Source organism: Salarias fasciatus, unplaced genomic scaffold, assembly GCF_902148845.1.
Source record: "Salarias fasciatus unplaced genomic scaffold, fSalaFa1.1, whole genome shotgun sequence".
Classification (NCBI taxonomy): Eukaryota; Metazoa; Chordata; class Actinopteri; order Blenniiformes; family Blenniidae; genus Salarias; species Salarias fasciatus.
In genome coordinates this window covers 13,892-84,177 of record NW_021941270.1, presented here as the reverse complement: position 1 = coordinate 84,177, position 70,286 = coordinate 13,892, and the positions used below count along the sequence as shown (strand labels likewise).

At 49.2% G+C, this 70,286-nt stretch overlaps 2 protein-coding genes and 1 pseudogene across 2 annotated transcripts in view; 2 read left to right on the top strand and 1 right to left on the bottom strand.

Moving 5' to 3' along the window:
• LOC115384651 (arf-GAP with coiled-coil, ANK repeat and PH domain-containing protein 1-like) overlaps nt 1-13,203 on the bottom strand; it is a 15,644-nt gene extending 2,441 nt beyond the window's left edge. The window contains 24 exon segments of the mRNA XM_030086888.1: nt 41-102; nt 189-299; nt 378-487; nt 559-734; nt 818-868; nt 1,150-1,343; nt 3,015-3,110; nt 3,215-3,283; nt 3,388-3,567; nt 3,612-3,631; nt 3,735-3,772; nt 3,775-3,845; nt 3,940-4,040; nt 4,173-4,224; nt 4,540-4,652; nt 5,285-5,359; nt 6,335-6,430; nt 6,505-6,549; nt 6,625-6,808; nt 8,274-8,332; nt 8,417-8,470; nt 8,582-8,701; nt 9,361-9,418; nt 12,841-13,203. Coding sequence (XP_029942748.1) covers nt 41-102; nt 189-299; nt 378-487; nt 559-734; nt 818-868; nt 1,150-1,343; nt 3,015-3,110; nt 3,215-3,283; nt 3,388-3,567; nt 3,612-3,631; nt 3,735-3,772; nt 3,775-3,845; nt 3,940-4,040; nt 4,173-4,224; nt 4,540-4,652; nt 5,285-5,359; nt 6,335-6,430; nt 6,505-6,549; nt 6,625-6,808; nt 8,274-8,332; nt 8,417-8,470; nt 8,582-8,701; nt 9,361-9,418; nt 12,841-12,893 — 2,188 coding nt within the window. The 5' untranslated portion in view covers nt 12,894-13,203.
• Nucleotides 13,204-16,698: 3,495 nt separating this feature from the next.
• On the top strand, nt 16,699-26,409 carry LOC115384652 (arf-GAP domain and FG repeat-containing protein 2-like). Its single transcript, XM_030086889.1, has 15 exons — nt 16,699-17,122; nt 17,953-18,046; nt 19,143-19,258; nt 19,443-19,587; nt 19,823-19,943; nt 20,032-20,136; nt 20,920-20,959; nt 21,753-22,021; nt 22,942-23,014; nt 23,110-23,153; nt 23,314-23,405; nt 23,713; nt 24,335-24,454; nt 25,219-25,289; nt 25,366-26,409. The coding sequence occupies exons 1-15, from the start codon at nt 16,956-16,958 to the stop codon at nt 25,411-25,413; spliced, it is 1,506 nt and encodes a 501-aa protein (XP_029942749.1). The 5' UTR covers nt 16,699-16,955; the 3' UTR covers nt 25,414-26,409.
• A 4,129-nt stretch (nt 26,410-30,538) lies between these two features.
• Nucleotides 30,539-67,323, top strand: LOC115384650 (insulin receptor substrate 1-B-like; annotated as a pseudogene).
• Nucleotides 67,324-70,286: the final 2,963 nt, after the last annotated feature.

The following is a 70,286-nucleotide window of genomic DNA, read 5'->3' as shown; positions in this document are numbered from 1 at the left end:
CCGCCCAGGATCCCCCCAGATCCCTTCTCCCCTGAGTGACCTGATTGGCCGAACGCTCCGTCCATCTCCCGCATCTCCTTGTTCATCTTGGCGATCCGCAGCCTGGAAGACACGACGAGAATTGATGCTTTTTTTCCCCCCCCACATTCTGCTGAACAAACTCTTCACATTTTGCTGAAAACGCTCACAGAGTCACGATGTCGGCGTTGGCGCTCTCCACGGCGATGGTGATGGGGTCCTTCTTGTTCTTGTCCCTGGCGTTGTAGTCGGCTCCTCGCTTCAGGAAGAGACACACCAGCCTGAGGACGAGCGGAGACCAGGCTATAAATACCTGCTGCAGCTGTATTTAAGTGTGTGTGTTTTTTGTCAACGCGCACCCCGTGTGGCCCAGGATGGTGGCGTGGTGCAGCGGGCCCCGCCCGTTGCTGTCCGCCTGGTTGACGTTGGCGCCGTTCTGCAGCAGGAACTCGCAGGCCGCCAGGGCGTTCTGGAGAAACAGGGCCACGGTCACCCAGAGGTCTCGTTTGTCGCGGCGCGCGGTCGTCGCGGCTCTCTCACCACCGACACGGCCTGGATCAGCGGCGTGCTGGACTCCTCCGCCGCGTTGACCCAGTTGACGTTGGCGCCGTGCGCCAAGGCGTCGGCCATGACGGGGAAGTTCTGCAGGGCGGCCGAGCGGTAGAGCAGCGCCCCGGGGTGGAGGGCGCTCAGGTCCTCCTCCTCCTCCTCCACGTCTGCGGAGGACAGGCGTCCAGAGGCTTGTGTGAGAAACTGTATGTGTGTGTGTGTGTGTGTGTGAGTGTGTGTTTGGTCTCACCGTTGTGGGAGCTGGTGTTGTTCTTCTGGTTGAGCTCACTGGGACTCAGCCCTGAAGGAAAACAGCCATGATTACTGGTTTATCCTGCAAACTGCCCCCAACACACACACACACGCACTCACTCACACGCACACACACACACACCACACACACACACACGCCCCTCCAGGCCTGTGGGATTACCGGCTTCTGCTGCATGGCCAGGTTTGGGGATTGTGTTTTTGTGTTTTGTGAGCATCAGCAGGAAGGAGTGATTAACGGCACAACGGCAGAGCAACCAGCTGCTTTACCAAACCTTTAACCCCCCCTCCCCCCTCCCCCCCCACCGTTACCTGTGGCCCGGGGCAGCGTGGCTCGGCCGGGTTTGGGTTTGAGCGGCGGCCGCTGCGCGCCGCGCTCCTGCGTCCCCGCCCGGTTCCGCCGGGCGCTGGAGCGCCGCAGCGGCGGGTTCCGGCCCGGCTCCGGCAGCTTGTGGATGAACTTCTTCTCCACGTACTTGGATCGGATCCAGGACTCCTTGTCTCCTCTGGAAAAAAAGACGTCAGCTGTTTCGTTAAAAAAAAAAAAAAAATAATTTCGGTAGCAACATCTATACCTGAGACAACTTCCTGTCTGCTGCGGCGCAGAGAGGACAGACGGAGACCCACGGTTTAAAGATTAACCCAGGAAGGAACTGCAGAACTGCATTTGAGTTTTTATCAGCCAACAGGAAATAAAGATTCTATTTCTGTCATGATGAATAAAGTGAAACAAGACAGGTGGCTGTTTATTTAAAGGGGCTGCATCGTGCAAAAATCAGCAAGCCAATCAGCGTTGCCGCTCTTTGTTTTCAAATTTTTTGGGTGAATTCCGGTGACTAAATGGGAAGTGACGCCGCCTTCACTGTGCGTAGCGGAGATTACGGAGATAAACTTTAACCATTGTCTGAAAGCAACAATCAAGCAAGAGCCAAGAGTCTGCGCGTGGTGAGTTTCTAACAGGAAAAGACGTTTTCGCGCGTGTCTTTGCGTGTAGAGAAGCTAGAGCTAAAGAGCTAAAGCTAGCGAGCGTATTTGTTTTGAAGCGCTGATTGGTTGAAGTTCGCTGTCAGTCAAAGTCCACAGGGGGAGAGGCAGGATTTTCAGTGAAACAGAGCGTTTTCTCTTCCGGGTTTCAGAATTAGCCCCAGAAAATCTTTTATTTAACACAAAATGACTTTTCCTTAGCGCCAAAAAAAATAGGGTTTGGACGAGCTAAAAAAGCATGATACAGCCCCTTTAAAGGAAACTCTGAAGATTTTGGACTCACGCCCTATCCCTATCATTTACAAAGAGAGATCAGCTCATAAATACCTTTGTTGTGTCTGTGCGTTCAGCCGCTGGCTCTCAGCTGTTAGCATCGTAGTTAGCTTAGCTCAGCTGCAGGAGGTGAAGAGGAAACAGAGCCGGATTGACGAAAGTGGACAAAATACTCCTTCCAGTGGTCCAGGGGACGGCGTATTAGCACGTGAAATAAATCCGAATGGTTATAAAACATTTTAAAAGACGTTTTTTCCTTTTCAATCCGTTAAAATAACATTTTGATCCACACAGACCTGCGCATGCGCAGTGCTCCGCGGAAGGATATATCCCGGAGCACAGCAGTAGAAGTCATAGACTCAGCCGCTGTGCGCCTGGTATATCCTTTCGCGAGCACTATGCTTGTGCAGATCTGTGTGTATCAACATGTTATTTTAATGGATTGAAAAAAAACACGTCTTTTAAAATGTTTTATAACCATTCGGATTTACTTCACGTGCTAATACGCCGTCCCCTGGACCACTGGAAGGAGTATTTTGTCCACTTTCGTCATTCCGGCTCTGACTCCTATTCACCTCCAGCAGTTGAGCTAAGCTAACTACGATGCTAACAGCTGAGAGCCAGCGGCTGGACGCACAGACACAACAAAGGTATTTATGAGCTCATTTCACTTTGTAAATGATAGGGATAGGGTGGGTCCAAAATCTTTGGACTATTCCTTTAAGTACCAACATCATGCAGCTTCTGATTCTTCTCAGCGTCGCCACAGTTTCCCTAAATCTGTGGCTTCGCTTCATGAGTGTGTGGAAGCAGCATCACTCTCCCATATTAAAGTGTGTGTGTGTGTGTGTGTGTGTGTGTGTGTGTGTGTGTGTGTGTGTGTGGTGTGTGTGTGTGTGTGTGTTTGTGTGTGTGTGTACCTGGGACTGGACGGATTGGGCTTCTTGATGGTGATTTCATCAATTCGAGCCTCGTAGATCCTGTTGATCACCGAGTTTCCTAATTCACACATCAGCTACAAAAACAATGAAGGGAAAATGGTTTTAGAAGGAAAAAGAACATTTGAAGGTGTGTGAAGGTGTGTGAAGGTGTGTGAAGGTGTTGAAGGTGTAGATTTTACCTTATGAGCTCAGGTTCCCAGGAGTCCAGAGTGAGGGAGCGCACTTTAGAGAAATGAACTCCCAGACTCCTGTAGAACAGCAAAACTATGTCACAATGCATTTCAGACTCTGTGTGTGTGTGTGTGTGTGTGTGTGTGTGTGTGTGTGTGTGTGTGTGTGTGTGTGTGTGTACCTGTGTATTCCCGAGCAGACGATGCAGAGCGTGATGCCCAGGTTGATGGAGGCCCAGTCCGGACCGGGCTCCCCGCAGTCGCAGCACTGCCGGTTCCCCGGGATGGCCTGGACCTCCTCCAGTGCCTTGCACTCCTCGTTCTCCTGATCCCCGCCTCCTCCTCGTTCTCCCGACCCTCCTCTCCTCCTCCTCCTCCTCCTCCGCCCAGCAGGTTCCCGCTGGACACGGAGCTGCAGCGCTGCCTCTGAAGAGGCCAGACACACACACCGGCATGAGGACACGATGAAGGAAATGTACAGAGTGTGTGTGTGTGGTGTGTGGTGTGTGTGGTGTGTGTGTGTTCTGACCGGGCTGTGTGTGTCCTCTCTGCGCTCCTGGAAGGCGAGGCGATGCTGTTCTGGACGGCGCTGATCCAAGCCTGCTGCTGCCTCTCGGAGTCTGCCTGCAACAGACAGCACCTACACACACACACACACACACACACACACACACGAATTCGAGCGTCGCTCAAACACACACGCGCGCGCCGAGACGGCCGCCCCGTGCACTCACTTGGACGGGGAGACCACCTCGAAGCAGAAGCGCCGCTCGTTCTCCTCGCTGGGCTTCACCGTGCACAGCCGCAGGTCCTCCACCACCACGGTGGGCTGGTCCTGACCCACACACACACACACACACACACACACACACACACACACACACACACACACACACACACACACACACAGCACGCACGTCAGCGGTGTGTGTGTCGCTCGTTTGAGCGTTTCCTCTGAGACATTTACCTTGAATTTCTTCTGATAGACCAGCTGATTTTTCTGTATTGAAAACCAGCGTCTGGCGGTGAGAGAGAGCAGAGAGCATCACGTTAACGAGAAATAAAAGGAAATCATTAATTAAAAAGTTTTGTTTTTTAATCTGAAATGTCCTTGAATTTCATTTGGAAACATGGTGGACGTCCCAGCGTCGTGCCGGTTCTCCCGGGAACGTTTGGAGACTGAAGCAGCAGGAAACAGCCTGTATTTGTTGATACTTTACACTTTATTGATCCCAGCTGTGTCTTACTGACACTGAGCTTGCTTAAGGCTTAGATCGGTGTCAAACATAAGGCTTGTGGGCCAAAACAGGCCCGCAGGAGGCCGCGCGTCGAACCTGCTCCAGGTCTTGAAGGCGTTGCTTGCTCTCTTGTAGAGGTAACCCTCCATTGCGATCCCGTTGGCGGCGTCGGTGTTGAAATCCATGATGGAGTCGTCGTAGGAGATGTCCTTCAAATATATGAGGGAAAAAAAAAATGTCAGTGAAACAGCTGAACAGGGACGTGTTTATTGAGATCAAGGATTATCTTATTTTATTTAGGATCAAAAGTTGAGCAGTTTTGTAAATACAGTTAAATAAGTTTGTTTTTTAATACAATTTTAGGTTGTTTCAAATCAGAAAAAGTCATGCAATTATCATTTCTGTTGACTTAAAGAGTAACATTTGTTGCTGACTAGTTTCCAGAAACACTGATTTAAGTCTGAATTAAATTCATTCAACAGCTTGAACTCGATTAAAAGTTGAATTCAAAGGATCAAATTATTAACAAGCATATTTTTAAACAAAGATTCGGAGGCTAATGTAAGTCAAGACTTCTTCAAAGTCTCTAATGTTCATCTTTATACATGTGCTTGATATTTTCTCTCATGTTCTGGTTTATTTCAAGACAGAAAATATTGTTCATGTTTCTATCTTGAAAGTAGTGTAGTTTGCCCCCCCCTGGTCTACACCGCGTAGCGTAGAGCACCAAAATATCTGTTTTTAACTTTGATTTCACATCGTTGTTCTTGCCAAACTCTTGCTCCCGAACACTTGCCAGTAAAAATGCGTGTAATGTCCCTTTAACTGAAACTCCTGTCACCTTTTTCTTGATGGCTGCGTGGCGCTGCTCCATGTCTCTCTTCTCCCGGGCCGAGTTCAGGACAAACTGGGTGTGCTGTCGGAGCAGGAACACACACACACACACACACACACACACACACACACACACACACCAGTGTTATTCTCCAGAAACCCAATACGAAACCAGAAAGACAGGAAAACTCCCAGAGAACCGTGGGACATGTGTTCAGACTGCGGGAGCGGTGGGCGGGAAAACCAGAAACTGGACTCAATTTTATTGATAAAAGAAGGCATCTTGGAATAAAAAGCAGTCTAGTTCTTAAACTGAAACCGGACTCCGGCGCGCCCTTTGACCCTGACCTCTGGATAAAGCAGGATGGGAGCTGGATGGATTTAAGCTTTCATGTTAATGTGCTTAAAGAGAGTCGAGCTGCAGGGAGATCAGTGGATTCTCAGTACGAGTCTCAATATGATTCTCCAGCTCGTGGCCGGCTCAGCAGCACCCACCTCTCTCCCTTTTCTTTCCTCTCTCTCTACGATCTGCTGCATCAGCCCGTTCTCCTTCCGCTCACTTCCTGTCCAGGGAGGAAAAGCCTGGCCGGCGTTCAGCTTCCTCTCAGATTCATTCTGTTTGAACAGAAACACTCTGCAGCGATACGATGCTGCCTGAGATCAGCGGCGACAAAGAAGATTTCCAGAGTCCAGAGGAGGAAGCAACACACACACACACACACACACACTCTTGAGCATGTGAACCATTTCCTGTTGTTGCCACCTTCTTCCTGTCACAATAAAAGCGTGGTGTCACGCTGTGATTCCTCTGCGTGAGGAAGACGCAGTCTAATCATGAGTTTAGCTGCATGATCTTCCTCATTAACACGTGTTTGTTATCCAAACACATGTCAAGCCGTATGTCTGCACAGCATCGCCATTTTCCTGCTGTTCCATGCATTTTTTAAACCTCTATTCTCCACTACACATTCTCTGACACACATTTTCCTCTTACTAAGTGTCTTTTTGATGCTTACTCATCAGCCGTGGCGTTTTTTTGCTGACGGGAAAGCCTCACCTCTTGGTTGAGTTTCTGCCGGTAGTCGTCCAGCTGGGACAGCGACTGGTGGCCCTGCTGGAAGAACTGGGCCTGAGCCTCCATCAGCGACAGCATCTGAGCAGGAAACATCAGGAAACTGTCAAAATCCAGAGGAAACGGTTAAAGTAAAACCAGGTGACAGAACTCACCGCATTCAGGATGTCGGTCTTCTTCTTGGCTTCGATCACATTAATCTGAAAGAAACACGAAGCGGCGGTTAGGGAGCAGCGAGGCAGCCCGTCCTGACTGCGGCGCCCGGCCGCTCCCACCTCCAGGACGTAGTCCAGGGCCTCGGACCGGAAGGCCCGGCGGGCGTTGAGCAGGGCGCCGCTGGCCTCCTCCACCTCGTGCTGCTTGCCCCGGGGGGCCTGGGCGTTCCGGGCCAGCGCCCCCTCTAGGGCCTCGCTGCTGCGCTCGAACTCCTTTCGCACGTCCTTGAAGCGGCGCACGTCTCTGGAGGGAGAAGAAGAAGAAGAAGAGGGCCGTGTGGTTTGACCTTTGTGGCTCTTCTGAGTATTTAAAGCCAAAATGATAGAGAAGACTGAGGAAGTAAAGATGACCTTCCATTCAGAGCTTTTTCTGAGCAGCATGAGAATCAAAATACAAACACTACCGATCAACAGGTCTGGTTGGTTTAATTCACTCAGTATTTCTACTTTTCTGTGCAGGTAAATGTTTAGAAATGAAATATTTAATGTACTTTTTTTTTTAAGAAAAAGCTGAGAAATAAGGAATATTTCTGCAAATACCTATCACGGAGAACATCAGAAACTGAAGTGACCAAAGGAAGAAAATAAGGAGAAAAACTAAGAGACGTTTCTGTTCATTTGATTTCATTCTCAATCAATGAATCCCATGACACTTTGTGCTGATGATGGCCACATTTGCACATTTGTTGTGGATTTGAAATGCGACGATAAAGCGTTTGAAGGAATACTCCGAAGATTTTTGACCCACGCCCTATCCCTATCATGACAACGTTAGACAAGCTCATAAATACATTTTTTGTGTCTCTGTGTCCAGTGGCTGGATCCCAGCTGTTAGCATCATAGCCTCCACAGCCTGCACAGACCTGCACATACGCAGTGCTCGTGCTCCGGTATATCCTTCCACGGAGCACTGCGCATGTGCAGGTCTGTGTGTATCAAAACATTATTTTAACGGATTGAAAAGAAAACACGTCTTTTAAAATGTTTTTTAACCATTCGGATTTACTTCACGTGCTAATACGCCTCCCCTGGACCACTGGAAGGAGTATTTTGTTCACTTTAGTCAGTCCGGCGCTGTCTCCTATTGACTTCCAGTAATTGAGCTAAGCTAACTATGATGCTAACAGCTGGGATCCAGCCACTGGACGCAGAGACACAAAAAAGGTATTTATGAGCTTATCTCACTTTCAATGATAGGGAGAGGGCGTGGGTCCAAAATCTTCGGAGTATTCCTTTAAGAGCAGCGTTGTCTCCTTAAAGCAACTTCATTCCTCTGTATATTTTAATAGAAAGTCATTAATTTGATGTGTTATTCAAATATCTACTTATTAATTCATTCATTTATTTTTCATCCTTCAGTGTCTATGATCTTCTACCAGTATATATCCAAGGCCACCTTGACAATATTATATAATTTTTTTTCTTTTTGTGATATTACTACGGTGAGCTTATTACTGTGGTGACAAGAGCTTCATGGGTAGAAATGATGTGGTGTATAAACCCACACAGTGAAAATTATGGATTTTCTTCACTCTTGTTTACATTTGAGCACAAAATTAAAAAAAGCTTTCTCTAATGACTGTTATCTCAGGCTCTCCCACAGCTTCCATTATCTAATCTGCATAATTGTTCCCGTTAACGGGAGTGGAGGGAGTGTAAGCGGAGGCTAATGGCGGGCGGGTTGGATTCCACAGACAGGAAGCACTCACTCCTTCACGAAGCTCTGCAGCTTGGTCTTGACGGATTTCTGCGTGGTCTCGATCACCTCCTGAAAGCGGACAGATCGCTCACGGTGAGGGGGGCGTGCTGAAGGTCAGCGCCGAGCGCCGAAGTCAGAGACGGACACACTCACCCCCTGAGTCTCCAGGATCGCTGACAGCTTTTTGGAAAACGTGTCCAGACAGTCCTGCACAACAAACACTGTGTGAATTCTTCTTTAAAGCCATATTCAGACACGTCAGCAGAGATAAGGCGGGGGTATAAATAACTCCCCGGTATGTGGGAGCGCTCTCCTCACCGCCATCATCTTGTCCTCGGAGCACTGCAGGCCCAGCTCCCGCAGGCCGTTGACGAAGCTCTTGCTGGTCTGGCAGTAGACCCGGCCCGCCTCCAGCATGGCCTGGCATTGCTTCACCAGCTGCACCACACACACATTCACACGGACACACCTGTCGCCGTCAAACGTGGTGCAATTCCAGCCCGACGTTACCCAAGATTGTATTCCAGATCGAGCGTGTCGCAGCACGGCGCCGTGCGGAGCGGCAACAAAAAACCGGATTATACTTTAGATCCAGCCTCTTTCTGCAACAATGGGAAAGAAAAAAGCTGGGACTCTCTGTTGGAGTCTGTAAACGCTTGAGACGTTTGCTGAAGGGCACGTGCGCAGAGCAGGTAAAAAGAGGAAGGTCTTAAACCTAGTTAGTCCAGTTTTTTTTCCCCCCCAAAGCTGAAAGCGTGAATCAGCCCAGGTGCATCATGGGAAGGCAGAAAGGTGGCATTTGGCCGAGACCTTAAACCAGAACGTGCGCGAATGTCAAGCAGACAAAGGGGGGAAAACACTCTGCTGCAGCGAAGCAGAACAAAGTGTGGTTCTACATGCAGCCGGACAATGATGAGAAGGGGAAGCAGCGACTTCCTGATCGCCGTCAGGTGAAAGAACGACCTCAAACACCAACGGGAGCTCTCACTTCACGGCTGCTTCTCATGAGACTGACGTGTGTGTGGTGTGTGGGTGTGTGTGTGTGTGTGTGTGTGTGGGTCTCGTGTGAAAGTGGGCCGGCGTGGTCTGCTCGTTACCTTCTCCAGACGCGTCTCCAGCTCGCTCACATCGTTCTGGACCACTTCGATGTCCGCTCTGAAAGACACACACAAGTCTTTTTACTTATTCCTGTCGTAATAATATGTATGATATATTCACTTGTTGCAGCTTTATCTGGCACTATCATCAAAACTACAGGTGGGAGATGAATAAAAAAACTTCTATATTTTGTAAAAAGCATACTTTTTCTTTTTTTTTTTTGCAGAGTATGTTGAAATTCCTGCACTTCTCTGTGGATTCCCAAATATTTGTGCCATATCCATTCGGCCCACATGCACGGCACATGGCCCGTTCCATCACATTCTTGCTGTTCAGCGGTTTGACGCTCAGTGAATCATCCACATACTTCGCCCTGAGCGTCTTCTTCCACTCACTTGGATCGCGCGAGCTATTTTAGGAGCGTGGAGGAATTCTGCGAGATTGGGGAAGATGCATTCCTCAGGAGCTTATAGGGACACTGAAATCACCGGGAGCTGAGAGGACAACAAGTCGCAGGAAATCTTCGCACAGAAAGTCTCGTTTTGTCACGACGGTTAGCGCCTCTCGCAAGTCTTTCCTCGTACCCGCTGCGGTTTCCGCTGCCTTCCACCAACAGTACAGAAACACAGAGACACAGAGGCGGAGGAAGCAAAAAAAAAAAAAAAGAAAAGAAAAGAATGAGGACAGTCTGAGAGGAGGGCCTGAACAGACAGCTACTGTTTGTGTTTGGTCAGTGTGGGGAGGCCTGAACCCACGTCTGAGGTCGTGAACTCTTGGAATAAGACTAAACGTTGTGCCAAATGAGGAGACAGCTCCAGAAAGAAGAGAGAGGAGTCTAAAAAGAGGTTTGCAGGAGGAGAGGCGTGAAGGTGGGTTCAGGCGAGAGACGGGTCCGTTCCTCTGCGTCTGACAGAGACCAAAACAGCGAGTGAAGACAGCGCCGAGGCTGAGCTTCCGCCGTGGTTTCAGGCTTCCTGTCTCCTGTTGATCGCCTCGGCACATCTCTCCCCACTTCCTGTTGCCCTCCCCGCCCCGGTTGCCTTAGCAACCGGATGAAGCACGCTGGAGCGGCAATCTCAGCCTGTCGGCGGCCATTTTCACCTGAATTCAAACTTCCCTCTCTCTCTCTCTGCCGTCCCGACGTCAAACTTTCCACCGAGGCCGGCGGAGGGCGGGGGGGGAGAGGAACATGTCGGATCAGCTGGAAGGGGCTGAGGCGGCCGCTGTGAGTCAGGCGAGGAGCCAGAAACCGTCGAGGGCACGCCCAGAGGCCTGCCAAGCTCCGGCGAGCGGCTTGCAACACCCACACGGCGGCACTTCCCTTTCGATTGCACCAGATGCTGATGTGGAAAGCAAATTAATGGCAGCACGGCGCTGACACGCAGCAGCTCAGCTGGAAGGGATGTTTGTGTGATTCTGACAAACACCTCAGCACTGAACTATAATCTCCTAAAACAAATCCACTTCTGTAGCATCATAAACCGGAATTCCTTTGGTTCAAATCTAAAACCATGACTCGTCAGAAACAGCACCGTGACAACATGTCGCAGTGCGACCTTTCAGTGAGGCCAGACAGCAGGATGCCTTGTGAAATAACTTGTACAATGTTGGAAGCATGTATGAAATGAACATTACGAAGAGATGAAGCAGTTCCGGTATGACAGGGACAGACGGTCACAGCAGGGGAAAGAGCTTCTACTCAACCACCAAAGCATCTGATTAGATTAAAATCACAATCAATGTTTTGTAAAGTTTGTATTTTGATAGTGAAAAGTAATAAACTGCAGCTTCGACAAACGATGAACCCAAGCTATGTTGATGTAAGAAAGCAGAAGAGGAGAGTTTTCTGAAGTGTAACAGTGGAAAGAAGGTGTGAAGCTGTGACTTCAACCAGAGGAGAACCACCAGAGTGTTAACGTCACGCCGCGCATCAGAGAGCTCGGTGAAAGGTGTGGAGAAATGTGTGTGTGTGTGTGTGTGTGTAGGCTCATGACGGGCCTGTGGCTGAGCGGTTCAGCCGCTCACTTAAAGGTTAAATGACTGAAAACAGTCTGGTAGGTGGGAGAGCGACTGCCGCCCGGCGTCACGGGGAAAATAGAATAAAATGGAATAAAATCGATGGTACCGATGTGTGGGTTGGAGGGGAAGTTGTTGTTGCCAAACCGTGTGGCGAAACGGTTTGAGTAAAAGTGCTGAAGATGGCGAATGAGGAAGGTGTTCTACTAGGAAACAAACCGTGTCAGCCGCGGCCGTGCCGCTTCGAGGCAAGGTAAATTTAGTTTAATTATGCAACGTCGTTCAGACAGGAAGCGGTTCAGAGCGCTCTGCAAGAACCTGGAAATGCTTCAAATGAATGTAAGAGGCCCGAGAATGGATCCTTGAGGAACGCCACATGCAATTTTTTTTTTCACACTGATTCATAGCTGTCAAGAGACACATAGAAACTGAAACTGTCACATTTGAGGGGGATTCAGGCCTAGTTATTAAACATCTATATCGTGTTTTCACCGTGCTTAGAAGACGTCCACATGGCTTTAACCGACGTCACGCCAGCACACTTGTGAAAGATGTAAAGTGAAAGTGATTTGGGGATTTTTATGATTTAAAGTTAATTATTTGTAAACCTATATGAGGCACCAGATGTGAAGGGTGGAGCTGATGGATCAGGCTCTTCATAGCAAATCTCAGTCCGTAAAGCCACTGAAGAAAATGAATTAGTAGAGAAACTTCACTGATAGAAATAGAATTTTTCTTTTCCTAATTTGTTCACCAGATCGACCCTGGTGGGGCTTCTGGTGGGCCACGTCTCCATGCCAGGGGTTGCGTCAGGACTCCACTCTCTCTTGATTATAACTTACAAAACCATTAAAAGTAACTGTAAAACGCCTCAGAGCGTAAGTGTTTGTTTTCTCTTCACAGTTAACTCGCCCCAACAGCAGTGGTGAACTGACTTCACTTTTATGACACATTTTACCACCTCAGCAGTCTCAATGTCCTGCAAAGCGCTTGACTCATGGGGATCGAACCCGTGTCCACACCATCAGTGCATTCCTCCCAGCTGATCCGCAGCAATCCAAACCTCTGAATGTACACTGTCATTAAATGGCATTCTGGGTAAAACAGGCTGGCTTTGTGTAGTGTGAATTACGAAGAATCAGTTTACTGTAATTTATTTTTCTGGTACTTGTAGGAGTATTTTGAGCTTTATTTAAAAAATTTGATCTCCTCTGAAAATCAAATGTACATTGATCAAGTGTTTTAAACAGAAATCCAACTTTTTATCTACTTTTGTTCACATGCAACTTGTAATGAAGTTACTTTAAACATTTTTTGGCTGAGAAATGTGGTTTAAAAGCAGCTATTTTAGACCGGTACATGTAAATTCACATTAAAAGTGTCTGCCAGAGTTTCCATGTTTGTGCGTAACTGTCGGGCCGCATTTTCCTCCGTGCGTAACAGAGCGCAGGTGAACTTCTTACCTGAAGCGCGGAGAGTCTTTCAGACACTCCTCAAAGTCGAGCTTCACTGTCATCCCTGCTTTTAATTCCTTTTTTTTTTTTAATTCTCCAAATCACCAGCAGACGCCTGTTTTCTTGCGGAGGACTCTGACAGTCAGTCTTCTCGGGTTTAAGGCTCCACGGCGGCCGCTTCGCGCATTGTTCAATGTTCCCCTTCTTGTTAATTTGTACTCCTGTCGTGGATGATCCTCTTGCTTTTTTCAGATCTTGTCACGATGTTCGCTGCGTTATTACCATCTTATCCGGGAAAATTCAGCCCTCCAGATGAGCGTAGCTCCTGTGTGAGATGCGGACTCTCTCTCTCTCTCTCTCTCTCTCTCCTCTCCAAGTCCAGCCCTCTCTTCTCAACATTTCCGGGTTTGTCACTCGTGGCACGTTGTGGTCTTGAAGGAGGAAACTGCAGTAAACGAGAGGTTGAACTACAAGCTTGTTTTATTTTTTTTATTTTTTTTTTCATCATCAGGTTGCATCATGTCTTTAAAAAGATCTTTAATCCATAACTTCTATTATAACTCCATGTAGTATTTCATTCACTGCTTGTTTGCTTGGTGTTTGTGTGTGTGTTTGTGTGTGTGTGTGTGTGATCCACTGAGATAAACTGGGTGTGTATTCTTGTCTGGCAGCCTTGTCAGTGTTGTGTTTTATGCTGCTGTGATGTAATGAGAGCTGCTTCCAGTCCAAGGTTCCCACTCTGCGCTCATTACCTCCTCAGGCCGCTGCCAGCAAAGGTGGAGCGAGAGGACAGGTGTGCACGTGCCTGCATGCATGCTCATCGTGGGAGCCTAGCTCTGGAATTATGTAATTATATTTTGAATGTGTCACTATCGAGTCAAAATTATGTAATTAGAATGTAAGACACAAACAAAAAAAAAAAAAAGATGAATTAATTTGAATATATTTAGAAATCACCAGAAGATAGATGGTTTTAATACAATTTTCTGCAAAATGGAAACAACTTCAGCTTTGCATCCCCTCCTTTAGAGAAAGAGTCACGTCTTTTATGAAAAGTTCCGGCTTGTGAGCCGTTTTCAAAAAAAGTTGCATTTTTGTTGTCAAAAGTTTTTGTCCATTTAAATTGTGGCGGGCCTAAAACATGGCGACGCACAGTGGATACACTGGAAACAGCAGTCATTAACAAAAAACAAACTAAAAAAAAAGAATGTTTTTTGTGGATTTTACATTATTTAGACAAAAAAAAAAAAAAACAACCACAAACAAACCATAATGTTTTGACTCAGAAATAAACAAATTTCTTACTCAATAAATAAGTCAAACAACAAAAGACAAAGATCCAGAATAAAAAAAAAAACTGACTTTATGAAAGTGATTTAGGGAATAATACACATAAAACCTTTAGATACTCGCTTTAAACTAAGACAGCAGGTCGAAACTGTTTAGTAAAAATTAGTAAATCAAAGATCCATTCTTGTAAAGATTATTCAAATTAAAAAAAAAAACTTTATTTGTCCCCAAGGGGCAATTCAGAAGGCACACAGAGCAATCAGTGTAATAAATGGCATATATAAATATATTCAGTGAAGCTGCTGAGATGATGCCGATTCAATCGAAACTATGAAGCATAGTTATTTTCTGTGTAATTAAATGTGTGTCTTAGTTTTCCGCAAAGGATTTCCCCTCTATGAGTAATACAGTATTTCTATTCTATTCTATTTTAAGCTGAGCCTGTCAGTCACGTTTATTTTTCCTGCGGGCATAACCCAACTTCTACTGCACATGTCCAACAACAACAACAACAACAACAAAGAAAAGACCAAAGAACGACCAAACAAACAAATTACACAGATCTATCTATCTATCTATCTATCTATCTATCTATATCTATCTATCTATCTATCTATCTATCTATCTATCAGGTGGTTTGGCGCCCTCTGCCGTCCAGTTTACGCCACTGCAGGCTGGCAGGTCACTGTTTTGATGTTTTCTTTCATTTCATAAATCAGATTTTCACCCTGAAAATCCCCGTCGTGACTCTTTAACTCGCCAGGTTTCAGATTAAGCCGCTCCAGTCTCTGTCGGGAAGAAGGGAAGGTTCACATTTCTCCTCAGGCGTCACGGAAAGGGCGTAGTAAAGGCCTGTTGTTGCCATGTTGCTTCATCAAATAAATAATCCGGGGGATGATCCCTCGAGACAAAGAGGTTTGGGGCGTTTCATTCAACCTGATGTCTCTGAAAAAAAATTGTTCGATAAAAACATGTGTGACGAGATCATTTAAAGAGAATTTAAAGAAAAATAAAAAGCCAGGAGCCTTCTTTTATCTTGAACACAGGTTTTAGTGTTCCACCGCCGCTCCACAGCTGTCTGTTTCTGGGCTGGAAACCATAATCCGCCTGTCCGTCACTCCGGGGGCGCCAGGAGTGCGGCGCTGCGCGCGCCCGCGTCTGTGCGTGTAACTGGAGCGCACACGCAAGCGCGCGTAACACCGCGCCTCCTCCCGGGACGTTTTACTTTGAAAAAAAAAAAATGTAACGGATTGGATCGAACAGGTTGTGTTCAGTGACAGGAGATCCTCTCGCGCTTCAAAGCGCGCAGCGCGCGACGCTTCACATCCAGGACGATTTCCACAGTAAAAGGCTCGAAACACAGTGCGCACTGCGTGACTTCAGGACGGCTTCAAAACAGCACGCCACGGCAAGAAAAACGGCCTAAGAGTCGAATCAATAAGGGCAAAGGACGAATTCGGCGTTTCGGTGAAGCTGCACTTTGTAGCAGGGCTGAAAAAGTCAAATATTTTAAAACCTTGTAAACCTACGGGCATTGAAATGTATTTATGATATGAAAGGAAACCAAAATCTACAACTTCAACATGAAAGCCTCCCGGTGGGCAAATTCTGGCTGCACTAAACTGCTTATTATTTCAGTAATATCCAAAGTGTTCAAAAAATATGGAAATGTGAAAATATATCTCAATTTTTTAGTAATATCTTGACAAAAACCCACATGTTCAAAAGTTTTACATTTGAGGTATTAAACATGTGGCCTGTGGGCCACACCCGGCCAGCAGGAGGATTTGTTGTGGCCCTTATGAAAGACATTAGTTGCAATTTTCCACATAAGTTCCTGCAATTCTGTCTGGCATACTGGGTGTTTCACTGTTTCAGCAAGAGCAGGGCTGAAACTGGAATCTGAGCCACAGCAGCAGGAGATGAAGGAGATATTGTGTTATCAGGAAAGCCGCCCAGTGAGGCTGTCTGCAGGAATGTGTACATGAAGACTCTTGTCGACATCCACCGAACCATTATCTGCTTCCAAAATAAGATTTTCCAATACTACTTTTTTCCCCCTCCAAACAAACCACCAAAACTAAACAAAAAAGCCTAAATCAAAAGGCAAACAAGTTGAGTTTCAAACCATCTGCTGTCTTGTTGAGACTAAGCTGCTCTGACCTTCACTTTACCTAAAAAATACTTCGACTTTGTTTCTTTTTAATCATTTTCTCTGAACCTTTAGGCCACGGCGACCTGCTGAAAGCAGATTTGCTGCAGAACAACTGGAAAATACCCTGACCTACAAACAGCTTTGATGAGATAACCAGTGCTTGTATTGGCACAGGGTTTTTTAAAGAAACACGCCGCCGCGGAGTGAAAATGCGACTGATATCTGCAGGACCACCTGTTATTTGCTTTTACTGTGAAGGCAGTATGTGGTGCGTGCGTGTGTGTGTGTCAGATTTGTGTGTGTGTGTGTGTGTGTGTGCGTTCCTCCTCTCTCTGCGCCTTGACGCGCCTATCGACGCTCGTCTTTGACGCGCCTCCGTCTCTGCGTCTTGACGCGCCTCTCTCTCCCTCTCTGTGCCTCTCTCTCTCTCTCTCTCTCTCTCTCTCCGCCTTCACGCGCCTGTCCTCCGCGTTGCTTTGCGTCGGGGCTGGAGCGGAGCCGCATCGCCGTTCCAATAAAATGCGGGCGTGAAGAGCTCCGCGTAGTGATCCGAGGAGGAGGCGGCGGCGGAGGAGGAGGAGGAGGAGGAGGAGGAGGACCGGGAGGACCGGGGAGACGCCGAGCCGTGCCTGTCCTGTCAGGACGCCGGGGCCCGGGAAAGGAAAAAAAAAAAAAAAAAATGTCGAACCGAAAGCACCGGGACAACCAGGAGATCTGCGCCCGCAAGGTCCGCGAGCTGGCCCAGTCCGGAGTAAACAAACACTGCTTCGAGTGCAGCCAGCCCGGGGTGACTTACACCGACATCACGGTGGGCAGCTTCGTGTGCACGTCGTGCTCCGGAATGCTGTGAGTAAACAACGGAACGCCAAAACAAGCCTTGCAGGTTTTATTCGGCATCAGTGGGGAGGGAGGAGGACGCGGCGCGCGCGCCGATCCTGACAGGAGCGATTAGAGCGAAGCAGCAGCCGGAGACTGCACCATGCGCCACCCGGACACACGCGCGCGGTGCAAAATGTTTTTTCTTGTTCCTCCACGTTGAGCAGGGGGTGGGGTGTCGGCGCGGTGCGGCTGCCGGGGTTGAGTGCACACATTAATTTACGCAGTGCCCCCTCTCTTTCTCTCTCTCTCTCTCTCTCTCTCTCTCTCTCTCTCTCTCTCTCTCTCTCTCTCTCTCTCTCGTGCGTGTCTTCCAACAGCTTGGTCATTTTCCAGTTTCATGTCGCCGTGGTGCAGGTTTGACCCCCCCCCAGCACCATCTCTAGGTTCATGTCCATATGTGTGTGTGTGTGCGTGGGCGCGTGCGCGCTCACATTTGGTTGTGCATGTTTCAGCCTACAGTCCCAACACGGTTTCAGCACTTCAAGTCATGAACGCAGTTTGCACAGTCTTGCACAAGTAGCAGAGTCCCACTACGTGTGTGTGTGTGTGTGTGAGAGTGTGTGTCCCAACCCCACCACCAGCATGGAGAAACCGGGGGATCCTCTAGTAACCGAAAAACACACGTTTCTCTGTCACATCCGGTGTGTGTGGCACCTTCCTCCCTTCCTCACACACTCACACACACTCCTCTCTCTCTCTCCTCCGCTCGCCCGCTGCACATCCTCACATTTCTTTTCTTTTTTTTTCTTTCTCCCCCCCCCATGTGTCCCTGTCCCCCCCCCCCCCCTGCGTCCCAGGAGAGGCCTCAACCCCCCCCACAGAGTCAAGTCTATCTCCATGACCACGTTCTCCCAACAGGAAGTGGAGTTTCTTCAAAACCATGGCAACGAGGTGAGCGATGGCCCGCCGGGGTTTCCCACGATGCACCTGCTTTTCTGTTTTTTAACTCACTTAAGCCTCTCAGGCCCGGCGGTTTGGTAGCTTTTGTGGAATTTTCTGCAGATCGGCCCTTTTAAAGTAGGGAATTCCCAGCAGTGTGAACCGAGCGCAGCCTCATTTAGAGAGACGCGTCGGTATAAACGGTTCACGCTCTCTACCGTTTCCTGGAGCCGGAGCGTCACCCACAAGCTGTGAAGTTTCACTTTCACCGAGCATGAAATGAGGCCCGTGTTTGGTTTTTTTTTTCTTTTTGATTCGACTCAGAACGAACATCCCGGATGCCTCGACTTCACCTTTTTAAAGTCTAGATAGAATCTATTCTATCGAGCAAGAAAACCAAACAAAGGCGCAAATTTACTCAAATCTTTATCTTTTCTAAACACGGACGAGCATTTTTTTTTGGCGCCCTGAATGTTTAAAAAAAATACACTTCAAGGCAAACGAGCCTGATTCGACGTGACCTTTTGCCAGCATTTGACGAGGTTGACTCTCTGTGAGGCCCAAACGTTTCAGTGTTCAGAGATTTTTATTAATCGGTGTATTTTCATGCCGTCTCATCCAAACCTATAGTTCAGCTTCCAATCCCATCAGTGGACGGTGAATCTATCTCTGAATCTGTCTCAGATGTGAAAGCGAGGGTCTGCTTTGGGACTCGCTGGCGTGGGCAGCAGCGCTCACTCCCGAGCTTATATCACACAAGCTGAAGCGTTTCAGGAGCTCGTGTGTGTGTGTGAGAGAGAGACGGTGGAGTGTGATGTGCAGGGAGCCAGAGGTGTGTCGTTCGGGTCTCTCTCTGAGCGAGCGATCCGCCTGACGCTGATTCACCGGCGGCGGTCGGTGTTCGCTGCTCTCCTGACTCCTGCGCCGGATGAATCACTGATGAGACAATCTGTTTGTGTTTATCGGAGCGGCTCTCGGGCTAAATGTCGGCGCAGAAACACGGACTCTGCTTTGATTTTTAGACTTTAATTAAACATAATTTGACTGTGACGCTGTGTGCGTGTGTGTTTTTCAAGCTTTGTTTTCTTTGTAAAATGTGTGTGTTCAGGTCGGGAGGAGGACCTGGCTGTGTGTGTTCGACCCGAAGGCGGACGGCTGCGCCGACATGAAGGACTCTCAGAAGTTCAAAGAGTTCCTCCAGGATAAATACGAGAAGAAAAAATGGTGAGAATGCGACCCCGTCGTCAAACATAGCGAGCAGACGCCAGCGGAGCGGCCGAGGCTCGGAGGCCAGCGGCCGATGCTCCACTGATCGTTTTCGACCCTTCATTGACTTTTTGGAAGTTTTTGAGTTCAGGTTTGAGACAGTTTAGGTGCAGAGTGTCTCAGTATGTTGTGTTTTCTGCAGGCATTTTTCCAAAAGTAAAAACCGGAGGGACGTGGAGGGTCCCTGGAGTCCGGGCGTCCAGGCCGTCCCGCCGTCCCACGGCCCCCTGCCGGGCCAGGGCCCCGCCCACAACCTGCCCCCCAGCGCCAGACCGGCCAGGCCAATGGTGAGCGTCCGGCAGAATGCGGCGGAAACGGGAAGTAGAATGTGAGAAGTTGTGTAAGGCGCCCCGGGTAGCAGGTGAAGCGGCGGCCCGGGCCGACTTCCTCCGCGGCGGCGCTGGCGGAGGCTCCAGGTCGCCGCCGCTTCAAAGCCTCTGCAGATGAATTATTGAGAGAGGATGAAAGAGACCGACCCCGCCTGCCTTTGTGTCTCTGCCCCCCCCCTCCCGTCTGCCGCAGTCCCAGTCCCAGCTGCCGCCCTGGGATCGGCCTCCCGCCATCTCGCCCGCCGACATGCGGACGGACGTGTTCACCGCCCGGCCCTCGCGCTCCCAGAGCTTCAGGGACCCCCCTCTGAAAGGTCAGAGGTCGATCGATCTTTGATGGAAAGACAGTCCTCTCTGGGCTCAAGTTTCGTAACTCATTCATAAATCTGTATCCGGACGCAGATCCCACCCTGTGTGGGATCGAGCGGCAGCGGCCCGGGTCGCTGTCCTCAGGACTCGGGGGTCAGAGCCACGCCCCCTCCTTCCCCGCCCTCCCACGACCCTCAGGTGAGGCTTCCGTCTTTGTGCTTCTTTCTTTTTCAGAAGTTGCTGTACAATATAATAACAATAATAATAAATAAATCTGCAGCTTATCTCACATTCCGATAGCGCCCCCTAGCAGAAACAAGACCAAGAAGAAAAAACCTGTTTTCTTTTAGTATGTCTCAGGAAGTAAATTCGGAAATCTGAATTAAAGCAGGATCTTGAATAATTATGACAAAAAAAAAGCATTAAAATTGATATTAAGCAGCACAATCTTAGAGCTGGTGGATGAATTTTAAGAGTAAAAAAAAAAAACATCGAAGCGAAATAGAGTCTCCAGAAACTCGAGCTTTGGCAGGATACGCCTGCTTTAAAGCCTCCATATCTCAAAAATGAAGAAAAGGAAAAAAAAAGATATAAGATTTAATGTTGTGCACGTTCCTGCTGGCTTGCAGTAACATTAAGTTATATCAAATCTGAAGCCAACAGAAAGTTTCTGCTGATTTCAGATGAAAACGACTCGGCCGTAAATTTGAGTCCCGTTTTTAAAGACGAGGAGGAAATTAAAAAAAAACGCCGTTCTAACCTCTTTCTGTTCCTCGGAGCCTCGTAGCATGACGAGCGTCGGCACGCTGTCCTGAATGTGTAGATGGGTGGATATTTTTCACTCTGGGCTCGTCACTGTGTCGCTCGGTTTTGTTTTTGGCGAACTGTGCGAGTCTCGCGAGGGACCGAGCCTCATGCGACGCCAGTGACGAGTCTCCTCTGTCCCCCTGTCCCCCTGTCTGTCTCACCTGACCCTCGTAGCCAGTAGCTCGTTCAAAAACCACTTCACTTTAGGTAAGACACGGCGGCGCCACGCTGCTGCTGAGTGTGTGCTGAATGGCTGCGATGAACGATGGCCGACCCTGCGGAGCGCCTGGCTTGCATGCGACCCCCGCTCTGGCTTCTGGGCAGACTGAGGAAAGATTTAACTTGAATTCACCCTGTAAAGGAAAAAACAAGAGCAGGTTTTGAAGCCAGGCTATTTTTAGGCCGCTGATATTTCGCACCACGCCGGCGTTGGAGCGTCGGACATTATGTGGGACGCAGCTGTAGCCCCACGCTGCATGTTAGCGTCCCAAACCAGAACCAGGCAGACGACCCTCCCGGTGTCCGGTCTGGTCAGGCCTCTGCCTTCAGCTGACGCAGAGCAAACACGCCCTGTTTACATTTCTGGAGCCAGCATGCTTTGCTCCCGACGCCTGCTTCGCCTCCTGCAGTGATGTTGAATGTGATCTGCCTGGCTCCATGCGCAAGATTCTGTTTGGGCACATGACAGCTAGCTAACGCTACAGCACGGCTTTGCTAACCGAGCATGACACTGTCAGACTCTTCCAGTCATGGGCTGTTTGTTGTTTGTTGTTTTGGTTTTGCTCATTCTTCATGTGGTTGACGTGTTCGCATCATTACGACATTTTTGAGATATTTTTAGCGCAAAGAAACGAATTGGCTTGAATCTGACATGACAAGGCGCTTTTTTCCAAAGTAGTTTAATCTGACAATCTCGCAGCCCTCACTAACTTACATGTATGTGTTCTTCAAAGACAAACGCGTCGTTGAATCCACTCAGACTTGTCTCCGCGCCCTCAGTCGGACGGTGTCGGCCTCGGGGCCGGCGGACCCTTCAGAGCCTTCCCCAAGTCCATCAGCGTGGACTTCGGGGGTCTGAGCCACCCGCCGCCGCCGTCTCTGCCTCAGTCTCTGTCTCAGCCTCAGCAGCAGCAGCCGCCGCCGCCGCCGCAGCAGCAGCAGCCTGCCGTCGTCGGGCAGACGCCGGCGGCGCCGGTGAGCAACGCCAACGCCCAGGACAGGTACGCCGCGGTGTCCCAGCTGGACAGCGTCTTCTCGGAAACCACACCGACCGCAGGTAGGACACGTTTGAGGAGTTGACCCTTAACCCCATCGGAGTCATTTAAATATGATCCTAAAGATATTTATACTGCAGATGTGACTGCGTGTCATTTGACACCAGCCTCACTGTTGTGCAGCTGTTTAAACCCTGCAGTGAAACCAGTCAGCTGATGGTAGCTGGCCGAGCCTCCTTCTAAAAGGAGTCATTCAGAACAGGCGGAAAAACCTCGTTTGGGACGCTTAACGCGATTACCCAGCATCGTGACGCGTATCGGTGACGGGAAACGCCGGAGAACTTCAGAAGTAGCCTCATTATGACCGTCTGGCTGAAGGGTGGCGTTGTCTTGTCAATGGGAGTGCCTCCCAGACCTCAGCAGAGAGGCAGAGGGAGACTCTGAGAGAGAGTGTGTGTGGTGTGTGTGTGTGTGTGTGTGTGTGTGTGTGTGTGATGCACATTGTCACGGCCAGCTCAGCTGGGTTGCGTAACATCCGTACTCCAAATGCCAAGGCTTTTAGCGGCTGAGTTACGTCGGCTGCGTTCGCTCCGGATCGTTCCGGGTCTGATTCCAGGTCTTACAGTCAGCGGGCCGGGTTCGCTTTAACGCTCACAACTCATGTGAGTTTCTGAGCCCCCCCCCGCCCCCTCGGCCTTCTACCAGGAGGTTTGCTGTGTTCCTCCCTCATCGCCGGCCTCCCCCCTGCACGGCGGAGTGAGGGGGTTATTGATTTTCTGCCTGGGCTCACTTTGATTCATGACAAACCAAACACGAAGGCCGTATTTTTATTCAGCGTGTTTGTAACTCTGTTCTTCAGTTTGTCGTCTTTGTGGGGTTTTAACTCACTTTTCATTACAATAGCAGGGCTTTAATCCCTTGAATTAGGGCTGATTACAGAGCTGCAGTGACCCTGTGACTTCTCTGGAACGCTTGTTTGCAGCTCCCCCTGGTGGCCCCCCGCAGTACAGCACCCTGTTTGGCAACAGGCTCTCGTCCAGCTCCACTCCTGCCAGGTAGGGGGGCAAAAAAATTAAAAATATCCTCAAACCAACTTTTAATGCTTTTAAACTATTGTTTTTAACAATTCTTATTTCTTTTTTTCCTCCAGCTCCCCCGGCGTCGATGCTGTTTCCAACTCCCAAACCTTTGCGAGTAGGTACCGAGCGTCGCCCCTCCGTCCGGCCCGGCAACCTCTGATTAGACCTCACGTCAAACGCTCTGAATGAGCAGGAATGTACCCCGTTAACCCGGCGCACCGTGAATTATCTCCCTGTCTCCCCCCCCCCCGCCCCCCTCCTCCTCGTCGTCTCAGATTTCCCCAACCCATTCAGCTCCGGCTCCGGCTCGGCGTCCCAGCAGCCCGTCGCCCTCTCCCCCAGTAACCCCTTCAGCAACGCCTCGGAGGTGAGCCGCTCACACCCACAGCTCCTCTGGGGAAAAAAAGACACTTTATCGCCCAGTAAAATGTGTGTATTTGGTGAACAGAATCATAAATTAAGTATAAATGATCCGGCGTTATCTCTCACTATGTTTCCTGTGTGAATGTTTAAAAGTAAAAAGTGTCACTTGTCGTGGTTTTCTGTGCAAAATGCTCACTTTTTACTTCAGGTAAACTAACTGAAAATGACTGTATCTGTACTATTAGAAAATACTGTGAAAATGACTGAAATTTGATCGATTTCAATTATTAGTTTTGACATATTTTTCCAAGGGTCACATACAGTCCAGGTTCATCATGACCGACAGTGCCATAATAACCTTTACATTTAAATTTAGAGTTTCTCTTTGTTGTGTCACAGATTAAATGTGTTGAAAATGTCTCTATTTTCACAATTATGGTTTTAATGAAACCTTTTGAGTATATTGCAACCTTCTGATTTAAAATATCGTTAAATATCAAAAAAGCTTCTCCTGTAAATGCTGGAAAATCATATTTGACCCTGTTTTGTGTCACGATCTTTAGATTTTACTCTTCTGGTTCAGAAGAAAACAAAGATATGCACAATTTACCAAATAGTTAACTGATAAAAATAATCTGACAAAATAGTAATCTGAAATAAAATAATAGCATTATCCACAATAAGATATATGAAACATGAGAATTCTTGTGGTTTTTTTGCTAAAATGTCTTTTAAGCAGTGAGTAACGAAGCAGCGTTCTATGATTAGAGATCTGACTCACTATTCCAGCTGTGTTTAATTATTCAGTTCCATTACCTATTCATGTCTTCATCCACGCTGCGGCGGCTCATCTCAAACAGAAAGTTTTCATTCCAGAGCAGCCGCCGGCCTGATTCCTCCCTTCGTCTCTCTCCTTCTTCTTCTTCCCTCCAGGTGACTCCGGCGCGTTCGTCACCTCGCCCACCTCCGTCTTTCCGCCGTCCGCCTCCTTCCCGGCGCCCGCCTCCCAGAATGCATTTCCTCATGAGTCAGCCACCAGTCAGGAAACCAACGGTGAGGCTCGAAGCGGCACCCCGGATGGATGTGCCATTAAAGGGATACTTCAACATTTGGCAAATTGGCCCATTTAGCGCAATTCCTTAGTCATTTCGAACAGCATACTTACTTTTTTTGTGAGGGCGAGCTGTTGTTTATTCAGAGGCGAATCGGGGGAAGATTTTCGGGACGGACACAATGGAAGTAGATGGTATTTTTGTTCCCCCTCGTCAAACTCATCAAATGACACAATCCAACAACCCCAAAACACTGGGGTGGGACACGTTATAATCCGCACGTTCACTACGCTGTGGAACACCAACAAATAATATTGTAGCGTACGACACTAAAGCAAATAACCGGGAACTACTTTTTCTTTTGAAATCACTACGCCAGACGCCATGTTTAGTAAGGTAGTTTCCGTCTTAGCAATCTTCGCACAACAACTCAATCTGGTAATTTTGCGTTAAATTTCACAGCGTAGTGAATGTGCGGATTATAACTGTTCCCCCAAAGTGTTTTGGGTTGTTGGATTGTGTATTTGATGAGTTGGACGAGGGGGAACAAAAATACCGTTCACCTCCATTGTGTCCGTCCCGAAAACCTCCCCGACTCACCTCTGAATAAACAACAGCTCGCCCTCACAGAAAAAAGTAAGTATGCTGTTCGAATGACTAAGGAATTGCGCTAAATGGGCCCATTTGCCAAAATGTTTGAAGTATCCCTTTAAGAACAAGATGCAGCGGTTTACAGAACGTCTCATCTCTTCTTCTGTGGTGCAGGTTTTGCCTCCTTCCCCGCCTCCGACTCTCAGCCCAAAGTTCCTCGGCCCATGTCGGTGAACCCGTTCACGGTGAGCGTCGGCGGATTTTAATATCAATTCAAACGCACGCCGCTCTTCCTCACGCCGCCTCTCTCTCTCTCTGCAGGGAAACGTCTACCCCAGTCGGAGTTCGTCCAAGAACCCCTTCATCTGACCGCCGTCCGGCCCGCTCTGGGAACGGCGGGAGAACCTGAGGAGCTGCTGCCATTTCAATGCCTCTGGAGTATTCCCACCCCTCCCGGAGGGTTCCACGCCCCCCTCCTCCCCCCGCCCCCCTCCGATCCGTCTGTGTTTACGTGTTTGTGAAGGAAAAATAACGTGCGAATGTGATCCTGGATTCGGTGTGTGTGCGCGTGTGTGTGTGGAGTGTCGGCCTGCTGTGTTTGTACCCTGTGACACGTGTGGACCGGTGTGTGTGTGTGTGTGTGTGTGCCAGTAGACGCCACCTCAGGGCTCTGTGGGAGTCTCCAGTCAAAACCGCGCCTCCATCCGTTTCTGCAGAGATGCACACTTTACACACACATATAACACACACACACACACACACACACACACACACACACACACACACACACACACATACACACGTCGCTGCTGCTATTTTGCTTTCATCTCCTGCTTTTAGAAGTGCATAAAAAAATAAAGAACCATAAAAAAAAACCCATCCCACCAGTAAATATGTCGGCGTTGTCTTCTGCTTTAAACCTGTTGAATCTCAGTGGTCCAAACCAGAGTCCAGGTGGGACTCCGAGCCGGCGTCTCCACCTCCCATACACGGTTTTAACAGCCTTAACAGCCTCCTGATGCATGTGGATTAGCGAGAATGTGTGTGTGTGTGTGTGTGTGTGTGTGCGCGTGTGTGTTTGCATTTGTCACTGTTCTTTTATGTCAGATTTCCTCGGAAGGTTGATCTACACGTCCCACTCTCAGGCTGCATGCGCTTAGAGGGCTAAACGGAGATGCTACTGAATGTAAAAGCAATTTGAGAATAACTATAAATGTGTATTAAAAAAAAAAATAATAACAGAACTACATCGCTTCATGTACCGGACCAAAATGTTTTCTCGCTTGTTTTTGTTTTTTGATTTTTTTTTTTTTTTTCCTTTCGGTTGACATGGAGGCGAAGTTGATTTCAATTATTTGCCAAAAATTATTAAAAACGGAAAAAAAGACAAAACAAGACAAAAGACTCATGTAACGTCTTTGTAATGACAAATATTCATGTTCATAAAATCAGTTTGTTGCTTCTTAACCGTTTTCTCGGGGGTTTCATTTTCCTGTGAATGTTTTTCTGCTTATTTTTATTCACTGATAAGGTGTCCAGTTCTACAATACTGACTTTAATCACATGCATTTTGAAGGAGAAACTGCAGAGTAATTGTATTTATAGAACCTCAATAATTCATTAATGCACCAGTGTCCTTCAAGAGTCGCATTTTAATATGTATTTCTGTTTTCACAAGTTCAAACAAAGTTAATAATGACGGTTTGTGATGAGTTTGATACTTTTTGAATTAAAAAGATATTCAATTCACGTTCATCATACACAAACAGCAAGACAAGAGAGAGATTAGTAGAGGCATGGCGAAAAGTATGATAGAAAGCTTTAAATAATGAAAAGAATATTGAGAATAAAGGATGACCCTAAACGTTAGCATTTATACTTTTAGCATCGTTCTTGTGATGGTCAAACATAAGGCCCGTGAGCCAAAAATGGCCCGCAAGAGGCTCAATCTGGCCAACCAAGCAAACTGTAACAAATTTAGAAGAAAACATTTTTTTTTTCCTTCAAAGAGCATAGAGGACATAATAAAATACTGAGACCAGAGTGGGATGTCAGTGATGCTGCCATGAAAGATAACAACTTATCTTTTGAAGCCACACTGTCAGGGTGAATTCAAAATCAAGTTGGATTAATTAAAATAAAGGTTTTTTTTTTTTTTTAAATTTATTTCACTGTATTTAGCAGCAGAATACATTGACAAAACTTTCCTTGTGTTGACACTGTAGTCATTTTTTTTGCAGTATTTGTTTTTTGTGTGTGAAAATATAGATATTTTCATCGTGTATACTCTGGAAAAAGCTTTAAAGTTCAAATTTAAAGTTTATTACGGAACTAATTAAATTGATGTGTCTGTGTAGCTCTGGTCAAGATAGTTCTCCTTCCTCGCAGCAAGAAAATCCTCTGTGCTCTGTGGATTTTCTGTTTGCTTACTCTAAATTCCTCTCTTAATCCAAAAAACACGCATTTGAGATTAAACAGTGACTTTAAATTCCCCGCAGATCTCGCTGAGCGCTGAAGTAATTCCAGTTCCCACCAGCAGGCGGCGCGTGGCGTCCACTTTCCTCTGACCTCGTGTGCAAGGTTACTCCTGGATGCATATTGCATAACAACATACATACTGCATAAGCGCCGGGCACCAAGATAGAAAAAAGGGCTTCAGAGGCACGAGAATGACGAGATAACCCTCTTTTTTCATGCAAGGTATCCGGATCCGCCGCGTGTCTCGTGATGTTCTGCGGGAGCGGCGTTTTTTTAGGCTGGATTTACACTTCAGAAAGATGGAGGCTCCTCCGAGCAGCAGACAGATTGAAGAGGGAGAAAATGAGAACTAAACAGTGTGATCACAGACAGTCTGGGTGGCACTGTGGCTCTCTTTTATCCTTTTATTTTTTTTTTTAGCAAAGAATTTGTTCACGATTAAAATCTGATGGGGTCATTCAACCCTTTATTTATGTTCTGTATTTTTAGTGCTATGTTGTCTTTTTTTTTATTGTTTAATAATTCTGTTCTGGAAGGATCAGAAGAAAGCTGCTGAAACTGTGTTATATTTACAATTCGATAAAAGGCAGAGGGGGATTTTTACAATAAATAGAACAGGATGGGCGCATGGACGAGCCAAGACTGGGATCTATTTACCACACACATAGGCTACTCACACACACACTGGCTGAAAGTGATGCTGCCTTCACGTACAGTGGAAATACAGCCCACTGCTGAAGCTGACCTCAGGAAAACCCAAAGTTCAATCACAAAAACTGCCTGAAGAGGGAAAACAGGGTACAGCAGCAGAACAAAACAGAAATGAGGGAAATTATTTAAAAATGTAGGTGATCAGCAGCATCCTGTGGGGGATGGATGGATGAATGTCTCTTCACTACCTAATAAATCTAATTCACTTCTCTATATTTCTATATTGAGCAATAGTTATGTAAAGCAGGGCTGTGCTGGACACGTCCCGTGTTATTATCTAATCTTGTGACTCCGTGCTGTATTTATTTTTGTCCTGACATGGTGCATAGTCCAAAAACCAAGACACACACGCACGCACGCACGCACGCACACACTTGGTGCCAGCGATAATCTGGTGTGTTTAGGTCGGCGTCCAGATTTCTGTGTAAATAAAACTTTGAATCTTTGGACGCGGCTCGAAAAAGTGAAATTGCTTCTGATTTGAGTGACGTTTCCACTAAAGTAATATTTATATGAATGAATGAATAATTATTTATGCTCCTATGATTAATATAGAGATTTTTTTTCTTTATAGTGTATGGCATTATTATTTCATAGGATGCGTTAATAAAATATGCTACGATACAGTAATAGCAGTAATCGTGGACACTGAGGCATTAACCTTTGAACCTTTTTGTGTTAGTTTGGTCATTTCTGTGTGGTTTATATTCATAATTCATCTAGATTCAGCAAGACCACGTGTAACTTTCATTTTTGTGTTCACTGCTAAAGAAATACTCTTTAAACTTCTTTGCTGAGGCACAATACTGCACATATTTGATAAATAATCTTTTTTTCACACATTTTCGCCTCCAAGATACCTGTTAGTTCTGTATGTTTTTGTCCGGGGATTCCTTTTTTCTTTTCTTTTCCCATTTGTGATGCACGACACGCACCGAATAAAGCACAAAGGTTCATCATCTATAAATCATCATTCCATCCATTTAGTTCAGCTCAGCCTCTGTGGTGGAAAAACACAATGAAACGAGTAAAAATAAGGAATATAATACTGGAATAAACTGTAGTAGAGTAACGGAATGCCTGCACTCATTCTGATCTTATCAGGCTGTATTTTATTCTGAAGACTGATTTTATCCTAAAATAAACAGTAACTAACAAAACTGGAACAGGGAAGCACATTTTGTGCAAAGCTGTGCTACGAGCACAAATAAACATAATGAAGCAAATAGTCCAATTACTGGAGAAAGTTGTGTTTTTTTTGGGGGGGGGGGGATCTGTATCCTTCTTTTTAAAGGAGCAAGCTGAACAAACTTATCATTCACATCTCATTCATACCTAATAAAATGTTCAAGACCACCGACCCCACATAGAAAGATTCCCTTATGCTGTGAATATATACATTTTCAGTATGAATTTGGTTGAATCTACACACTGGTCTGCGTCTCTTATCGAAATTGTAATTGTCTCCATCTTTAAAATATTTAGAATATTCTAATATTCATTATTGCTCATTTTCCTGGAGCTGCCCTGATGGCTGATTTTCCCCAAGTGGGATCAATAAAGGCCTTATCTTATCGCTCATCTTATAAATATTTTGCAAGTTTTCAAATGTATGCACTTTAATTATGCAGCCACACCGCAGTGCTCAATAGGATGAAGATTCTGCAGATACTTATGCTGTGATTTTAATCAGTATTATAGCTTTTGGAGATTTTATCCAGTGCAGATGATACATAAAGGTGTTGCACATAGTTGAATTACATATAAAGAATTTCATTCGATGTCTAATGAAGGATTTAACAGTGTCGTTGCACATTTTGCACACTGTTTGTACCAACTAACACTGTTTTTAACTCCAATAACCACATGCTAGAGTGAACAAGAGTTCATTCTGAGAGAGAAAGAGACTCATCGATTCAGATTAGGATGAACAAACTGCATTTGGACATTTGGACACACTTTTTGGTCCAGGAGGAGGAGGAGGAGGAGGAGGAGGAGGAGGAGGTCGTCTGGGTTTGGGCTTTCAGCAGTGGCTCTCTGGGAGCTGCGCTGTCCGAGCCGTCGGGGCGGTCCGCGAACGCACCGTGTTCCTTCCAGAGTAGTACTCGTGCGGCAGTGAGTGACAGTCCCGCTCCACGCGCGCAGCCGCTCCACGCACGCAGCCGCTGCGCACCGCCACGGCTCCCGCAGCAGGCAGGGCAGCCAGGCCGGGGCGGGAGGGGGCAGACGGACCGACAGACCGCAGTCAGATGGGATTAAACGCCGGGAAAGAGCGCAGCCGGGAGTAGTAGTTGTAGGGGAGCTGGAGCCGCGCCGCGTGTGCTCTCCGCGCGCACGAGCAGCCTGGAAAACTTGTGCGGATCCGACACAACAACAGTCCCCGACGGGAAGGGGGAGACCCGCAGCCGCGCGCACAGCGAGCCCGAGCGGCGGACCTCTCTCCTCTGTGCGGGGGGAGCGGGAGGGGGGAGGATGTGTGACCCGCGGCGCTGAACTTCCACAACAAGGCACGAGAACAACTTCTTTATTTTATCATTATTATTACTAGAAATATTTCCCCCCCTCTCCCTGTGCCATGGAGAGCCAGGCGGAGAGCTGCGAGGACGTGCGGAAGAGCGGCTACCTCCGCAAGCAGAAGTCCATGCACCGCCGCTACTTCGTGCTGCGCGCGGCGTCCGAGCGCGGCCCGGCCCGCCTGGAGTACTACGAGAGCGAGAAGAAATTCCGCGGCAAGGCCCCCGTGCCCAAGAGAGCCGTGGCGCTCGAGACGTGCTTCAACATCAACAAGCGGGCCGACGCCAAGAACAAGCACATGATCGTGCTGTACACGCGCGCCGAGAGCTTCGCCGTGGCCGCGGAGAGCGAGGCGGACCAGGACGACTGGTACCAGGCCATGGTGGACCTGCAGTGCAAAAGTAAGCAGCGAGTCCCGCAAAACAACACACACACACACACACACACACACAGCCCACGTGCACGCCCGTCCGATGCGTTGCTTTGCAGGAGAACGTGGCAGTCGCCCGCAGAGCTGCGCTGCAGATCGGGACGTGTTTCATTAACCGTGTTTTCACCCGCACGCGGGGCTTATTAAGAAATCACCGCAGCCTGCCAAGTCAAGTTTACATAGCTGCGGAGTTGGGAGTCTTTTTCCGAGGTCGCTTGAAATGTTTGGGATGTTCAGATGCGCGCTGTTTGTTTTGTTTCACTCTTTAAAAGCGGCTCGCAGCTGTTTACTGAGGCTGGAGTTTTGCGTGAAGACGCGCCCCCTCCCCTCAAACCGCCCCGTGTGGGTCTTATCCTCTCAGCCAGTCCTTATCACTCTGGTGTCAGACTCGGTGTTTGCTCCCACTTGTCCTCCGGACTCCTCTCGCCGCTTCATTCTGAGCGCTGAGCGGAGAGCTTTCTGTCCCCCATCAGCTGCTGACGGTGCAGGATCCAAACCCGGTATCGATCCAGGAGAGGAGGAAACCCAACATAAAGGTGGGGGCACTTCAGTGTCTGACACACCGCTCATGCTGTCCCATCAAATAGCCTCAACTCCCCCCCCCCCCCCCCCCCTTTCAAGAAAAAAAAAAAAAGAAAAAGAATCACCCCAGTGGATGTTTCTGAGTCCATCTCGCTGTGTAAACACAGCTGTCAGGAGCTGGACTGGTGAGCACAGCGACTCTGAAATCACCTGTTCAGCCTCCTCCTCCTCCTCCCCCCACGGTCCAACGTGAGACACCAGACAGGGCCGCCGAGGGACAAGTGACGCAATCCTGGCAAACAGACGCAAGTTCAAGGTGCTTCTCACACACGACCCGCCCCTCTTACATAAAGAGCAGCTGATGGGAGGTGCGGGGGTGAAAGGAGGCACCTGGAGGACTCAGAATGAGGCCAAAGCCGATACAGAGCGCGCTTCTGTTTTCATTTCACGCCGTAAAGATACCGAAGCGCCCGCCGCTGATTTATGCCGAGCAGAAACCTTTCAGCCCAACCTGGAGCTGGTTTCTGAAGACTCGGGGTTTTCAGGCCCGCTCCTCCACAAGTATTTGGCGAGTTTCCGCCAGACGGGAAAGTGAATAGACAGATGTTGGAGCGGAGATGCAAGTCTGAGGGTTTTGTGAGAAACTGGCTTTGCATCCCTTGTTGTTTTTCCCCTTTTACCTTCTGATGTGCAGGACTTCCCTGTTTCACGGGCCGCGGCTCGCGGGTGAGTTTGCACGGTCCTCCTGGGCAACCGGACGGTCGGTCTCCGGCTTCAGCAGCTCTCGCTCTGCGACCGGCGTTGGCTTCCCCGTTGTAAATCGTCCCCGCCGACAGCGACGCGGGGCTGCGGCGGGCCGCCGGCGGGCGTTTTGTTGTGGCTTCACATCAGGGGGGGAAAAAAAAATGAAAAATAGGAATAAATTTGAGGCCACACACTCCTGCAGCACATCCATACTGTGTGTACAAACAGCGGGCGAGCTGTGGCCAGGAAGGGGAGTTTTAGCTTCATGGCCAATTGCATGTGTGAAAATAGCTTGGACACACACACACACACACACACACACACACACACACACACACACACACACCATACTCTGTCAGGATTCTCGACTGTAATGACCCTCCTCCGGTATGCGCAGCTCATACACAGTTTCACATCTATGGCGTCTCTGTGTTGATTGAACCTCCTCTCTGTCGCCCCCCGCCTCGCCGCCTGTGTGAGTGTGTGTGTGTGTGTGTGTGCGCACACACTCGCTCCTTCGCTGCCTGCATGGTGAGATGTCGGCCTCCGGAGACGCAGGAATTCAGGCCGAGAGATGCTCCTCTGCCCGACACCTGAGCGGCTCTTTATTTTGCTTCTCCGGCGCTCGGAGGGGGCGGATCTCTGCTGGAAGCTCTCGTGGAATTCCTCAGTACCTGGGGAACGCGCGGTAAATACGGCGCGGAGGGCCTGGGAAGATCACCTTTAAGCCTCGGAGGAACCGTCGGCCACGGCGCGGCCTCGACGCCAGCCGCCTGGTAATTAAACACGAGCCAGCTGCCGCGCCGGACGGGATCCCGGTTATTTATTCAGCTGAGTCCAGTAAGGCCCTGCCAGGCGCCCAGTACAGTGTCAGGCTGGAGGGCGGCGATTTGCTCGACTATTAGGAGGCAGTGGAGTGTGTAAAGGTTTAACCTTCCACGGCCGTTGCTGACCTGAGAATGAAAGACAACTTTAAAGTCGAGTTAGTTTTGTTTAATGAGCTTGCGCAGCAAGTTGTCGATACAACTTTTGTGTTGGAATTGTTTGTGAAATCAGGTGTATCGGGTTAATGGTTAACCCAAAGCCTGGGCGACCCGGGTTCTAATCCGGGCTGATGGGAGGAAAGGCATTCACAATAAAGCAAACCTGGCCGAGCGTACGGCGACTCCCGGCTCCCCGGCGGGCACGACTTGTTCTCTGCCTCCATGAACCTTTCATTCAGCAGACGGTTGGATGATGGCCGCCTTGGCCTGTAATTTTCTGGCTGTTTGGTGAACTTTGATCGTGAACGGCGCCGTTTTTCTGCAGCTCAAACGTTGTTTTGGCCGTTCGAAACAGGAGAGTTCAATATCCAATATCAGGATGTGCACGTCAAGGCGTCGCCTCGGGGTCGATGAAGTTCTAATCTCATTTGTAACGCAGACTTTTGACACATTGAGAGCAAAATGAATAAACAGCAACTTGATTCTGATGATAAAATAATGGGAATGTTCCTCGGCTTACGGGCCGAGCGGCGCGGTCCGTCCATTTAGCAGGTTTTGTTGTGATATTCTGAGGTTTGTTAACATTACTGCTTGCGTAGAAAATCTCGGCGGATTTCAGAAATCCCCGTTCAACACGCCAAATGAATTGCATTTCAAACACTGAGCTGCAACATCTGTTTCGAAATATAATGATTGGTTACTCAGTCGCCCTCCCCCCCCCCCCCCCCCCCCCCCCCCCTTCAAGCCTGGCCTTGATTAGGACTGCGGATTATCAACATGTAATTTTTTGACACTTTCTGCGGCGCAGAACAGATGCGGCTGACTGCGTCTCGGCATCTCGCTGGGTAGAGTTTATGGAGAAATGACGTGTTTGTCCTTGAATGCGCACGTCAGAAATGCTCTGGAGGGTTTTTCCTCCTCCTGTATTGTTTGGCTGCTCTGGCCCAGGAGACCTGGATCCTGCCACTGGTTCACTGAGCTGACCGATTAAACGTTAAGCCGTGCTTAAGCACTGCTCATCTCCCTAATTAGGCGGCAATTATTGTCTGGAGGGCCGGGGCCCGCTGGTGGCGCAGGACGGGCTGCGTGCTAATGGAGTCACAGATCGGCGGATGGCGTTTGACTCCGCCGCTGCCGCCGGAGCGGTGAGCTGCCACGGGGCATTTCCTCCGCATAAATAGTTTGTGCACATTAACACCCTGTAATTTCATTTAACGCGGCGGAGCCGGCCAGGACCTGGCTCGTCGTGATGCAGCGGCCGGTTGCGTCAGAGTTACAATAAAACACGGCCGGCATGAGTCACGGCGGCCTTGAGCGCTTCTGCTGGGTTTGGGGAGCCGCCGCCGCCGCCGCCGCCGCCGCTGCTGCTGCTGCTGCTGCTGCTCAGCCCGTCAATTAAGTGCTCGGGTCTGATCGACAGCAGAGCGAAAGCCGGAGGCAGCATGATCCATCTCGTCAATGAGTGCCGATACGTTGAGCGGGGCAGAGCCGCGGGGCTTTAAACGCCAGTAACGCTTTATAGTGGGCCGTATCGATCGCCCGTCGGTTATACGAGGCCCTTTAGTGGTGCTGCGTAATGGGAGGGAGGAGGGGGAGGGGGAGGGGGGTCAGGAAGTTCGTCGGTTGGTATTTATCAGCCCGTGCAGTGAATGCATTCGAAACACGGAGACAAATTAGTGGGGAAAAAGCTCCTCATTATCCGCTGTGCTGCTCCTGTGGGAGCAGCGTATGGAGCGCTGCGCCGCCCGCCTTTCTGTTTGGTTTGATTTCTCCACTTTATACAGCCCAGTGCGCCGAGGCCCTTTAATCTAATTTAGTTGTTTTTGTTGTCCCTTAATCGACACTTTGTTTTTTTTTCACGCAATGTATGTGATAGAAATAATTTTCCCAATTAATTAACGTCCCCGGGAGCTCGCCCAGGGTCTTCGTGCTCGTCCGTCCGTCTGGAGCCGATCCCGGCGGACGGTGGACAGGAGCCAGGTGCGCGGACCAGCAGCAGTCCGGCACAGCGGAGACCCAGACCGTCACTGTCCAGTTTAGATCCACTTATTAATCTGAAGTGTGAATATTTGGAAAACCAGAAGATCTATATACTAAGATCGAGGTGTGTGAACATGGTAGCAAGTTGTGTTTTACCCCGTTTCCGGTTGGATCCTTTTCGTTGTGGCGTAATCGGACACCCAAAGCGCAACAGAATTCTCCTTTTCCACTTGAAAAACATTGTTGTGTAAACGGGGTCGGTTTCGTCCAGAAACCTGCAGGAACATCGACGTCAGCTGCTGATTGAATGGAAGTGTGTGTGTGCGCCCGCGGTGTACTCTGCTCCCATCGCCGGCTGGGATCGGCACCAGCAACCTGCCATCCCGGATAAAAAGTAGCGTTTGAAAGAAGCGTTAATATCGGTCAGGGTGACGTCGTCCGTATCAGCGCGGCGTATTGACCGCCGTGGTCGTGGTACTCCGAAGTGCTGTTATTGCAAAACACAGTTTATTCACTTTGGAAAATTTGAACAAGAAGTTAATGTTTTTCTAGAACGTTTTATTTTCTTAGGAGCCCATTTCGGAGATTTAGAAAGCTGGAAATAATCCAGATTGTAATAATAGAGCAGAGCGCTGTTCGCAGGGCGCCGGCTCTCGGCCGTCTGGAGGCGGCGCGTTTCGTCACTCCGAGCCAGACGAACCCGTCCGGCGTCCAGGCCGTCGCCGGACGACGGCTTCTGCTGACTCGCACTCCAGTTTTGTGCGATTGTGTGTGTGTTTTTCTTGGGTGTGTACCTCAAGCAAACACAAACCACATGTGAAATCGACCTCAGGCAGTGGATGGTGTTGGGGAAGCATTGTGTCCTGGAGTGTGGGCCCTCATGGAGGGGAGGTGGGGGGGATTACCAAGAGGAGAGATGGATGAAGAGTCTGGAAGTGGAGGAGATGAAAACAGCAACTGTTTTCCTTGCTTGGTGGCTCACTTTTCTCTCAAATATGTAACAAGCTTCATTAAAAAAGAAGAGAAGTCCACAGCTGTCTCCGATCTTTCTGCGCTGACAGAGAAGCCAGGGTGGTATTGGAGAGGTGGGAGGGGGCACAGTAGTGAAGAAAGGGGGTAGAAAACGGGGTCTGAGCCCTGGGAGTGCTGTGTTTCGTGGCGCTGTGGCGCGGTACAGCGTGTTCGGGCAATGAGGTCAGAATTTGAAGCAGAACCTTGTGGGAGCCGAGCGGTCCGTCGCCAGAGCAGCTTCCCCTGATTTACGGGCTGCATTAGCTTAACTACGACGACGGACCGCCGTAAATTCCGGCCGTTGAACTTTTTTCTTCGGCAATCTAATACACATTACTTAAAGAGTAACTGTAACTGTATTGCTCTTTAAAAAAAAAAAAAATAGAATTTGAAAAGACGATGCGGAGGAGGAAAGACACCCGGCGGCCAGTGGCTCACAGCCTGAGACCTACTTCCTTAGCGATGGCGTGATAACCATAACAATAATCAGCCTGTCACTCAGCGACGACCTGTAAATATCCCAGCATGCATCTTGCAGCCTCGGGGGGTAGATGGAACTCCGCTACGCCCCATAAACACCCATTTACCTAAATCGCTGTAAGGCAATCAGAAAGGAGGGGAAACTCGTTACCAGTAGTTTGAATTTAAAGCAACAATTAACACAGATTTCTCCCCTTGAAAAGGATGCCGTGTGGCTGTTGTACCGATGCCACAGTTTCAGAGCGCATGACCAATTAAGCGCATTGTGCGCCGTGAGAGTACATGTGGGAAAAAGGTCAAACCGTATAGCTCCCAGCTACCGAGGGAGAAGCACGCCCAGCGCTGCGAAGCGGCCATCGACGGAGACGTTGCCTCGGGTCCAAACGGAGTTAGATTACAGCCCCTTGATTTACAGCCGATGATGCGGAGACAGGCAGCTCAAGCACAGCAAATACACCGGCGTGAATACACACCAGTGTTGCCGGTCTGCAGGTTTCACTGTGGTCGCAGTGAATTTGGGGTAAACAACTTGAGCGTGAATGGGGCACTGTGAGTTGTTTTTCAGAATGCTAAAAAAAAAACAAACAAAAATAAAACGCAATGCTAAAACTTGGAAGCGCCTCACCTTGTGCGAACTCTCCGACACAAAACGCTCACCGCCCTCAAGGTTGCGTCAAGGTTGGCCCAATGTTTTTTCCGCACGCATCGCCCTCATTCGACCAGCAAGCCCCACGCAGCTGCTTCATTACCTCCAGGTGTGTTTTGCTTTCATCTGCATCTGGCTTCGCTTCTTCCAGCCCATCTCCGGCTGAGGGCCATTGTGTGCGCACGCTTTCCTGTGGGATCATTATGTTGTGTGCGGAGGGGTGGCGTTTCGCCGCACGGAAGCTGACCGCCTGATAACCTTTTGTCATGCAAAAAAAAAAGAAAGAAATTACATCCATCTTCAGTGAGCGGCGTTAATCGCCAGCATCTGTGTGCGTTTCGAGCTCAGCTTCGGCTTTACACGACTCGGAACAAGGTTGGTAATGTTCGGTAACTGTGAATCAGTAAAGGGTGATTCCAGCAAAACCTCTGAAAAGCCCTTTTCGTTACTTTTTAGCGCGAGCGCAAAGCCACAGCGGCCCCGAGATCAGGGGTGTTTGTGTGTAGCGTGTGAGTGGAAGTGCTGTTGAGGGCACAGCTGAGGTTTAAGGCTGCACTGTACTCCAAACAAACGGCACACTTGTGCTCTCCTCCAGACACAAATTGGCTCTTGAAAGGGGGAAAATACTCTTTCAGAAACATGCTGCTCTGCAATTTGTGTCGATTTCCAGAAGCAAGGGCAAAAGAATTAATTTTGAAGAGCCTGTAATTAGATGCTTTAAAGCCAGGCATTTCTAAATAAACTCCCCTCCCACCTTCTTCCCCTCCTTAATGGCGTTCCGATATCTTCTTAAAATCTCCGGCTGTCCCTCACTCCCTGCTGAAAAGTCCCAAAACCGTCTCTTCCTGTTGTAAATCTAAATGGAGGAGGCAAACGGCGTAGAGGTCCTCGCACACGGAGCGAAGCAGCACATGAAACGGCCATGCACGGCCTTGAGTGAGTCATCTAATGCAGGGGGAGTGCCTCCACACACACAGCCACGAAGCCGCAGCCTCGCCGGCTCTCAACAAAACATCTATTCTGGGTCTCTTTCAAGTCCGGAGCGATCCTCTAATTTTGGGGGGGGAAACAAACTGGAAGGAGACGCAGCGGCAGACATGTCAGACTTTCTCTTTTTCGTAATAGTCAGGGAAAATGTTTTTCGGGAAGCGGAGCTGGGGAAACGTCCGTCACGACGGAAGTTGAGCCGAGGCTTCTCGTCTACATATGGTTGTCATTGTAGGATTTGCAGCAAGAGGCATGGGAACGGAAGAGAAAAACGCATGCATCCGTTTGGAATGCTGTAGCCGTGCTTCCATTGTGATCAACGATATGAAGCTAAAGAAATTTAGCTTGGAGAAAAAAGCCGCAGAAATGTAGACACAATTTTTTTTGTCTATCAAAAGCTCATTTGTTCATCAAAATGTCAATATCCCAGATGTGTGCGGATAATGAGGCAGGTGCTCTGGCCCACAGTCATTGCACAAAGAACATCCGTTCCCACGAAGCGAACAGGTGACTCTTTTTCTGTAGGTTTGTTTCTTCAGGCTTGACACGCAGTTGATTGATTTCGCGTTGTTTATGGTTGCCGTGCTCAGGCATATCCACTCTGGCAGCTTGACAGGCGAAGACTTCAGAAATGTGGAGGACTGTGGCCGTGTCGCAGGATCTTTTTGAGGGTGGCTCCTTAAAGAAGAATAAGAATCCACCCTAAGCATGACTCACTTAATGATATTCCCATAATCCCTTTCAGTAACAGATGTGAGGTCCTTTGTTGTTGGAAGTGAACGTGCTCGGAGGTAAATCTCCAGTAGATTTGGAGGCTGTTTCAGAGTTCCACCGCATGAGAAAATAAGGGACTTTCCTTGAATCATGGCCACGTTTCTTGCTTTAGAACTGTAAAGAAAACACAGTATTAAGAGACCAAACAGCCAGGCTGATATTAAGCAGTTAAATGAGTCCATTGCCTTTGTTTGGTCTTTCCAGACCAGAATCAACTCTCCCAGAGGCAGTCTTCTCCTCTCACCCCACTAATTCTGCTACTGTCTGAATACGGGACACTTAACACGAAGAGTGAATGGACTGTCTGCGCTGCCGTTAAAGGACCCCACATTTATTAGTTTACAGAGCCTGTTTATTGTCAGTAAAGCGGCTCCTGAAAATAGCTTTCAGAGTGCTTTTTGAGTGCTAGCCCTCGGGTTTCCTGCCATAAATTTGCATTGTTTGCTTTGGTATTGGAGAAGATTCCATTGTCAAGCATTTTCCAAGTTGACTCACTCTTGTTTTTTTCCATAACTGTCTTTTTTTTTCTTCATAGTCATCATTCTTTAGCTGTACTTCAGTTGTCAACAGTTTCATTTTCTTACACTAGTGGTGTATGAACCCGCGTGTCTGTTTGCTGTTGACAAATGAGACCCCAGGTATGGAGCCCGCAGGTACAGCGAGCCAGTTTTGCAAGCCACTGCATGCTCGGCCTGTGCTCAAATCTGGCTTAAAAATCTACGAAAAGCTCGGTATCAGCACAGCTTGCATAATAAAGGCACCCTTCCCACAGCCAACAGATAAATAGTGGTAGTTTCATGTGGTGTTTCCTTTGTTCCGAGATGCGTGAAGGTCATGATGGCACTTTTCGGCTCAATTTGTGCCAGCACTCTATATAAATCCCCCTCATATAACACTGAATTATTAACTGTCTATTCCAACAACCTTCTAATGTCTTTTTGTCCCCCTTTTTTTGTTTCTGTAGGTAAAAATCCCACTGACAGTGATGCTGCGGGCGACTATGGAGTTCCGAATCCTGGACCAGCGTTTAAAGAAGTGTGGCAGGTGAAGGTGGCCTAAAGGCTTGGGTCAGGCCAAAACTTGGTCGGCATCTACCGCCTTTGCCTGACTGACAAGACGGTCAACTTTGTGAAGCTCAACTCGGACGCCGCCCGCGGTGGTGTTGCAGCTGATGAACGTCCGACGCTGTGGCCATTCGGAGAACTTTTTTTTCGTTGAGGTGGGACGTTCTGCCGTCACGGGCCCGGGAGAGTTCTGGATGCAGGTGAGGCTGTAGTCAGAAATCCGTGCGAACAGTTCACTTCCTCTAAATCTCATGGTGGACTTAAATTTCCAAATTGCTGTTTCATTATTTTAGTAAGAAATTGTAATTCTTTGAAAACCTGTGTGCCCCAGTGGATGATTCGGTGGTGGCCCAGAACATGCATGAAACTTTGCTCGAGGCCATGAAGGCACTGAGTGAGGAGTTTCGCCAGCGAAGCAAGTCTCAGTCGAACTCTGGCCCAGGAGGAGGTGCAACCGCCTCTAACCCTATCAGCGTTCCCTCCCGCCGCCATCATCCAAACCCTCCTCCCAGTCAGGTTGGCTTCACTCGTCGGCCACGAACCGAGCCTCCTGCGGGAGCCAACGGTGGCGCGCCGGGCAACAGTGCCAATGCTTCTCCCACCCCAAGGCATAGCTTCCCAAGGTCTCGCACTGCGAGTGATGGAGGGAAAGGTGAAGATGGGATGATCGGGGTTACACCGCCTCACGGTGTGAACTGCAGTCCGTCCACCAATGGCTCCTGTTCAACCCCACCGATCCTCAGATCCAAGTCGGCTCGTTCGGCGCCCACCACGGCCGCTAAGACTCCTCTTGGGTTGATGCGCTCCATCTACCCGGCTCCCTCCCCAGCCCCGAGTCTGTCTTCCAGCTCCGGGCACGGCTCCGACTTCGGAGGCATAACGTCCTCGACTAGCATCGGTCCAGGATCTGGCGCTTACAGCCGTGTTCCCTCCCATCGTACATCTGTGTCAGGTTCGCCTAGTGACTACGGCTCCTCAGATGAGTATGGGTCCAGTCCTGGGGATCACAATCTGCTCCCATCCCCAAGCCTCCCTGGAAGTTCTGTTGGTAGCACGGGCAGCCAGTCCCTCGGTGAAGATGGAGCCAACTATACTTAATGGGCCAACGGGGTGGAGGTGGTAGTGGTTGCAGTAGTAACCAAGGGAGCATGACGCCCATCACCCTTCCAGCACCAGGAACACCAGTGAGTGGTTCACAGCCGCAGAGCCGGAGAGTGCTGCGACGGTCTCCAGCCGTGAGTGTGAGGCGGAGCGTAGGCTGCTGAGCAAGCGGGCCTCGTTGCCTCCTATGGCCCTGGAGAGGCTGGCTCCACGTCAGCGCAGAGCCGAGGAGCCAACAGAAGAAGATTCTGCCGATTACGCTATCATGTCGAGGAGCACCAGCCGAGAGTCCTTTGCTTCCACCTGCTCTTCTACCCAAAGGGAATCTGGTTCAGTAGGTGGAGGAGGAGGGTACTTGGATGTGGCAGGGGAGTTTAAACCTGAAGGGGGGTGTAGAGGAAACGGTAGCGTAGACTTAGGAGTGGATAATGGCTACATGTCCATGCTGCCTGGAGTAACTCAGGCCCCGGCGTCCCAGCCCCAGTCATTGGCCGTTTCTGTCCCGACTCCGATGCCAAACCTGCCGACGATTACATGGCTATGACTCCGAACAACAGCGTCTCTCCTCCACAGCAAATTCGATCTCCGCCGACGTCGGATGGCTACATGATAATGTCCCCCAATAGCAGCTGCTCCCCTGACCAGCGCGGAGGTCTGTGGAGGAGCTTGGATGGGCAGCGGCAGTGCCGAGCAGCAGGGCAGGCAGTGATTATATGAACATGTCTCCAATTAGTGCCCGTTCGGTGAATGGCAGTCCGCCACCTCCGACCACGCCTGTCATTTGGAGTCCAGCTCACAGCAGCAGGCCCCCAAGATGGTGTATTCTTACTATTCCCTTCCTCGGTCGTATAAACATAACCCTTCTGCTGGACATTTTGATGATGGGCCTGGGCGAGGCAGACGGCACAATGGGAGTTGTAGTCGGGGATTGGGGAGCGGTAGAGCTACTGCAGGGCGTCAGGAGCAACTGTCAGCAGGGAACTCTGTAGCGGGACATCACCTGTCGCTGTCTTCGTCTTCATACTCCTCCAGCTCGGCCAGTAGCGAGAGTCTTGGGGAGAGCGAAGACCGGACGACTCAGGCAGTCAGTAACGTGGTTGGGGCGACTCAGTCCAAAGACGGGACTAGATCCAGCAGAGACGGGGTTCCGGTGGGATGTCCAAACCGAGCACTCATACCAGAAGCAGACCGGTGAGCCTGTTCGTTGACGTATCCAAGGCGAACACTCTTCCTTGCGGGGTCCGTGAGAACCCTCTACCCCCAGAACCAAAAAGCCCTGGGGAGTATGTGAGCATTGAATTCAAGGGAGATAAGTGTAACCAGACCGGGGCTGCAGGAGGCCGTGGTCGAGGTCTTCGGCATGGCTTATCACTGCCTCATGGCTCAACTAGCCAACATCCGCAAACAGGCCGACTTCATGTTTAGGAAACTTCATCCCGCTCTCCCGTAGCCCCTCTGCCCCCATCACCCCCCCAGTCGCCTCGGAGTATGTCAACATGGACTTGGGCCCTTCTCCTTCGCCCTCACCCCTTACTCCACTAGTTTTCCCCTCCTTCCACACCCCTCCCACCCTCCAGCTCTTGCCCATGCCCCTAAAGCCTGCAACGAGGGCTCTGCTGGTCCGTGAAGAGGGAATTGAAGTGGCTGAGGCTCCAATTAGGAAAAGCAGGGAAAGCGTTCCTTCGTTGACGGAGTCTGAATCCCTACGTCCTGTGGGGATTACACAGAGATGGCCTTCAGCTTGAATAGTAACGCTGCTCCCGGTCGCCGTCGTCCAGCATCCCCCCCAAAGTTTCGTCTCCGACCAGGACTGATCCACCCGTCCCAGTGCTGTCACGTGGTCTAGACTTCCCCTCGCCAAATCAGGACCCAACCCGGACCAGGGGGCAAAAGTTATCCGGGCCGATCCCCAAGGTCGCAGGCGCCATTGCTCAGAAACCTTCCTCGCCTCGCCCTCCTCCCCACCTCTACCTCTACTTCTTCCTCAACCGCCTCCCTTTTTCCAGAACATAGTCAACCTGCGGCCCGCCGGCTGGGCTTCGACAGCATGCTGGGGAAGGCGCCGTTATGGATCCCTCTGTACCACAGTTACTCCCCACGAACGTCCAGACTTCGTCCACTGAGCAGGGCCTTAACTACATAGACTTGGACTTGGTCAACAAAGAGAGTCCGCACTTAAACCTGGATGGAGGACCCTCAGGAAGCCAGGCCCCCCCTCGCCTCTTCTCCTCGCTGGGTGCGGGTCCCGGGTCGGGGGAGTGGGCGCAGCAGTCGGCAGCAGCAGCAGCAGCTCCAGCTTAAACACGTACGCCAGCATCGACTTCTACAAATCGGAGGAGCTGCGGACGCATCAAAATGGAAACAAGGAGGGAACAGGTATGAGTCACTTTCTCCCTTTTGCCATAAAGTAGTGTTTTCTTCCACCTCTGAATCTTGAGTTCACTTTGATCTCTTTCCCTTTGTTGAGTTAAAGCTGTTTTACTTTAATTTCCCACATTGTTTGTCACACGGTTCAAAAGAGTTAAAAATATGCTTCTTGAAATTCCGTGAAGCACAGTCTTCCTTTCCATCCATGCCTGTAATCAGGCTTTACCTGGCGCCAGATTAAAATGCAGCCACTTGTCTGATTACATTACCGTCTGCATAATCCACAGTATGAGATGTGGATCAGCGGCTCTGACAATTACTAGATTTTTTCCTCTCCTGGCCTCGGTGCACGCACACGTTGATGTGATTAAAAATCCTGAAGGCCAGACGACGTATCGGACCGCCGGTGAAAGTCAATAATCTGGAAACGAATGTTGCAGCTTTGAAGGCGCAGTTTTCACCGTCACATCGTTTTTTCCTTTGGCATTTCTTACCAATTCAAGAGCGGTTTCTTGTATGTTTTTTTAACAAGCGTCAGAGTCGTTCTACTTCTTTGAGCCATTGTTTTTCGTCTCTCGGCTTTGTCGCATTCAGACTTTCCATTGATGCCTTCCACTCTGAGTTCAATAAGAACTTTGACCCTGTTTTCCATTGACAATCTCCCATTGTGAAAAGAGAAGAAAGTTTACTGTTTTTTTCTTCCCTCATCATTTTTTTTATGATTTACTTTTGAGATTTTTTTGTTATTTTATGAGTTTCCAAAACTTATAAAGGAAAGTATGCAAGCTGTTAAATAAGGTTGCCAGGTTTGTAGATTTCATATGAAAGTATTATTTGCGATGATTTGGCATTACTTAATCCAAACTGAAAGTTTTGGCCAATTATGGCCTTAAAGTCGATTTGATTTGAGCGTTTCTGCTTTGTTGACGCATACTTCTCATTTGTCCCTACCGCCGGGTTTTTTTTTTTTTTTTTTTTGCCGGACCTGAACGAGACCAGTAAGGGCAAATTGTACATTTTAACTGTATTTACATTCCTCTGCTCTGAGGAGCAATTTTCTCGCTGTGGGGGGAACACCGCAGCCAACAATGCCTCCACTAACTCACTGCGAGATGTTTCCGCGTAGAAAAACAAGCTCTTTGAACCGCTGTCTGCTCTAAATCGGCCCGTTGAGGAACGGACGCCTGCAGTTTGGGCGCATGGAGCAGCGTTTAAATGTGAGATGTAGGTTTATATGCATCAGTAAAGCGCTCAGCGGTCCTGCTCGGCCTTCCACGGTGGCGCGCTTGTGACGAATATGTTTTTATGCGTCCCCGCTAACTTCCTCATGATTTGTACCGTAGGTTGTGTTGGAGTTAAAAAAAAAAAAAAAAAGAAAACCTCTTGGGGTTTTTTGTGGTAAACATTTTGTAGCTCGGCGCCCAAGTTGGAATTAATGGAGTATTTTGGGGGCGTTGCAGAAATGCATCGTGGGATCCTGCGGCGAGCGAAGCAACAGTTGTTTTTTTTTTCATGGATTCCTGGGATGGAAATAACCATCAGTCTGCATCCACATGTCGCCCGCGTCGGCTTTAATGGGAAACGGAGGCAGTGTTGGAGGAAGGGGGGGGGGGGGGGGGGGGGGGGGGCGGGGGGGGGGGGGGGGGGGGGGGGGGGGGGGGGGGGGGGGGGGGGGTGGGGGGGGGGGGGGGGGGGGGGGGGGGGGGGGGGGGGGGGGGGGGGGGGGGGGGGGGGGGGGGGGGGGGGGGGGGGGGGGTGGTGGGGGGGGGGGGGGGGGGGGGGGGGGGGGGGTTTTGGGGTGTATGTAAACGGGAATGCTCGCAGGCCGCCGCGGCGGGACCATATGGACCGGGGCTGCTGGAGACCGTCGGCGGGGGCAGCGTGGGGGGAGAATGTTACACATTGGCTGTGAATGTTGAGATGGGGCCAGTGTTTCACTCACACAGCTCTCAAATGCCTCTGTACAGTGTTCCCCTCCTTTCATCCCTCCCGTTCGGCCTCCCCTCTTTCCTCCTCCAATAAATGATCCTTTGTTCGGGTGTTTTTGCCGCGGTGGGCTGCTGGGCCTCAGCAGGGCCAAGACCAATGGACTCTCCTGAAACCTTATTCTCCTGCAGTCTGTAATTTGCGTCCTTGTGTTCTGCGTGCTTGTTTTTTTTCCCCCCTCGTCTTCCTCATTATCGCTGCGCTTATATCCTTCTTTGTTAACGCCGTACATTATTTGTCCTCGTTTGACACGGAGGCTGATGGATTTTTGACATTCCTTTCCTCCCTTCTCTTCACTACACACACTATTGTTCAGCAAATTTTCCTAAAAGGAAAAAAAAAAGCCTTGTCTTTTGCCACTCGTCCTCCTCCTCTTTCACATTGTATCTCGGCGGGCCATTCTTTAAACGCTTGCAGAGTTGTTCTAAAATAGATCGCAGCGCCGAGACGAGGTCCCTCAGCTCCAGACCGAAACAGAAATGAAACAGAGATCCTCTGCCCGTCCACGTGGATCCTGCCAGGGTTTTCTTTTTTTTCTTTTTTCAAGTCTTCATTTGGACTGTAATTACCGAGTTTTCTTTTTTCGGCGAACAGGCACCGGCTGTATAGGAAAAGACTTGTGTATGTCTCTGGGGTGCGTTCTTTTGGCACGGAGGGCCAAAGGCTAAAATTGAACATCAGTAGTGGGACGTGTGCCAGAAACATTCTTATTGGACAGCTGTTATGTAATATGTGCCGGGTAAAAATAACCCCGTGATTTAGATAATGAGGCAAAGCAGGGTGAGCGGCTTCACTCTGAATCATCTTCTTCTTTTTTTTTTTTCATGAAAAAATTTGATGTAAATTAAATTCAAATCACACGGAGCGAATGTCAAGAAGTGAACAACTCTTAAAAATCTGGATTATTCTCCAGCGTGTGATAATAATGACCCAAAATATGAATTTAAAATGAAATCGGCCACTCTCTCCCTCCATCTCCATTAGAGAGTGTCTTTATTTGCGCTTCCAGCCGTCCCTCAGCAGCCGCTCTTTGTATTTCTTTACCATCTGGAAGCGACTCTTAATGCCAGTCTCAAAATAACTTGTAGCTCTTTAAACCCTTGCTCCCAGGAGACGCCGCTTCCCTCATGAGGCCGAAGTTCTGATGGGAAGATCCAAATATTATCTGTGCCTCAGAAGCACGGTAGTCGCCGATAATCGACCTCGTCAGGAATTTCAATCCCGAGCCTTGTTTTTCTTTGGAGCCTGGCTCACATGAGTGTTGTTGTTGACGGTGTGCGGAGGTGAGAGAGTTTACATTTGTTACCGCCGCCTAATTGGGCAAACTCATGCATAGCTGACCAATTGGATCAGTAACGGCGGTTTGTGTGCGAGCACTGCTCAGTCCTGCACGGTTCGCGTTTGCTCGCATATACATGCGCACAATCGCACATCCCCAGACAGGGACTAGAATTAAAATGTCTGTCTTCTTGCAAAAACCTTGAAGAAGTTGAACTCGTCCCTGCAGTGAAATATGAATTATGAAACATCCCCTCCATCCCTCACTTGCGTTTTCTTTTGTTGCATCAAAAAAATGCAACAAATTACTCAACACTGTGCTTCGTTTGACAAATCTGCTCAAATCTCTGCAACCGTGTTGCTAAATTTGGTAAAAGGTCCCTCAGTGTTGGACCCTTGTCCTTCTTACGCGAGACTGCTTTCAGAAACCAGCGTAGAGACAGTAGAATGGAATTTTCTGTCTTAAATTGATTTTATCTATTGGAAATTAAATGTCTACAATATTAGTGGGAACAGTTTGCACGTAAGAGAATGAATTCACGTTGGAGTCGGATTCGTCCTCCGTTCAGTGACATAAGTAAAAGCAAGTAGAAATTTATATAGCGCTTTTCACAGGTCAGCCGTCACAAAGTGCTTAACAGTGGTAGAAAAATCGTATAAAGACCAGAGATATAAAGATAAAAGAACGTTCAACAGAGCATATAACGCATAAGATAAGAGATCGTAAAACATTGCACGGTACATAAAAGCAGAGCGATAAGAAATACAGACGGTACATACGGCCGAGACAACGCTGCGTCAGTGTGATTGTCACATAATTCTGAATGCGGTTGGCTGCTGCACAGTTAATGCATTTGCTCTTAACTCTTTAGTTTTTCTGGTTTGTTTTCCTCCCGAGGCTCTGATTTAAATCCTTCATCTGGTCCTAAAATGAGTTTTTGTGTGCAGTTTCCACATTTTGGCGGTCGACCTCTCATGTGCAGAGTAATGCAGAAGACCGTCAAGTTTATTAACGAAAGAGGGTTTTGTTTTGCTCCGTTGTGACTTTCCATCGTAGCTTCTTGGGTGTGTAAAAGGATATAAATAAATCTAAGATAAGACTTCATTTAAACTGATCGTAATAGACACGGTGAGCCAATGCACACAACTTAAACCTTAATAGTTTCAAATCCGTGCATTTTAGAGAGAACGCAAGCAGGAAAAACATGCAAACTCCACAGGAAGGGCTCTCCGAAATCCCGCGCTGTGCTGGCCGCTCGCCTCGACGGCCGAAGCCTGGGCCTCCCTGTGATGCAAATTAAATTTCACGTAGCTCAGTTTCCCCTGGTGCACGGCTGGAGCCTCCGCCCTCTGCTCCCGACCTGCGTCTGACGGGACGTGTAATCCCAGCCTGCACTGGGTCACGCTCGCAGCACTAGTAGTGTTACGTAAAGCGCGACCACGCGGAGGGGGAGGGGGGGGGAGGGGGCATGACCCCCCTGAGGAGGAGGGTGAGGCTCAGGGCGCGCTGTGTATGCTGTGTATCTGCGATGTTTGCGCGGAGCGAGGAGGCGGATTGAGCTCGCGTCTGCGCGGCGGCGCTCGGCTCCGCTCACATCAGGGATGCGGGAGACGACGGCACATGGTGTGTGGTTTAAATGCATTCCTGCCTCAAAGCCTGCTTATTTATTGTCAGCCGTCGAATTACTCGGAATATCTGGTCTCAGCCGCTCGTTGGCCTCCCTGTTTCCCTCATTTGAATTCAACAGTTGTATAATCGACTGTCTGGACGTGAAAACAGAACAAGGTGGGAGGCGCGCTCTGCATTATCATTACATAATCCATATTAGGATGGAAATTAGCTCGAGTTTCTCCGCGCTGCGAGCTCGGCTTTCCCTCATTACCCTAATTACGGCATTATACAACTCCTGCGGCCCCCGGGGACGACGCGGGAGAAGCTAGACGAGGACATTAGACAGACCGGGTCCCCCGTCAGGCGCGGTAAACACGCGCCAGATATCCGCTTATTGACTGTTTTCCCTCATTTTTGCGCGGGTGACGGAGAGCAGAGAGAGGCCGGGGATTCCTTTGAAGACGGCGTCAAGGCTGCGTCCTTCTCTGAAGTCCGGCCCGCCTTGTTTGGGTGGTCTCTTCTTTCCAGGGAGTCGCCCGACTTGCATTACGGAGAGCAACAACCCGGCGCTGTTTGGGCTTTGGCAGGCTGCTGAAGGTTGTGTGTGTCTGTCCCCACGCTCGTGTGTGTGTGTGTGTGTGTGTGTTGGACGACTCGAAGGCCATCGTCTCACTACAAAACCCCTCGCCTCGGTTCAATTAGGCGAATCCGAGGGCTGGAGGGGTAATCCGCCGCTACTGAACACACACACACATACAAACACACGGCTTTGTGATGGATGATCAGGCTCTGTCACACACACACAACACACACACACACACACACACGCATACGTCCACACTCAGCAGTGGAGACCGCTCTGCGAGTCTGTGAACAGCCGCAACACATCTGGAGGCATCATGGGAAATCCTCGCCGTGAGAAAGCAAGGCGCTTTACACACACCTGCCAGACAGGCGGAGCGGAGGTGAGGCGAGGTCAGCGGCGTCGGGGGGGGGGGGGGGGGGTGTTGCCTCGGCCTCAGACTCGCCGCTCGCCCAGAACCAACGCAGCTACTTTTCATCACCTTTGATAATCTTGTTTCCTGTAAACCTCCGAGTTTCTGCGTAATCTGCGCTCACACAGCTCAGCCAGTCTGCAGCAGAGTTTTCATTTTTCTTCTTTTTTTTTTTTTTTTTTTCCTGCAAGGGGGATTATCCCGGTTTTGGAAAACACACTTTGTTTTGAGGCATTTGATGGCTTTTGGGTTTTGACGTTCAAACAGAAGGCGGCATTGTTCAGGTAATCATAACAGCGGGAGGACGGCTCACGCTTCGCATTGTGTGGCGCCCGAGTCTCGACAGATTAGAGATCCACTTGTGCGTCATGAACTCTCACATGTTTCTAAGTCTGGACGCGGCTCGGTAATATGTTTGATCGGCTGCGGCTTCCTAGAATGAGCTGATATCTCCGAACCTCGGATTCTGCCATAATATTAATATTTTCCACGCTTTTCTGAATTAACAATGCAAACAGTTACTTTTAGCCTTTTTCATTAAGATAAACACTGATCTGTTCGATATAATTAAAGCCATATTAACCAGGATGTATGTGGAAAATGTTGATTTCCAGCCAAAACATCCAACTTTAGATCTGACATCAACAGTAATATCGTGTGTATGGAGACTTCAGTTAAATCCAGGTTTAATTATGACACCGCAAAATAAAACGCAGCCCACATCTAGAAGTTTTCACCGTCCAATAAAGCGTAGAAAAAAAAACCCAACAGCACCGGCGACGAAGGAAATGAAAAAACCCTCTTTTAACTTTAAGAGATGCGGAACACCTCCGGAGTTCGGAAACGATATAGAACAAAAAAAGGAATGAATATAAGGAGAAAAATACAGGGATAGAGATAGAATGCTTTCTGCGTGTGTGTGCGTGTGTGTGTGTGTGTGTGTGTGTGCGCTGGTGGTGTGTGACGCAGGTCGGTCAAGGCCTGGAGAAGAGGAGTCGCTGAAAACAAACCCAGGCAGGTGATAATGTAGAAACACTGAGCCATGAGTGTGTCATCGCCACGGCAACACACACACACGCACACGCATACACATTTCCCTTAGTAATAAACAGCTTTTAATTGTATAATGTTTGCTTTTCTCATCTTTCTCTCCAACTTGATCCAAATAAATTAGCTGAACCTGTAATTATGAGGTTCCGTCTTCAGGGTGGAAATTTACCTCTCCTCCTCCCCGCTCCATTCTTCATCACTTTTGTTTCTTCTTCGCCTCTCCTTTCTTTTCAACATCCTCCTCCTCTTTTCCCCGCCCTTTGATCGTCCGCTCTCCGACGGTCAGCGGCGCCTCTAACGAAAAGGCTTTTTTTGATGCCTGTCGAAATGAGGCGAATGCTGACGGTCCTGAAAGGCAAACGCGGAGCAGCGGCGGCAAACGTGACGCACGCAGAGCCGCGGAGCCGCGAGGAATTTCCATAGAGACGCGGGTATTTACGCGCGCGGCGCGGCTCCTCTGCGGTAGAGACGGGCGCGCGCGGCGGTTCAACAGTGTGCGGGGCGACTGGGTGGCGACACAAAGACGCACAATGACCAGCGGACGCGGCGGAGATTTAGTCTCCATTCATCCGGCGGAACCAAATCCTCCCGTTTCCTCTGCGCTCTGACGCTGCAGTCGGGGGAAGATTAGTCTGCGGACCACAGCCGGTGTCTGACACACACAAACGCACACCACACCACACCTGGATCCCGCCCGTCAAACTCGGTTCGATATTACAGATTCACAAATTTCCCAGTTAAGTGCACTAATTTTCCTTCAAAAATGGATGTATGACGTTTAAATAGACATTAATACACACTTGCAGCGGTGCTGTTAACCTCTGTGGGGTCAGCTGCTGCTGCTGCTGCTGCTGCTGCTCTCCACTGAAGGCACACTTGTGCAGATAATCGGCACTGAGCAACGGGGCGGGACGTTTACCAGAAACGCAAAACCACCACGCAGAATTACAGTCGATTCGGGGAGAAAGTCCCGGGAAGTAGCATCCCCATGATCCCTTGCTCTGCCTCCCGTCCAAGCGTGACCTCGGCTGACCGCTGCGCTGGACGGCCTCCGTTATGAACCACGTGATGTGACACATACGCCGAGCGGTTACACATCTGATGGCGATGTTGATAAAATGCGATCGGCCCGGTTGCATTGGCTGAAGCAGATCTGATCTGAGCCACACAGGAATACAAAACAAAAAACAAAACAAAAATCAGAATTGGGTCACTTCTCACTGTCGGTGTCAATGCAGCCTTGTCTTGCCGGGTTAGTCACACATGAGCAGTCTGGAAATGACCTTATTGATATTCTCCGTTGTTTCGGTGCCGAGTCCTGGTGCTGAGCATCGAGGCTCCGAGACGTTGAGGTTTTTCTAAATAAACAGTCGGGCCCACCCTGTTCAAGGACGCCGCACAGCAACGAGTGTGAAAAGGTCGTTGGAAAGACTCCAGAAAGGCTGCGGAGCCCACAGAAGCGATTGTAATCGCACCTCGTCCTCCCCCGCGGCGTGACGAGATAATGAAATACTTCAGCTTTATTTATGTGGTACCTTCGTTTTTTTTTTTTTTTTTTTTATAGCTGTTTGGGAAGAAAGATGCAAAACAGCCGAGTTCAAGAAAACTTCTTCAACTTTACCTGGAAGACCTGAGCGAGTAACGCTGTAAATAATGGAGCGTGAGCTGTCCTGAAGTGAGAAACCCGCGGTCTAAGACTTGTATTTGCAGGTTTGGAGCCTTTTCCGAGTGTTTTCTGGAGGCGTATTGGAAGAAAATGTTCAGTGAGAGAGATTCTGTCGGGCAGAGTGGCTTCAGGGGGAAAAGAAAAACCTTTCATATCGCCGACCTGCGAAGAAAGGATCTGAGAAAGATTGATTGAATGTGACGGAGTGTATCTGCAGTTGATCTGGATGTCTTTCAGCTTGATAGAACTTCCACTTCCTCGCGTTTCGGAGCCGGCCGCCAGAGTCTGGTTCGCCGCTCCAGGCTCGGATCTCCGTGTTCTTTTCCACAGCTTCTCTGGAAAGTCGTAAAGTCGGTGTAACTCGGAGCGACGCACGGCGTGCCCCGGTGACGTCCGCGCATTACGCACTGCCCCGCCACATGTGAGCTGACCGCGAGCGCCGGCGCCAGGTGTGACAGGCTCCCGCTGTTACTCCTCCTCCGCCGCCCTCATTAATCCTCCAGTTCCCTCCGTCCGACACAATGGCCCAGCCAGGGGTTTAAACAGTTTGCTCAAGGGATGGTAATTAGGCGGTGAAGCGGCGGCTCGGCGCTCTGGTCGTTGTTCTGACCGACCGCTGCCTCGTTCGCATGCAGCAGCACGGAGGCCGGCGAGGGAATCGTATTGGCAGCTTGGTCAGTCAAAGAGGCGCCGCCGGACGGACTGCACGTGTGTGTGTGTGTGTGTGTGTGTGTGTGTGTGAGAGTGTGTGTGTAGCTTGAGGACTTTCAAGCCTTGAACTCGTCGTCAGGTGTGACAGAACAGCGATCGATCGCCGCACCTGCACGCGCCTCCCACAAGTCCTCTGGTTTGTTTTGTTTGTCGGCGCACGCAGGGAAAAACACACACATGCTTTACGCGCACGCACGTGCACGCCCCCGCCCCGAGGCCCGGGGTCGTCTTTCTCTTAATAAGAAAAGCTCAAAACGGATCATCCAATCAGCTCTCAGGAAACGAGGATCAGCCAGAAGCTTCTCAGCTAATGGCCAGAGTAACCTTCGCTGACCACGCACACTCACACACTCACACACACACACACACACACACACACACACACACACACACACACACACACTCACAGAACTCCCTCTCTTTTGTCAATACTGTTCTGCTCATTCTGCTCCTGAACAAAGCCCCCGGGTCCCGCCGCCTCTCCTCCTCTCTCCCTTCTTCTCCTCCTCTTCCTGCCTTTTCTCTCTTTCCAGGCAGACGTTTTGTTTGCTCTCTTCTTTCATTCTCACGCCGAACTCCTTCTTTTTTTTTCTTCTTCTTCTTCTGTTTTCCCTCCTTTCTCACCGTCATTTCATGCGAGCCGTGTTTGAGCGGATGAATGAAGCCCCCCCCCCCCACCCCACTCCGTCAGACGTGACAAACACTGCGTCATTTCATTTACTCAGATCAGAGGAGAGATTTTTCCTGACTTTCAGAGCCGGTTTGCATAAATAAACATCTTTTTTTTCCCCCCCTATCAGGTGTATTCAGCACCTCTGAGCATGTTTTAGTCAAAGATTCAAACATTTAGTCCTCGTCTGTTGCAGCGTGAGAAGATTTGAACACCAACTTCAATCAGAAAAGGCTTCAATGCAGGGAAAAAAATGGGAGAATTTTGAAAAAATTTCCATCTTTGCAAAGCAAAACTTGTTGCATTTAAGTTGGTGAATTTGCGAGACTGGCTGTTTCCAGTTCTCTGTGGCAGAAAATAACTTTGTGTGAATTATTTGCATATTTCAGTTTCTGAGAAACACTTTCAATCAGTGGAAGCGATTCTTCACGCCGTCTCTTCTGAAGGTTTGAGCTTTTGAAGCCTCGCGCAGTTGCGGAAGGGTTTAAATCCGAGCCGCGCCGAGCAATCGGGCAACAAATGCGGAAGCCTAATCTTTATTATTTAGTTTATAAAGTCAGAAAACGTGATGCATATTTAAATGAAGACGTCGTTCTGCAGTGGACACGTGCTCCTCTGGCCTTCTTCAAGCCTCCGTTGATACTCGGCTCCCTCCAGTTGTTTAAAAACTGCGCCACTCAGATAATAGAGATAAAACTTGTTGCAAATCATTCTAAGAGGCTTTTTTTTTTTTTCCCTTCCCTGGCGCTGTGGACCTGCGGCGGCTGTTTATAGCCTGGCACGGCGGCGCGACAACAGAAGAGCGGCAGAGCCCAAATGTCAGACGTTTGATTCACACCGGCTCCACCTGCCGCACGCCGGCCGGGTTCCAGTCTCTTTACAATAACCGCGGAGCCCTTGAGCACAGCTTTATTTTAGTTAGATGATAAAATGCGTTGCATTTAAGCCTGAACTCAGGATACTGAGCCACCGTCTCCTGCCTAAAATGGTTATCAAACACTTTTCCGTCCTCGTCACTTTCTCGTCTTTAACATTTTTCGGGTGTGAGTATTTCAGGTTCCACCGCCTCCTTACTGCTGTTTGCTTCGCTCTGTATGTACACATTCCCTCCAGTGTGTGTGTGTGTGTGTGTGGTGTCTGGCGCCGTGCCAGCCCCCTGTACGAGCATGATCCTGGCTACAGAGCGCTGATTGTGCGCTGTGGTATGGGATGTATGCCGGGCGCTGCCGAAAAAGAGCGGAGCAGCCACCCACCGACCGAGAGGGGTGACTGAGTGCAGAGGAGGAGGAGGAGGAGGAGGAGGCGCTGCCTCCCTCCTTTCACACACTCATTCTTATTTGTCTCCCTCCCTCCTCGTACACTCTCCCAGGAAAGTATTTGAGCTTCTCTTATGCTTTGAGTTTTTTTTTTTTTTTTTTCTTCTTCTTTGCGTTCTTCACACTCTTGAGTTTGTTTCCGGGCCAATCAATGAATCTCTTTCCCCCTCACACACACACACACACACACACACACACACACACACACACACACACACACACACACACACAAACACACACTTTTCATCTATCACAGGTGATTGTGTCGGTGTCAGTGTCGCGGCGGCGTTTCGCCCCACGCCTCCGCCATGATCTGTGTGTGTGTGTGTGTGTGTGTGTGTGTGTGTGTGTGTGTGTGTCCTACCGAGTGTGTTTTGGGCGGTTCGGCATCACTCAGCCGCCGCCGCTCTAACCGGGTTTGTCTGTAAAGAGCTTAGCGCCGCTGGGCCTTGCTGAACGCTAAGCTGATTACCGTCCACTAACCAGCCACTTCTCACATGGAGGCCCTGTACGTGTGTTGTACCTCTGTGTGCCTGTAATACTGTTTATTTGTGTGTGTGTGTGTGTGTGTGTGTGTGTGTGTGCGGTGGGATTTGCGGGGCCGGTCAGGTGGTCTAAGGAGGTCGTGAGCGGAGGGGTCGGACGCAGGGTCAGCCCGAGTGCTGACGCTGACAACGAGGTGGGAATCCGGTTAAGGCCCCTGCGCAGGGTCAAGTTATTCTCAGAGGAGACGCCATGAAATCCCTTTTTTTTTTTTTTTTTCCCCCTCCAGTTCCTTCAGGCTCTGCCAGTGAAGCCTCACACCGACTAGACCGCTTGAACTGGGTCCAATGAAGCCGTTTTCAGGGCTGTCTCGTCGGTTCATTGGTGCCTCCGTCATCAATCCGACGCCGGGTCTCCGCTCGGCGCTTCGAAAACTTCAGTTTTTCGGCCGCTGATTCCCTTTATCGGTGTGTTATTCATGGCCTCTGCACAATTACTCTCCGATCCAGTGCACCTTCAGAGCGGCCGGGGTCCCCCACCCCCCCGCACGTCAGGGTCGCCTCGTCAGCTCACACACACAGACGCCACTTTTTACTTTCTCTTTACAAACATATGGCCTTTTGAAATATTCTAATATTACAAGATACTGTAGTTTTAGTTCCGTTTAAGTTAAAATGATTGAGTGCAATGAATGAAGTGTGTAATAAATACATAAACTTTTTCGGTTTTCGTGGAAAAAACATGTATTATATGAAAGTTTCTTTGAAAATTGAGATTTCTTCCTCAGCAATGCTACCAAATCTTAATAACTTCCAGCGTGTCACACATTTTGTAGCATGAGTTTCTCAGTATCTTCTAAAAATACACAGTATTATTAGAAAAAAATAAACTGCCAGATACTAGAAGTTGATGATTTCCTGGAAAAAGAGGCTGAAACTCTCACTCCTTGCACATTTTTTATTCTAAAGCTGCAGTAAAGTGTTAAAACCAGCGGTGGTTTGTTTGCTTTGGGTAATAATTAAGAAATAACTTGAAACTTGCTTTCAATTTTTCCGTTTTTTTCCCCCATAATTAAGAAATTTAACATGCTTTTTTGTTCTTCTTTTGTAGTTTTTTGCTGTTGACTTGAGGAAAAAAGGTAGTTTTTCTTTTTTTTTTTTGCAGAGTGGGAGTTGGGTTTGTGCGTTTCTCATGCTTGGAATTGGAGAAGCGAGCGTGGCAGGACCGGTGGGGCCGTCTCTCAGCGCCGTATGGATTGCTCAACTCTTGACTGCCGAAGGGGGGGGAAAGCTGCAGGCTTTAAACACACCCAGCGCTCCCTTCAGTTACCTAATCCTGACATATATCGACCGGGGTCAACGAACTCCGCCGCTCCGCTCGCCGCGATCAGGAAGCCGGGCCGCTGGAGAGTCGAGAACACGAGCTTCGTTTCACAGAAACGGCGTTTTCCTGTCGTCATACTTGGACCAAAAGCTGTAGATTCACCCTGTGGCTGTGTGTGTGTGTGTGTGTGTGTTTGCACAAAACAGTTACCTCCATCAATCACGCTGCAGACGTCTAAATATGAAAATTACAGCCTGCGGGCCCCCGACCGAGCACTTTCCCCCCCCCCCAGATGCGATCGTTTAAAGTTTTCTGCTCGGTAACGGAGGGAGCAAACAGCACTTCGACCCGCCTTACGTAACCGCCGGCGCAGATCGAACCGAGGAGCGGCGATGTTTGCTCGCCGCTGCCATTATTGGCCCGAGGACGGTCGTTAACCTTTAGAGCGGCGCTTCACCTCCGCGTCACCTCGGCGCAGCCGGGCCTCCGCCGGCCGGCTAACAGCTTCCTGTTGCTCTGTGGGCTGCTTTTTTTTTTTTTTTTTTTTTTTTTTTTTTTTTCTTTCTTCATTAAATTACCCAAATTACTGCCGGGAACAGGATTTCAGTGTGTGTCGTCAAGGCAGTGGGGAACATGAGGCTTCTGAGCGGAGTTAAAGAGATGTCCCTTTTTTTTTTTTTTTTTAATTATTATTACAGTTATTATTATTATTGTTATTATAGTGACGGCTAGTTTGAAACTAGTTATCTGTTTAACTTAACTGTCGTTATGATTTCATGTGTTTATCAGAGTGAAGCCAATCCGAGGACAGCCTCCAGTTGTTGGCATTGAAAACGCATTTTCTTTTGAATTCCGCAGCTCGGCTTCGTGTTTTATTCCCCCTCGACTCGCCGCTCCGCTCCGGCGGTATGCGCCATGTGCCTTTTTTTTTTTTTTTTTTTTTAATGTGGCAGATTTTAATGGCGTGGAAAACCACACCCGTCCGGAACCAGGCGGCGACGCGCCGCCCCGAACTTTGAAGTGCCGAATTTGTGAGCAGTCCGCACGTCGGCTTGTGTTCCTCCACGTGTGCGGCTGAAAGCGAGCGGCGAACACGTGTTCCCGGTGGGTTCGAGCCGCGGCCGTGTGTGTGTGTGTGTGTGTGTGTTTCTCGTCATGCTTTCTTCCTCTTTTCAATTCGAGGAACGCCGGCCGTCAACACAATGTTCTCCTGCCTCTCCGCGGGCGTCACGCCTCCCGTCCCCGACATTAGCGGCCTCCGCCGAGAGGAAATGAAATGTGTTTAACCGTCGCGCTCGCTCATTAGTCATACCTGCTCCAGGAACAAACAAGTGGAAGGAAGGGACGGACGGACTGAGATGTGCCTCGCGCTCTACATCGCTGTTTACTGCTTACGCCGGTAATAAGACTGTTCGGATTCATGGTCGGTGTGCGGGGGAGCGCTATAGGAAACGTGGCGTCGTCTCCTCTCCACGTGCGCCGGGGTTTCCGGTCGTCATGTGGACGCCCGAGCGGGCGGAGGCGATGGCGTCGGCGAGCGGCGGAGGCCTCCTCGGAGTTCAGCGGGATGCTGAATGTGAATGGGGAGCGGCGGCGCGGCCGTGCGTCACACGGCGGGGCGTCACGTCCGCGGCGGGGGATCGGGTTTCAGCAGATTCGATTCTTCTTATCCGTTTACCGTCGATGTCTCCGGGCAGGTTGAGTCAGTAAAACGAAAGATGGATCTCTAAGGATAAAAAAAAAACTATTTGAGTGATTGCAGTAGCTGTATTTCAACTCCAGTTCAAACTATCTCCTTGTGAAGTTAATATATTTTCCTCATTTGCTCACAGGCCTAATAAATCCCAGACCGGGACCGAGCGCGGCTCGCTAATCACCATCAGCTCCCGTCTGCTGTAAATCAGAGCTGCGTTCAGAGCCACTCGCTGTGGAATCGTTTCAGAAACGAAGCAAACTCGCTTTTTCCAAACTCATCCTGAGGGAGGATCCTTCTAACTCTTTACAATCAGAATTTGTGATTGACGGAGTGATTTCATGTCTTCTTTTCTTGATGCGACTGTTTTGTCCTGACCAGTCGGAGACGTCGGTAATCCCACAGCCGTGACACGAGCCAGCACTCACACACACACACACACACACACACACACACACTCATTTCCCAGCACCTTGTGGTTCGTTGACTCACACGTTACACACCAGTGTTGTCGTCTCGCTGTTGTTCATGCTGCTGTTTTAAGTCGCTTTAACTGCTCGCCTTTCTTTCTTCTTTCTTTCCGTCCTGACGCTGCTGTGCTTCTCACGGGACCAAACCACCGGTTTCTCATGTTTTAGTCTTTTCCCGCCCGTCACATCGACTCCACATCAGCGGAGTGTTTTCCAGCCGTGCCGCTGCGTCGACAGTCGGCGTTATGAAGCTGCAGTTGTGTTTTCATTTGACCTCCAGTGGATTTTTTTTTTTATTTTTTTGGGACTGACAAAAACTGCACATTGACCTGGACAGACTGTGGAACTCCCGTTTGGGAACTCCGGGTTTAATTTGAGGGTGTTTGGCTCCATTATGGTCCAGCGGTACATCGGCCCTGTCATCGTCTTCCTCCGGTCTTCAAATACGCCGTAAAACGGCTCCTCCTCCGAAGTACACAACGCACACTGCAGATGATCGCTTCCAAACAGCATTAAAGTTTCATGCATTGATTTTTTTTTTTAAGTTACCTGCAGACGTTAGAATCCAAAACAAGACTGAGAATCCTCTCTGCCGGGACGTATTATCACCTGATAAATGTTTTTTTCCTCCCTTATGTGGAGACGAGGAGGCGGCGAGAAGCGGCGTTGCTACCGGAGCCTCTGAGGTCCGCGGATAAATATTTGCTGTCCGTTGGCCAAGTCTGCAGTCTGCCCACAGTTGGAGATCTGTCCTCACACACACACACGCACTCCATAGCACCTACACTCATATGTTCGTGGCTGCGCCGTCAGTCTGTCACACTCGTCCGCCTTGTTTCCCTGAAACGCCGCGCGGCGCCTATTGAAGCAACACGTAGGAACCTGAAACGGCGGCGGCTGTTGCTGCACGGCTCGGCAGCGGCGTCGCTATTAATAATCACACAATTCATCATCGGGCCAGAGCCGAGGCCAGGAGCTGTCGTGCGAGCGCACCGACACAGCAACACCAAGGAACACAGCCTGGCACCGGCTCCTAAACACACCGGGGGACAGTGCTTTCCAAACGCGGCGCAGATTCGACGCCGCCGGCTGCCAAACTCTGCTGTGTTTTAATGATCCAGAGGTTTCCGAGTTATCATCTGACTCCGCCGAACGCTCGCAGACAGTCCAACGACTCCGAGTCGGGCCAGTTTAGCAGGAAAGTGAGGGACTCATCTATTATTTAAAGTCATATCCCGGCAGAAGGAGGCTTTCAGCGAGACCCTGGAAGAGTTTTCTCTCTCCTTTCTCCAGGTGATTAAGTTCTATCAAGCAGATCTCCAGATACGATACAAGGCAACAGAAAATCACCGCAAATATCCAAATCCCCGCGGCGCGCTAACCTGACAGACAGGAAGTCATTTTGCAACATTACTTGAAACGTTATCGCGCGGTGCCAGATCGTATTAGCCCGGAGAAATGTTCTCATGTGCCTCCAAAAATAACTTTGAAGAACGCCACGCCCAACGGTCCTCATCCAGGATTTATGCAAAACGTGAAGCGGAGCTCGAACAAATGCTCCCATTGTCATTTTCCGTCCATGTGGATGTCCCTGTATTCACGATTGTTCGTAATTGGTCGTATTGTTCTCTGAATCTGTGAGTTTTCATTAGAAAAACAGCCAACAGCACCCACTAGTGGCCCCGACATGAAAACTACATCGTTTTCAGAACGTTACAGTGTACATGCAAAACTCTCCTGATACGGAACCTGTTTTCACTTGAAACATCGTGGCGTCACAGTGGCTGTCAGCGTTTTTCGTGCTCTGTTATTTTAAACCCGGCTGACGAAATTGAAGCCAGCAAAAAAAAAAGCATGCCAAAGCAGAAATCGCCCCTCTGGCTGGATTTCGCTTTTGTGACACCGGAGTGAAGCAAGAAGTGGACCGGCGGCTCTGTCGCTCAGGCGCCTTTCTTTCTGAAAGATGTCGCAACAGCGTCTTGTGTTCCATTTCGTTTGTGCGGCCGCGTCCAAGTTCCAGCGGCGTTCCTCGAACAGCCTTACCGAGAAGTGAGGACGCCTTCTGCTCATGCTATCGCTCCATATATCATTTCAGCACCAGACACCGCCCCCCGTGCGTGTGTGTGTGTGTGTGTGTGTGTGTGTGTGTGTGTGTGTGTGTGTGGGTTCAGTGGGGCTATCAGCAGCAGCAGAAAGTGGCAAAACTGGTGGAGCGACGCAGACACAGAGAGAAATCGCCGTTCAGAATCAGCCAAGAGGCGGAGAATGGACGAGATGCCGTTTCCCACAATGCTTCAGTCCCTGCCGTCCGCGGCGCATTGTGTCTGGTCCGGGTACGGGACGTACCATGTCACATTTCAGTGCGGTCGCCAGCGTGTGTCAGCCGAGGACGGCTCTGGCGTCTCTTGGCGGTCCCAGGCGAGGGGCTTCCGCTCGGCGGCGAGTGTTTCTGGGTGGACGTGCGTCTTCCCGTCCCTCCAGGCGCTCTTGACTTTCAGACCTGCAAGTCAGACCGTTTCATCACAAACCATACATTTTTTTTGCAGCTATGGTTGTTTAAACAACTTTAAATACAGTTTTATTGGCACTTAAAAAAAAAAAAGAAAGGGTATTGCCCTCTTATCTGCAGCGGTGGGGTCAAAGGTTAAGCTGTAACTGGGGCAGGCACTGACTCACTGCTTTGTCGCCGGCATAAAGAAGACAATGGCACTTTTTCCCTGACAACGTTTTTTTTTTTTTTCCTGCTCACATGAGCTGAAAAGATGCAGCTACTGGTCAGTTTTATCGCTGATAGTTTAGAGAATTTGCCTCCCAGTGAGGGAAGATTTAGGGTGAAGTTGAAATTTATTTACTTCATGATCAGCATTATTTGTTTTTCTCGGAAATTTAACATGAGTTCTAACATTTTTATATTGGGAAGGGATTTAAAAAAAACAACCGATACCATCAGACGTCGAACTGTATTTAAAACCATTCAGGAATTTTCTTTCTTGCTTTCTCCAACTTGACGATAAATTTGATTTGGCTCCGTTTACGCCACAATGTTTCAGGTGAAAACTGGAAATTTTCTTCTGTCTTCATGAAAATGGAGCATTTTTTTAAAAGTTCCGCCTGAGGAGCTGTTTCCAGTGGCTTCCAGCATCATTGACGTATAAACGAACCCCTGAAATTTAGCAAAAGTTTTGAGTTTTGGGTCCCCGTTCGTTCCCCACCGAGCCGCATGGCGGGAACTTCCAGATGAAGTGACGTCTGGTGTGTGTCTCACGTGTGTGTGTGAGAGGACCCTCGGCCCCGTCGCCGTCCGCCACGGCGTCCTGAACGTACACAATGCGCCCTTGGATGAAAAGCTTGCGGCGTGTCTGCTGATTGACGGCGGCGGGGTTAAAGAAGGGGTAGAGAGGGTGTGAAGCTGTAATGAGCACACACACACACACACACACACACACACACACACACACATTACCTGTCTCTCGACACGCGCTGCGCTCTGAATGCACGGGGATTTATAGGCGGCTGTAAACGGGAAATGTGCTGCGTTCACGGTTCTCATGATTCAGATGTTTATAATGATTAAAAGCTTCCGCAGAGTGTCGCCGTTCTCATCACCCTCTCTTCTCAGTCGCTCCTTTTACCGAGCTTTTACTTTATTTTCCAGTGTTGCTCATGCCGTTGCCGCAATCCTCCACCACTTTATCACATCCTGCATGTTGACTTGCGATCACGCAGCCTTTTTTTTAAGCTTTCTTTGTGTTCATTCAGACTGTGTGGCTCCTCGGAGGAGGCAGCGTTCACTTTTGGCCGGAGGCACGGACATATTCCGGGAACTCGTTTTCTTTCGAGCGTGGCCGAGGTTGTGCTTTTCAGGTCGACCGACAGACGGTTTCCTCCGTAGAGGTTAATACACAGACCTACCTGCAGGTAGCGGTTATCGAAATGCGCCGTTTAGAGCTGGAGGTAAGCTGTAGTCAGGGTCCGAACATTCTGTCTTCATAACTGACCGACTGTGTGGCGTCGGCGGCAGAAATGAAGTGAGGCGACACAGGAGCTGAGCTGCAGATGGCCGGCGTTGGTTCCTTCTGTCTGCAGCTGTCTGGACGCCGGACTCCGGCTCCTGTTGCACCGTTTTGCCCACGTTTCCGGCCACGGGTGATTTAATGGAATCAGGTTTAATACCAGAGGAGGAGCTGAAGAGTGAAAATGTGCTGCCATGGTGGGAGGAAAAAAAAAAAAAAAAAAGGATGATTGGAGGGATTTTCGCTTCCTTAATTCTTTAACGACCTCTAGAAGGAACCTGACTGGCAGGTCAAAGGTCGGGTCAGGTTGGCGTCGAAAGGAATGTGGAGGCTGGAGCCACGCCGTTGTTTTGGCTAACGATAGTTGCACGATATCAGGTGAACGTGTGAGAACTTTTAGTATCATTTACAATAAAACAAATTAGGGCTGTGATTGAAATCAATCAATACAAACTATTGGAATAGTTTCACGCTGCTCATAGTATATAATATTGTGATCATGAAAAATTAACATTATGTTTCTGCATCCTCAGCGAACAAATTACCAAAGCAAACGTCCAAAATCGTCCTAATTAAGGCTTGAATCCAGCGATCCTCTGAAGTCCGCGGTGGTTTTCCGTTGTTTCGCTCCGGCCCGTTCCTCTTATTGCAAACATATGATGAACTCTGATACCTCCAGAGCGGCTCGGCCCGAGTTCCTAGAAAACACCACGACGTAAGAGACAAACCGACTGACCGGTGGACTCGCTGACTCACAGCACCGCGTTGCTAAGGCCGGCCCGGTGTGTGTGTGTGTGTGTGTGTGTGTGTGTGTGTGTGTGTGTGTGTGGGAGCCAGAGCAGCTGGAAAATGACAGGCTGACACACTCAATTTACGACCAGCGGACAAGGTGGCTTTCAATTTTAGGCAGCCCTCAACTGAGACATCACATAGACCCAGACTCTCCTAATTACACACACATACGCACACACACACACAGGAGTGCATTTATTGGCAAGACGGGGCCTTCAGCAGCAGCTCGTCCTGTCTGAAGAGAGAAAAGACGATCATACAGTTGCTATTATTTTTACATTGATTTGCCCTCAGATGGAGACAGGAAAACAAGGCGAGGACACAATTCAGTATTGACTTAAAGGCCGTGTGTGTGTGTGTGTGTGTATGTGTGTGTGTGAGTGTATGAGTCATTAAGTTGAGACAGTGGAGGGTTATTTAGCATTTTCTTCTGTGTATAATTTCCTACGTCTGTGCCGGAGAACGGTCATTATTAAGTGAATGTCATCGGCGTAATGATAGCGTGCCGGTGTGTGTGTGTGTGTGTGTGTGTGTGTGTGTGGCACGTCACCGGTGTGCGTCCTGCATGTCGTCTCTTCTGGATTTCTCTCTTGTTTTGTTGTTTTGTGTTCTGGGCCCGTCGCGGCTCGGCCGGCCGGCCGGCGGGCACCGTCTGCTGGGGGGCTAAATATAGCTCACTGCACCAGGAAGAAGGCAAACCGGGGAAGAAAGAAGAGGGAGGGGCGTAAATATAGAGTACCCTGGTGCAATTAGAGAGTCCAGAGCTGCTGGGAATTTTTTTTTTGGGGGGTGGGGGGGGGGACGAGACGGGGAACTCTCTCCGAGCCTGCTCTCTTTACCGGCTCTGTGCATATTTTATTTTGGCAGCCGGAGCGCCTCCAGTGAGAGTCATCAGAAAGTAACCCACTTTAAAGAGCTCCTAATAATCTCCACCGCTGTCATAATCCGGTTTTCAGTCCAAACCGTGGAGGGCGCCGCTTTGCATTCTCCACTTCGCTCTTTAATTAAAACACTGCAGCGAAAACTGCAGTTCTTATTATAATGGAGAGTGAGACGTTAACGTGAACATCTGCTTCAGAGGCCTGGACAGACGGGTTAACTACAGGCTACAGCCGGTCCAATAAAACGTGTCAGAGCTGAGCAGCGGTGGCAAAAATACGTACGTTCAGGGAAGAAAAGAGGTTAAATAGGTTGCATTCCCTTCACCAAATGAAGGGAAGGGAGGGAGTTGAACCGTAGGACCGGCGGGCGGCTCCTGCGGCGTGACTGATGGCAGGAGTGGCGTTTTTACGCGTACCTGCGCTCTCACATGTCAGACATAATAGCGACGCACTTAAAGCGCCAGACAGGGATCTGCTTGCGTGTTTTTTTTCTCCACATCTCCTGTTCTGCCACGCACACACACACACACACACACACACACACACACACACACACTGTGTGCCTGTAGCAGTCGGTGTCCTCACTCTCCTTCCCTGCTGTTCCCGTTATCGCCTCCCTCCGGTCTGGATCCCAGAGTCTTATTTCCACCCTGTTTAGTCTCGCTGCAGATTCGCGCTGTGTGTTTTAGGGTTACGGCGGTCCCGGGGTGATAAGCACACACACACACACCGGTATCTCACATCACACAGAATTAGCGTGATAAGACAGCGATGCCGCATGAACATGTCATAACATTTATTTCTTCCCCATATCGGGAGTTATTGTTTATTCATCATCTGAACCATTCTTTCTTTCTGTGTGTGTGTTAACAGAGTGCTGATGTCGGTGTGTCGTCCTTGGGGAAAGCGGTCTGGCCCCACTCGGAGCACGTCAAAGCTCCGCCTCCTCCTTCAGCGACGGCCAATCACGTGGAGCGAGCAGCCCGATCGGACGCGGCCCAGAAGCACTTTGACAGAGACTGATGGAAAACTTCTTTTCTTCTTCTTCTTCTTCTTCTTCTTCTTCGCTTTCATCTAGTTGGTTGTGGAAACCAACAGGGATGTGTGCCAAATGACATTCTGACAAAGCTATTTGCTGTTCTCATTCCTTGAGTGAAAGCCAATCAGAGACTTTAACAATACTGAGAACAGTGTTTTTTTTGGTTCGTTTTGTTTTTTTTTTTCCCCTCATCGATAAACTCTTAAGCTTATTGAGTAAATCAGTGGCTGCCGCGCGTGTTGAAAAAGAAAATATATAAATGTATGTATTTGCTCAGAAAGTGCCTCGTTTTCAGATTGTAGCCATGTCACAAAGCTTCAGCCGAAGCTTCGGGTTTTATTTTTCTGCGCTCGATTTGATGTTAGCCACTCGGAACGTGAGCGACGTGGGAGGAAGCACCGGTGTGAGCTCGTGCTGCGTTCACGTCATAACGGATGGGACTCTGCGTTTTCACGAAGTCGATTGATTAGAGGCACTTATATCGAGGTGTGTGTTTGTGGAGAGGCGGCGTCGTTTCTGTCTCACACACATCCCTCTTCACGCAGCGGGGAAATGGGAGCGTTTCGCCCGGGGAAAGTCCCCCCTCTGATTTAGGAGTGTTCACATGCGAACAGGCAACATGCTGCACCCCCTCCCAAAAAAAAAGGGAGAAAAAAAATTCCTTCTTATTACCTAACACAATTCAAGTGAAGTTCATGAGAAGCACATTGTTTATGCACTTTGTCTCTCCGCATTTTGATCTGCTCGTGTTTTTCGGAGCCGCAGTAAACTAGGTCGTCTGGGCCTCTGAAGTCGATCCCGGGGTGGGAAGGGTGCGCTGTTCCCTCCTGCTGTTGTCAGTTTTTCTGGCACTTTGCAACCTATAAAAAAAAACAAAAAAAAACAAGTGCGTTGTTTGGAAAGCTAACGTCGACGGATGAGGCCGTTTCGGGGGACGTGAGAAGAGCCTGATCACGTTTGGATCAATTTCCTCCACTCGGAGGTTGAAACGTTCCCGTTTTCCAGTTTCTTGTGAAGACACAAGAACTCATGACTCACAATAACCTTTAGGGTCCGGGTTTAAAAACCCAGATTAGCAGCGGTTTGGTGACGTCCCACAAACACAAATAAGCCTAAAACTTTTCATTCTAATGAATCCGTTACGACATGAATGCAGCATAACGTGGAAATACGATGATAATAGTGATGATTATGGTACTAGCAAAATGCTAGCCTTCCTTTCTACTGTGATAAATACTAGCATAGCTGCTGTTGGCTTGTTTCAACATGTCCGTTCTCTAAAAGTCTTTCTTTCTTTCTCTTTCTCTGCTTACATTCAGAACTAAACAAGCCATAAAGTGTTGAAGCGAGAGGCTTGAAACAGCATTGGCACTTGGGTCAGGGGAGAATAGTAGTTTACTAGCTGGCTGAAACCAATTAGATCAGATTAGCATATTAGCATTGGTCCCAGGACAAAAATTTACCGTCCTGCTGTAACTACAGCTCAGGGTTCGACCCCCCCCCCCCCCCTCGATACAGAGCCAAGCAATCCCATTAGTGGCTATTAGCTCTTGTCACTTTTGTCTGGTGTAATCCCCATCATCTCAGGTGCTAAATAACATGCGGTACGGAAAAAGCCGAGGGCGGAGACCCTATCTATAGCCATGCTAACGCTAGCGCTGCTGCTCGCTCTGGGAAAAAGAAAAAAAAAAAGGGGGCTCAGGTCTCATTTCAGCTCAGTTTGTTCTTGCAGTACCAAACATTTTAATCTTTTTTTAAGCGTTTTGCTTCTAAACTGGTCAAACTCAAAGTGCTTTAACACTTTTCTGTCTCCTTCCTCTTTTCCTGCCCGTCTCTCTGCTTGGCTCTTACTCTCGTCTCTGCTATGCATCAGCACTTAAGTGCCTGTCCATCTGTGTTTCTCTTCCCTATTTTAGCAGCTAGCTCGAATACAAGTTGTCCAGAGTATAACGTGACTATTTTGGGTCTATTTTTTGTCTTTTAATGGGTGTACAGTTCTTTTTAAATACCGTCTTTCTGTTTGCTCGCCGTGGCAGCGATGAATCGGACTGGACCCAACGCCGACAGAGGACTTTATCGTTTCAGGGCTGCCCGTGCCAAAACAACAACAACAAAAAAGAAAGCGATTTGTTCTCCACATCACCTCAAGAAGCAGCTCGTCTGGATATAATGCTTTTTGTTTTTGAAACGTAATCTTCTGGAGGGTGACATATCTTGCTTCGCAGACTCTCGGCGATAAAGGTCATCGTGCGGGAGTTGCGCACGCTTTAACCTTGAGTCTGCCTCCGACGCTGACCTGAGGATGAAAACGTGAAGAAGGCCACCGTGACAGAACGGCGGCGAAGAACCCGACGTCTGCATACGTGTGTGTGTGTGTCTGTGTCGCTCTGAAATTTGCGCTCATGTGTTTGTCTGCGGCGCCCCGGAGAGTTCGCGACCTCTCTCGTTCTGGCCACGTGACTTTCGGGGCCCTCGAGCTTCACAATGCAGCTTTATTACCAGCAGATCGGGATCTGCGGTCGGAATTGCCCCTAATAGCAGTTAGCAAATCCAAAGTGCAGAAAAAAAAATGGATTTCATGCATAAATGCAAGAAAGCACACGGCGGCGGCGGCGGCGGCGGCGAGGAGCAGGCGGTCCGACCCTGCCGTTTAGAGCCCCCTTCAAGCTCTGCAGCATCTCAGGAACCTTTCAATGAACATTTTTACTTTCTCAAACTGCCTGCAGCCTGGGAAAAAAAAACAAAAAGAAGAAGAAGAAATTCTCCTCTGTGCTGCCTGTGGCAACGTCCTTCACGGTCACAGCTAGAAAAATCAGAAATTCAGTTCCTTTTGGGAGAGCTCAGGCCGACACGATGGGGGTTCGCCGTTTCACGTGGCCGTACGGTCTTCGTTCGTTGCGTCGTTAGCAGATTTAGACTCGTTTGTAAAATGTGCAGAAAAGTGCTGCTGCTGTTCTGAATTGTTTTATTTCTTCCTCGAGTTCCCCAGAGGAATGGTACTGACGGGAATATTGTGAGTTTTTTTTTTGCCATTGATGTAGACAGTTTTACTTCTGTTGCTTGAGAAAAGAAAAAAAAAAGTCAAACAACAAAAGGACTTCTTGTGGTTTCTGTTCTTTTCGGAGGCTGCTGGGTTTTGAGTGATGTAATGGGGATAATTGTTAAAAAAAAAAAAAAAAGAGAGAGAGAAAGACTGAACCGGAGTGAGGGGGGGAAGACGCCGTGATTCACTGTCGGGGACAAGTCTGAACATCAGGCCCCCCCCCACACACACACACACACACACACACACACACACACACACACACACACACACACACACACACACACACACACACACACACACACACACACTCCTCCCCAGCACAGATGTCGAGCCGTAAAGTGTTGAAAAAGGAAAAAAAACAGGCCGATTGTTTGTCACATCCACCACTCCCTTTGATAAGATCGTTTGCACCCCCCGGCTGGCGGCTCGCCAGAGGAGCTAATCAGTCGTCTCACCGGGAACCGGACCGGCGTGGTGCTCGAGTGGCGCCGCCCGTCTCATTCAACACCAGCCTCTCGCTCAGCGCCGGTCTTAATTAAATAAGTCGTCTTTTTGGCCGAATCTGCGGCTGTCTCCGTCCCGCTCCTTCACGGTGGGAGTGTGACGGGCTCTGGTGTCGCCCTCGGCCACAGATGGCCCGGTAACTCGAGCCGAGCTGGGCGTGATCCGACGGCGGCGCTGCAGGAATTAATAGAAATGAGAACACACACACACACACCTGCAGACGCTCTCACTTCCCTCGCTGTGCAAAAATAAGGTTAGCACAGAGACGATGAGAAGCCCGGCAGCACCTGTGTGAACGAACACCCCACACACACACACACACACACACCTGAAGGTTACTGAAACCCACACTGCCGTCGCAAGGTCCCATTACTTCCCTTTATAGCTCAGGTGCCTCTTAATCAAAGCGAGTCCCGGGGGAGTTTCAAGCCCTACTTTTTGTACAAATTTCTTCATTCACTATTTTTAAACTCAGACAAAAGGAGAGATCCTTTTTCCCTCCTCGTGTACTCACATGAAAAGCTGACTTTAATATCTTAAATGTCTGAAAGGGATGCTTGTAGCCAGAAGAGCAGGGTTCAGATATTTACACCCAGTTTAAGGGAGTAGTTCACCTCAAGTAGCTGTGCAACAAAGGAACCAAACGCCACATAAAAAAAAAATGCCTCAAACTGGTTTTATTGTTGCTGTGAGGTGAGATATACTTATCACTACTTTCCCAACTGTGTGTTGCAGAGAAACCGTTGCGTTAATCAGACCGGGCCACATTTTTCCTGCTTTCTATTGTCTGGTTTTATGATGCTGGAGTCAAATATGGCTTCAGTTTCCTCTGCAGTGTGGGGAACAGAGGCTCCTCTGACGGAGCTCCTTTCAAATGAGTATTATTGGGTTAATTGTGCTTTTCCGACATTTCGGAACAGCC

Bases quoted from the DNA above. Each gene is read 5' to 3' on its own strand.
- LOC115384652 (XM_030086889.1), top strand. From the start codon at position 16,956: ATGTCGAACCGAAAGCACCGGGACAACCAGGAGATCTGCGCCCGCAAG. The intron at 19,259-19,442 runs GTGAGAATGCGA...TGTTTTCTGCAG, and splicing joins AAATACGAGAAGAAAAAATG to GCATTTTTCCAAAAGTAAAA. The intron at 24,455-25,218 runs GTGAGGCTCGAA...TCTGTGGTGCAG, and splicing joins CACCAGTCAGGAAACCAACG to GTTTTGCCTCCTTCCCCGCC.